This window comes from Hemibagrus wyckioides, linkage group LG15 (assembly GCF_019097595.1).
Source record: "Hemibagrus wyckioides isolate EC202008001 linkage group LG15, SWU_Hwy_1.0, whole genome shotgun sequence".
Taxonomy (NCBI): domain Eukaryota; kingdom Metazoa; phylum Chordata; class Actinopteri; order Siluriformes; family Bagridae; genus Hemibagrus; species Hemibagrus wyckioides.
In genome coordinates, this window is record NC_080724.1 from 143,465 (window position 1) to 215,553 (window position 72,089).

General features: G+C 38.9%; 1 protein-coding gene across 2 annotated transcripts; it reads right to left on the reverse strand.

Moving 5' to 3' along the window:
* Positions 1-21,370: 21,370 nt before the first annotated feature.
* On the reverse strand, positions 21,371-51,416 carry LOC131365795 (alpha-2-macroglobulin-like). Of its 2 annotated transcripts, none has more exons than XM_058409658.1 (35): positions 51,093-51,416; positions 42,705-42,885; positions 42,210-42,366; positions 42,047-42,099; positions 41,826-41,876; positions 41,510-41,675; positions 41,333-41,417; positions 41,100-41,223; positions 40,885-41,005; positions 38,662-38,771; positions 38,378-38,545; positions 38,046-38,279; positions 37,713-37,925; positions 37,410-37,559; positions 34,793-34,882; positions 34,486-34,575; positions 34,125-34,221; positions 33,228-33,351; positions 30,421-30,646; positions 30,211-30,337; positions 29,994-30,115; positions 29,856-29,907; positions 29,654-29,737; positions 27,207-27,383; positions 27,024-27,099; positions 26,707-26,863; positions 26,551-26,625; positions 24,845-25,007; positions 24,114-24,322; positions 23,807-24,022; positions 22,657-22,778; positions 22,287-22,368; positions 22,127-22,195; positions 21,928-22,033; positions 21,371-21,853 (listed from the first exon to the last, which is right to left on the reverse strand). In XM_058409658.1, exons 1-35 carry the CDS (start codon positions 51,185-51,187, stop codon positions 21,744-21,746), a joined length of 4,482 nt encoding a protein of 1,493 aa, XP_058265641.1. In that variant the 5' UTR covers positions 51,188-51,416; the 3' UTR covers positions 21,371-21,743. The 2 variants fall into 2 exon arrangements, with proteins under 2 accessions (XP_058265641.1, XP_058265642.1); XM_058409659.1 differs by having other exon boundaries at positions 21,372-21,853; positions 41,826-41,846.
* Between the last annotated feature and the right edge of the window lie 20,673 nt (positions 51,417-72,089).

A 72,089-nucleotide genomic window follows, 5' to 3' on the forward strand; every position in this document is an offset into this window, starting at 1 on the left:
CTCCACTCTCCCTCTCCCGAGTTTTGAGCACATTTCCGGCCGACCGGATATATAAGCAGAGCGCTCATTGTGCTATTCACGAAGTATTGTTCCTAGCCGACATACCAAGCCTGAGCCTCGTGCATACATTTTGCCTCTCTTGTTTTGCCTTTTTTGCCTAGCATGTATTGGACTAGTTTGCTGATTACTTGTTTTCCGTTTTTTGACTTTCGCCTGTTTTTTGACTCTGCCTTTTGCCTGCTGTTTCTAAATAAATCTGCTCATGGAGTCTACTACTTCGGTCTCGAATGTTACCTCATCCCACAGGGACTCAAGGACGGGACCAGTGTGGAATAAAAATTCTGTTCTACTCACTAACACTACTTCGCTACAAGATCTGACTCCAGTTCCACACTGACCCGACAGCTCAGTCTGAGTGAGACTCTAACTAAATAAGACAGACAAATCATGCAAACTAGATGAATGCAGATATGAGATTTTATTTGCAATCAGTGCTGATACAAGAATTGAGATGCTCACGCATGAACGTCCCAACAACCTCTACCTTGGCATCACCTAACACCATCTTTCTATTCATTTTCCTTATCTTTTCCAAAAGTAACACGTCACCAGCTTTCTGCTCAGAAAGTCCCACCTATTTTATTTTTTGGAGCATTAGGTTCTTTTTTGACACCATTATATTTGAATTTATAACTTTTCTAATACCATTATTAAACTTTCAAGAATCATTATATTAAAAATGTGGGCGTTTTCTTCAGCTCCACTTTCTCAGGTGACTCATTCAACCACAGTGGACAGCATGGGTAAGTTCTCAGTTCCACAGGGGCCTACCCTCATCTTTGTTCTTTATTATTGCGTTTTACATTTCACAGCTTTTTCATCTATCTTTCTTTTCTGCATATTTGATCTAGACATTTCACCTGGTACTGCCATTGCTGTTCAACATGCTCTGCGTTTGCTCTATGATGAGGTCATTGCCTCTCAAGGTACCAGCAGGGTGAAGATTGGTCATGATGACCTGAAGTACAGCTCTAATATTGTTGGTCCAAATTTGGCAAGCCTGCTACCGCTGAGAAAGCCTGCCAGACTGACAGCACCGATACAGCTGCTCATTCTCTAAAGCCCTTGCAGACTACATGCAGGGCCAGCGACCAAGCCACATGTCACGTTAAACCCTATATTGTTCTTAAAAACGATCTAATGAATAAACTTTACCTGAAGCCTCAATCATGCTGTCCCCTGGTTATTTTATACAACATCAAACAAGAATTCCATACATACACACTTCAAACTATAAAATTATTTCCCATACCAGTCACTAATCAATGTGTAGAATTTGTTATGGGAAGTCATTCATGATTGTCTGTAGAACAAGTTGGTGTAATTGAAAATGGATACAATTTGACTAACAACAATAACCCCACTGCCACTCCATAATGTAGAAGAAGCTGTTTCCTGGCTGTAACCACACCACAGAAGGGTGTTGGACTGATGCAGCGGCCTAGCAATAGGTGCAGTAGGTGACCAGAGGAGAAGGCCGCTTAGTCAATGACGGGTAAGATCTCACATGGTGGGACAACCAAGGGCAGACACGCTCGTTCTGCTGGTCATGACTTAAAAATGGAAAATGACATGTGAAGCCACTTCCCTTTCTATGTGTAGGTGAATGGCCAGTGGAGCAGGGGTTGGGGTAAGTGTCAAAATTGTGAGCAGTATGAGCCTTCACGAGATGGCTCAAGATTAAACCCAGCATTCGGATTACAGATATTGGTTCCAAAATTGAATTATTGTTCATGATACATTTATTCATATAGTTACCCACGTTTCCTACATATAGCTTGCTCATAAGTAATCTAGCCAAGGGGGTCACAGTCCAGTGACTTCTGTGCCAGTCCCAAGCCTGGGTAAATAGAGAGGGTTGCGTCAGGAAGGGCATCCGGTGTAAAACATTGCCAAATTTAATCATGCGAATCGTCAGTACTCTGAATTTCATACCAGTTCAGTCGAGGCCCGGGTTAACAACAACCGCCATCGGCGCCGTTGACCTACAGGAAATTGGGCTACTGTTGGGTGAAGAAATAGAGGAGGGAGAACAGTGCGTAGACAGAGAGAGAAGAGGAAAGGTAAGAGTGTAGGACTGAAAATAGGAACTCTGAATGTTGGTACTATGACAGGGAAAGGTAGAGAGCTGGCTGATATGATGGAGAGAAGGAAGGTGGATATACTGTGTGTACAGGAGACCAGGGGGAAGGGGAGCAAGGCTCGTAGTATAGGAGCAGGATTCAAGCTGTTTTATTATGGTGTGGATAGTAAGAGAAATGGGGTAGGTGTGGTCCTGAAGGAGGAGTTTGTGAGGAATGTTCTGGAGGTGATGAGAGTGTCAGACAGGGTGATGAGTCTGAAGTTAGAGGTTGAAGGGGTGATGTTGAATGTTGTTAGTGGTTATGCCCCACAGGTAGGTTGTGAGTTAGAGGAGAAAGAGAGATTCTGGAGTGAATTAGATGAAGTGATAGAGAGTATTCCCACGGGGGAGAGAGTGGTGATAGGAGCAGATTTTAATGGACATGTTGGTGAGGGGAACACAGGTGATGAGGAGGTGATGGGCAAGTTTGGAGTTAAGAAAGGAACCTTGAAGGACAGATGGTAGTGGACTTTGCTAGGAGGATGGACATGGCTGAGGTTAACACTTATTTTCAGAAGAGGGAGGAGCATAGAGTGACTTACAAGAGTGGAGGTAGGAGCACACAGGTAGACTACATCCTATGTAGAAGAGGCAATCTGAAAGAGATTAGTGACTGTAGTGGTAGTGGGAGAGAGTGTAGCCAGACAGAATAGGATGGTGGTGTGTAGGATGACTTTCATGGTCTGTAAGAAGAAGAGGTCAAAGATAGAGATGGAGAAGAAAACCTAGTGGTGGAAGCTGAAAAAGGAGGAATACTGTGAGGAATTTAGACAGAAGTTGAGGCAGGCTCTGGGTGGTCAGGTAGTGCTGCCAGATGACTGGGAAACTATAGCAGATGTGATCAGGAAGACAGGAAGAAAGGTGCTGGGTGTGTCATCTGGAAGGAGGAAAGAAGATAAGGAGACTTGGTGGTGGAATGAGGAAGTTCAGGATAGTATTCAGAGGAAGAGGTTAGCCAAGAAGAAGTGGGACATGGACAGGACTGAAGAGAATAGACAGGAATACAAGGAGTTACAGCACAGAGTGAAGAGGGAGGTGTCTAAGGCAGGAGTCAGACAGGAGTCTCCTTGGACAATGAAGTTTGCAGATGACATTGTGCTCTGTAGTGAGAGCAGGGAGCAGGTGGAGGAAAACCTGGAGAGATGAAGGCTTGCACTGGAGAGAAGAGGAATGAAAGTCAGTCATAGTAAGACTGAGTACATGTGTGAATGAAAAGGAAGGAAGTGGAAGTGGAGTTCTGTGTGATAGAAAAATATCAGCGAAAATCAAGGGGAAGGTGATACAAGACAGTGGTGAGACCAGCCATGCTGTATGGTCTAGCAGGGTCACTGAGGAAGAGACAGGAGTCAGAGCTGGAGGTAGCAGAGCTGAAGATGTTGAGGTTCTCTTTGGGAGTGACACGGTTGGACAGGATTAGGAATGAATACATCAGGGGCACAGCTCATGCTGGATATTTGGTGGACAAAGTTAGGGAGGCCAGATTAAGATGGTTTGGACATGTCCAGAGGAGGGAGAATGAGTATATTGGTAGGAGAATGTTGGACATGGAGCTGCCAGGCAGAAGGCAAAGCACATCAAGAGATGACTGGACATCAACACAGCTGAGTGCAGGTTAAAGCTAGGACACGCAAAAACAAAAGGATGTATAAAGTAACTATAAATTTAGTCTAATTAACAGAAGCACGAGTGGCTCTGAAAAAAACTTTTCCATGTCTTATCCTAAGCTTGGAAAACCCCAGTGATAGGGATCAGAAACGCCCATTTTTTATATGAGGTTGACATCAAAGTTTGATTATAATGCTTGTAACTGATAAACTGTTTTTGTCACATTTATCACAAATATATGTTATATTTGTATTTCGCCCAAATACATTATATCATAATCACTGACTACAAGAACACATTGTCTCCATCATTAGCATGGAGAGCATGCACGGTGCACAGGCTGAGCTCAGAACAAACTTTTATACATCTAAAAACAACAACATATTCACCCTTTAAAGGATAACATTTGCATTCCTCAAAACTTCAGTGCATTAAGAATGCATTCTTATTACATTTACATGCATTTTATAGCTGATGAAGGGAGATGTGAATAGTTAATAAAACACAGAACACGGAGCTGCTTCTTCACCATCAGAGTCTCTGTATTTTCTGAGCAGCATGACCCCTCCCCAAACAGGTGAACACTTCCCAAGGAAAAACAATCAATGTATAATTAAGGCTGAGCAGGGAATATTTATTGTCATAGATAAGACACTATAGAGTGCTTTCAAAAACTACATTCTCCTGTTTTAAATTCAGTGTTAATTTAATACAATTTATTTACTATTTTTCTTACTTTTTCACACGTATTTATTAATTTTTGTAACCACCACATTATCTTGAAGGGTCTGAATGTCATTGTTTTAAAATAAATAAATAAATAAATACTAGAAAAGTGATGCATTGTAATCAATATTCACACACTTGCTGTAAATCTACACTGTTTTTTGCAGTCAGTGTCTATAGATGTGTGCTCTATAATGATTACCATGAGATTTGACATCGGATCTTCGCGAAGTCAGAGACAACAATATTTATTTTAATGCCTTCAATTTTTAGTTAATGAATAAAAGTTGTATTTGACTTTAAGGGTGTACATAAAGGAAACCCCCCTATCAGTTAAACCTTAAATCATCCTATAATCATCCTGTTTTATGTCTTTTACTCTACAGTATAAAATTAACAGGCCATCGCCTGCAGTGACCACTTAGATTTATTTAGTAATGAAATTCTTAATTAAACTTAATTCATCAACATGTTGATCTGTTTTTTTACTCTGGTCAACAGACTTCTTGGTCATGGACATAATTCTCGTGTTCCTGAGGCAGGTGGGGTGGACTTAGCACTTGGCCTCACCTACTTTGGGCCCCCAGAACCTCAATGGTCTCCTGAAAATGCAAATTATATTTTAATTGATGTAAATTTAATTAATATAAAATAATGTTTGCTAAAAATTGAAAACTCCAAAATGTTTCATTTTACTGTTATTTCAAGTGTCAGTGCAAGCCACCTTGCAGCAGCATCTCCCAGCCAGCGACTCTGATAACAACAGTCCTCATTTCTTATGTGAAAAAGAAGTTGCTGACCAAATACAAGCTTCCTCTGCTTTGACAACAAAGACATAGACAAATAAAATAAAGGAACTGTGTTTTCAGCATTAAGAGAGGCCGCCACAAACATCAGTCATGCTGCCATCCTATTCAACACCATTGTCATTTTATTTCAGCCGTTATAAAGAAACCCAAAATTATACCTTTAAAGAGATCCGAGCAACGCATCAACACCCAGAGCACCAGTCCTAAGGAATACACATCTGCCTGCAGCAAACAGTGTCCTGTCCACTGCTTAGATCAGCATAGACTCTGGTGCCATGTAGTGCAGAATGCCCATCTGAATTGTAGTCTTGTAAGAGTCAAGAAGAAGCAGTTTTACACAAGAACTCCATCAACCTTAGTCTGTCGTTGATACAATTCCATACAATCTCTTCTCTAAATGAATTCTCATTTCCTAATCATATAGTATATGGTTGCATGGCAAATTTTGCTTAATATGCTCAAATCTCTAGCGGTTTAAGAATAATTACTGCAACACATTGTTGTGAATTTACTATAGCAGACCAGGGGACTCGGAAATAGTGTTCAGCAGGAATGTTTTATTGTAGATCCAAACACAATGCGGTGGTACTGTAGTCACCAAGTCCAGTGAAAAGAAGCTTGTGTTACAGTTTTAAATGCCTTGAGTGGGCAGGCCTTGAAGGTATGACAATACAAAAGCCTTGAGGTGATACTCTTAAAGAAAACACTGAAATCCTCTGAGTCGACCACCAACTGTGAGCTGGTTCAAAGTTCCTGATAACCATTTGCTTTGATCCCCATTTGTTGGTGAAAGCTGGAATATGTAAATAATTATTCAAAGAGAAATGGGTGTTACAATAGATTCTAGAGTGATCTCAAAATATGTTTTCCTACAACATGTTGCATAAGCTCAGAATATACTGTATGGCTGCGTAATGTTGTAATATATGACAGGAATGGACCTTTTCACTGCCACGTTGGCCTTTCCAAAAGCTTTGTAGGACTGTAGAACATCCAAAGTCACACAGTGCACAAGAGCCGCCAGCTCTCACCAGAACATTATTGCTGCTGAAATAACCATGAGCTACCACTGGCTTATAGACTCCTAAAAGACAATGCAAAGAACATTGCTTACAAACCATGTGTTTGGGATACAAAGAGTGTTAACTACAGTCAGAATTATTGGCACACTTCAATAGCATAGAAATATGCAAGTCAAGTCGGCAGTTCTAAAATTGTACACGAATTTGAGAGGAAAAAGAATCCACCACAAACTGCATTCTTTAAGGGCTGCACAGTTTAGTCGATTCATGGTGTAGTTCAAACTATTAGAGGCCACTGTTACGATACTACAAGCTGTTTGAAAGAATTGCTCAGAAAGAAGGGCTAGCAGAAAGCTAACTACAAAACTGGAATATCACCACAATCAGTATGTTTGCCTAAAAAGGTGACAACATACTAAGTGTATCTCGTACTGAAAAAAGTTCTTTGGTAACTTCCAGGTAGTGCTGAATGTGATGACACCTAATTAAATTGCAGTTACACTGGATGCATTAATACAGACATTGTCATTTGTATCCTAGAGTCTAGACAACACAATATGAGGGAATATAAGGTTAGTTTTAAATTGTCTATCACTGACTAAGATGGATTTGGACATAATGAAACAATAAGAACATTAATGAACATCATTCCGTTACAGAAGTGCTTTTTCCAAAACCCACTCTTCTCCAGTGAAACCCTTCCATCCAATGTTCCATCTAATGTTCCTAGTGCACCTCATTTAAAATCCCCTCACTTTGTTAAAAAGAATGGCTCTCATAGTCTAAACCTGCATGTAGAGCAGTTTGTTTGCCACAATCCAAATTGGGGAAACATAAAGAGATTTCAGTAATATGTTTCAGTAAACAGATTAAATAATGGACAGCAATTCTAGGGTGTTTCATTTCAGATGCAGAATACAAGGCAGTGGTAATGTATGGTTTGGGCTCCTAAACATCCTAAACATCTTCTATTTTGCAACAATGAATAATGCTATTGTTCTACATGATTTTGAGTTATTATTGAGTTATCTAAAGGTAGAGCCTAGCCCCACCTGCACATTTATCTCAGCCAGACCTGCTTATAGTCTCTTAAAATGTTTTGGACACAGATTACTGGGGATTACTGAAGAAGGACAACCAAAGACCCTTTCAAAATGTAGTGATGCCTAATACAACTTAAACTTAATACAGAAGAGACTGTGACTGTGTGGGAGGGCAAGTAAGATTTAGGAAGAGTAAGCAAGCTTAAAAGGTGAGACTTGAGACTAGATTTAAAGATAGAGAGTCAAGGTTACGGATGTCTGGAGGTAAAGAGTTCCAGAGCCGGGGAGCAGAGAAACAGAAAGCCCTCTGCCCCATGAGACGAGCAGAAGGCACAGAAAGATGAAGAGAAGAGGCAGATCTAAGAGAACGAGAGGGAACATGAATATGGAGAAGATCAGACAAGTAAGAAGGGGCAAGATTGTCAATAGCTTTTTAAAAGTGAGAAGAAGAATCTTAAAGTCAATGCGAAGCTTGACCAGAAGCCAGTGAAGCTGCTGCAAAACCGGAGTGATGTGGTGAAATGAAGGAGTTTTAGTGATGATATGAGCTGCAGAGTTTTGAACCAGTTGAAGTTTAAAAAGAGATTTGTGAGAGAGACCAAAAAGAAGGGAGTTACAATAATCGATATGGGAGGTAACAGGACTGTGAACAAGAATAGCAGTAGCATTCTGTTTGAGGGAAGGACAAAGACGGTTGATATTACGTAGATGGAAATACGCAGACCAGGTAATGTTATTAATATGTGATTGAAATGACTGTACTATCCAGGAGGACACCCAAACTCTTAACCTGAGTAGAAGGGGAAACAACAGAATTGTCAACTGACAGGGAAAAGCTATTTATTTTAGATAAAGTTGATTTAGTACTGATTAAAAGAAATTCAGTTTTCTTTAATTTGAGGAAATTGGAAGAGAACCAGGATTTGAGTTCATTAAAGCAGTCAAGAAGAGAGGAAGGAGGGAGGGTAGCATTAGGTTTGCTGGAGTAATAGAGTTGGGTGTCATCCACATAACAGTGATATTGCCAAGAGGAAGAAGGTAGATGATAAAAAGAAGAGGTCCAAGGACAGAACCTTGCGGGACTCCAGTGTTAACAGGGGAAGATTTAGAACTAAAAGAGTGTAATTTGTTGAACTTAGTGCGCCCTGATAGGTATGATTTAAACCAGTCCAGAGGGGTGTTAGTAATGCCAATTGAGATAAGTTGATTAAGAAGGATGATATGAGAAATGGTATCAAAGGCCGCACTTAGATCGAGAAGGATAAGAATAGACTGAACCAGATTCAGCTGCCATGAGAAGGTCATTAGTAATTTTTAAAAGGGCAGTTTCTGTACTATGAAAAGGGGGAAAACCAGATTGGAAATGTACATACAAGTTATTACAAGTTAAATGAGAATGAAGTTGAGAAGCAACTATGTTTTGAAGGATTTTTGAAAGAAAATGTAAGTTGGAGATAGGGCAGAGATTATTAAAATGACTAGGATCGGCACCAGATTTTTTCAGAATTGGAGTAATAGCAGCAGCTTTAAGTGGGATAGGAACAATTCCAGTAGTAAGAGAAGAGCAAATGATAGCAGAAATAAAAGGAATCAGAGAGAGAATACAGGCCTTGACCAGAACAGTGGGAAGAGGATCCAGCGAACAAGTAGAAGACTTAGACTTATGTATAAGATCTGAAATATCTGAAGTGGTGGGAAACTGGAAAGTGGAGAAAGGATAAGGAATAGGGTAAGATTCAGAAGAAGTAGTAAGGGAGGATGGTGAGCCTAAGTGTAGGTAAATTTTATATATTTTATCATTGAAAAATGACATCAGAGTGTTGCAAAAGGCAGATGAATATAAATGAGAAGGTAAAGAAAATTGGGGACTAAAAATTTTATTGAAAAGTGAAATACTTAGTTTTGCCTTCATTGGAACATATCAAACCAGAATAATACCTGGATTAAGTATTAACAATACAGTTCTTATAGTGCAGAGTATGACTTGGACAGTAAGGACAGTTTTCCTATAAAGCTGTTAAAGCTGATGACCTTTGGCTTTCATTAGCCAGTGCTCAGAAGTAAACCAAGGTGCAGAGTGAGAAAAGGTGACTGTCCTTGTTTTCAGAGGAGCAAGAGAGTTAAGAATACTATTAAGACCATCATTATAATGAAGAACCAGATCATCAGGGTTGGATAAATTGTTAATGTTCATAAGACTATCAATACCACAGGAAAGAGCATCAGAATTGATGCCCTTAATATTGCGAAATGAGATGACATAAGGTCGCTTGATTACAGAAAGAGAGAGTTGAACATTGAATGAAAGAAGTAAGTGATCAGTTATAGAGAGATCATCAGCAGTACAAACTGAAGGAGTAAGGCCAGAACAACAAATTAAGTCCAAAATGTGTCCCTTTGAATGAGTAGGAAAGTCAATATTCTGCCAGAGAACAAAACTCTCTAGACAGGCAACAAAGTCTCTAGTAAGAGGGTGGTTAATATTGTCACACACACAGTTGATTCAAAAGAGTCAAATGCAGGAGCGGACACTGGCAAGACTTTCCACTTCTCACGAATAATCGCGAGACCACCTCCCTGGCCAGAGCACAAGGTTGACAGATATAAACAAACCCAGGAGGGGTTGACTCACTGAGGGTGGAAAAGTCATTGGGTTGTTTCTGTCAAACAGAGAGTCAATAGTCAAACTTTTGGTTGGTGAGGAGAACCTGGATAAGATGATCCTTGCTCATAAGAGAGTGGATATTTAGTAGAGCGAAGTTAATGGTGGTGTTATCACATTTGGCATTAGCATTAGCCGACCTACCTGGTCTAGCTAACACACAGTGATCAACACTCCGGCCAGTGTAGCTCGAAGGACGTAGAGAAGAAGTCCAGATGGACTTTATTCCTGTAGTGTTTTCGAAGTGGAAACTCTGACGTGACTCTCGATGGATGTATCTACGACGAGGCAGGCGAGCAATATCCGGGTAAAGATGCAGCGCCGGCGAAGGCTCCGACAGGTGAAGGTGAAGCCGGAGAAGCTCAGCAGCCGAGTACTGGAGCAATCCTGTCACAGGTTTGGAGACCAGTTCTCTGTTGTGTGTGTGTGTGTGTGTGTCAAATTCAGTTCAGTTCTCTGTTGTGTGTGTGTGTGTGTGTGCGTGTGTCCAGCTCAGCTCAGTTCTCTGTTGAGATAGCTGATTGCCTGAGGGAAGAAGTTCGATTTGGTTCAACAGTTTGGTTGTGCGGGTCCGAATGCTTCGGTACCTCTTTCCGGATGGCAGAAGGATGAAGAGTGTGTTTGAGGGGTGTGTGGGGTCATCCACAATGCTGTTTCCTATACGGATGCAGCGTGTGGAGTAAATGTCCATAATAGAGGGAAGAGAGACTTCAATTATCTTCTCAGCTGTCCTCACTATCCGCTGCAGGGTCTTGTGATCCGAGACGGTACAATTCCCAAACCAGGCAGTGATGCAGCTGCTCAGGATGCTCTCAATGGTCTGTCTGTAGAAGGTGGTCAGGATGGGAGGTGGAAGATAAGCCTTCCTCAGCCTTTGCAGAAAGTAGAGACGCTACTGGGCTTTCTTGGTGATGGAACTGGTGTTGAGTGACCAGGTGAGGTCCTCCACCAGGTAAACACCAAGGAATCTGGTGCTCTTGACGATCTCCACAATGGACCCATCAATATTCTATGGAGAATGGTCACTCTGTGTTCTCCTGAAGGCAACAACCATCTCTCTCGCTTTCTCTACGTTCAGAGACAGGTTGTTGGCTTTACACCAGGTTAACCGCTGCATCTCCTCTCTGTACGCTGACTCATCGTTCTTGCTGATGAGACCCACCATGATCGTGTCATAGGCGAACTTGATGATGTGGTTGAAGCTGTGCATTGCTGCAGTCGTGAATCAGCAGAGTGAACAGCAGTGGACTGAGCACACAGCCCTGAGGAGCTCCAGTGTTAACAAATATAAAATATTACCAAATATAGCAGAATATAACAATATAACAAAATATAGCAAAAAGAATACTAAAATACCCAAATTAGGGTACAAAAATATAACAAAAAATATATCAAATAACAAAATATAAAATATAACAAAAAATATATCAAATAACAAAATATAACATATTACAAAAATAGCAGAATATAACAATATAAGAAAATATAGCAGAAAAATACTAAATAAATGTTTAAGGTTACAGACCTATTCGATGTGCAAAAACTGTTATGTGCAAAAACTGTGTGTTTATGAGTCCTGTGCAAATCTCAGTTTATTGAGAGTTCTGTATAAACCAGAGTGTAGTGAGAGTTCTGTATAAACCAGAGTGTAGTGAGAGTTCTGTATAAACCGGAGTGTAGTGAGAGTTCTGTATAAACCGGAGTGTAGTGAGAGTTCTGTATAAACCGGAATGTAGTGAGAGTTCTGTATAAACCAGAGTGTAGTGAGAGTTCCGTATAAACCGGAGTGTAGTGAGAGTTCCGTATAAACCGGAGTGTAGTGAGAGTTCTGTATAAACCGGAGTGTAGTGAGAGTTCTGTATAAACCGGAGTGTAGTGAGAGTTCTGTATAAACCGGAATGTAGTGAGAGTTCTGTATAAACCAGAGTGTAGTGAGAGTTCCGTATAAACCGGAGTGTAGTGAGAGTTCCGTATAAACCGGAGTGTATTGTGTGTAGTGTATGTTTTATTGTACAGTTCAGTACAGAGAGAAGAGTAGTGTCAGCACTGACTCCTCCCACCCCGTGTGGAATTAAAGATTTGCATGGCATGGGGGAGGAACGGCCTCCTCAGTCTGTCAGTGGAGCAGGGCAGTGACACCAACCTGTCACTGAAGCTGCTTCTCTGTCTGGAGATGATATGTCAACCCAAACAGCAAAATAAGAATAATCACTTTAAAGGAAAAGCCTCATCTGTGTTTATTTGCAACTAAGGGAACATCAATCCTGGTGATCACATACAACTCTGGTGATTCTGAGTGGCCTTGGAGAAGAAAGGTATTAAAGATGACTCTTCACTGTTACTAAGCCCATGCTTTAACATGCAGATATCACATATAAATCATTACATTCTACTTTCCTCTATTTATACTCCCAAGGTTTTATGTTGTTATGACACATTTTTACAGACTGCAGCTGAAAGACAACTGTCACCAAAAGAAATGAGTGCTACTACATCAAGTGAGGTAAGGAGGGTGAAGGTCAATCAAACTTTATAATCTGGTCTACTGAAACCAAGCTATGTTTCAATACAGATACAGTAATACATGCCTGCCACTTTATTTGTCACATATACATTACTGCATTACCCCCTCCCTGAACCGCCAGGGGTGGTGGAGGGGTTTGAGTACCCAAATGAGCCTAGGAGCCATGTTGTCCGTAACCAAGTGCTCCTGGTAGGGTATCCCAGGGCAAACGGGTCCTAGGTGATGGGTCAGACTAAGAGCGGTTCACATTCCCCTCATGAGAAACAAAAAAACAAGGACCATTACATCACCCGGATTGGCATTACCGGGGCCCATCCTGGAGCCAGGCCTGGGGCACGCAGGCGAGTGCCTGGTGGCCGAGTCTTTGCCTATGGGACTCGGCCGGACACAGCTTGAAAGAGCGACGTAGGCCCGCCTTCCCATAAGCCCACCACCTGCAGGAAGGAGCATAAGGCACTGGTGCTATGTGATATGGGTACCAGTCATGGGTGGGGGCCTCGACGACCCAAACCCTGGTTAAAGAATCTGGCTCTTGGGACATAGAATGCTCTCAGGGAAAGAGCCTGAGCTGGTGGGGGAGGCTGAGCGGTGCCGGCTAGAGATAGTCGGGCTCACCTCCACGCACAACCTGGGCTCTGGAACCCAACTCCTTGAGAGAGGTTGGACCCTCTACTACTCTGGAGTGCCTCATGGTGAGAAGCGGTGGGCTGGGGTGGGCTGGGGTGGTCTTGCTTATAGCCCCCCAGTTCAGCCGCCATGTGCTGTAGTTTTCCCCGGTAAACGAGAGGGTGGTTTCCCTCCACCTTTGGGTTGGGGATAGGTGTCTCACTGTTGTTTCAGCTTATGGGCCGAACAGCAATGTGGAGTACCCGACCTTCTTGGAGACCATACGAGGGGTGTTGGAAGGTGCCCTGACTGGGGACTCCATAGTCGTACTGGGGGATTCAACGCCCATGTGGGCAATGACAGTATTACCTGGAAGGGCTTGATTGGGAGGAATGCCCCCCCTGATCTGAACTCAAATGGTGTTCTGTTATTGGACTTCTGTGCTAGCCACGGTTTGTCCATAATGAACACCATGTTCAAGCATAAGGGTGCCCATCAGTACATGTGGTACCAAGACACCCTAGGCCGGAGGTGGTCGTGTCATCTGACCTTCGGCCATATGTCTTGGACACTCGGGTGAAGAGAGAGGCTGAGCTGTCAACTGATCACCATCTGGTGGTGAGTTGGATCTGCTTGAGGAGGAACCCTAACCCTAACCCAAACATATTGTGGGGGTTTGTTGGGAACGTCTGGCTGAACCCTCTGTTAGGGAGGTCTTCAACTCCCACCTCTGGAAGAGTTTCGACAAGATTCCGGGGGAGGTTGGGGACATTGAGTCTGAGTGGTCCATGTTCTTATCCTCCATTGTTGACACAGCTATCCGGGGCTGTGGCCGTAAGATCTCTGGTGCCTGTCGTGGTGGCAATCCCCGAACCCAGTGGTGCACACTGAAAGTAAGGGATGCAGTTAAGCTGAAAAAGGAGTTCTATCAAGTCTGGTTGGCTCGTGGGACCCCTGAGGCAGCTGATGAGTACTGGCAAGCCAAGTGAGCTGCAGCCCAGGTGGTTGTGGAAGCAAACACTTGCGTCTGGGAGGAGTTTGGTGAGGCCATAGAGAAGAACTATCGGTCGGCCTCGGGGAAATTCTGGCAGACCGTCCGGCACCTCAGAAGGGGTAAGCAGCTCTCTGCCAACACTGTTTATGGTGCGGATGAAAAGTTGCTGACCTTGACTGGGGATATCGTCGGACGGTGGAATGAATACTTCAAGGATCTCCTCAGTCCCACTGAGGGAGGCTGAGGCTGAGGACGCAGAGGTAGATTCATCAATTGGGTGAGCGTGGTTGTGGTCCCTCTTTTTAAAAAGGGGGATCAGAGGGTGTGTTCCAACTATAGGGGGATCACACTCCTCAGCCTTCCAGGGAAAGAGTCTGACCTTTAGTTGAACCTTGGATTCAGGAGGAACAATGCGGTTTTCGTCCTAGTCATGGAACACTGGACCATCTCTATACCCTCCACAGGGTGCTTGAGGGTTCAAGGGAGTTTACCCAACCAGTCCACATGTGTTTTTTTGACTTGGAGAAGGTATTCGACCATGTCCCTTGTGGCATTCTGTGGGAGGTGCTCTGTGAGTATGGGGTCCGTGGCCCTCTGTTAAGGGCTGTTCGGTCTCTGTATGACCGGAGCAGGAGCTTGGTTCGTATTGCCGGCTGTAAGTCAGACCTGTTCCCAGTGCATGTTAGACTGTCCTTTGTCACCGGTTTTGTTCATTATTTTTATGGACAGAATTTCTAGGCACAGCCAGGGAATGGAGGGAGTCTGGTTTGGGGACCACAGGATTTCATCTCTGCTTTTTGCAGATGATGATGTCCTGTTGGCTCCTTCAAGCCAGGACTTACAGCATGCACTGGGGCAGTTTGCAGCTGAGTGCGAAACGGTTGGGAAGAGGATCAACACCTCCAAATCCGTGGCCATGGTTCTCAACCGGAAAAAAGTGGTTTGTCCCCTCCAGGTTGGAGGGGTGTTCCTCCCACAAATGGAGGAGTTTAAGTATCTTGGGGTTTTGTTTACAAGGCTACGGATAAGTGGGAGACGCTGATGATGATGACATTACTGCACAGTGAAATTCTTTCTTCGCATATCCCATCCTTGGAGGGTTGGGGACAGAGTGCAGGGTCAGCCATAATACAGCACCCCTGGAGCAGGGTGGGTTGGGAGCCTTGCTCAAGGGCCCAATGGTGGCAGCTTGGCAGTGCTGGGGCTTGAACCCTGATCTTCTGTCCATCGACCCAGAGCCACTTGAGCTATCACTGCTGTTAGGGTTAGAGTTAGGAACAGGTCAGGCAGTATGATACAACTAATAAATACTTGCTGATTTTGTGTATTCATTTTAAACAATTTACAGGTAAGAAAATATAATTAACTCATTTATACCATAAGCAGATAATTTGGTTATATCTAATAAAATCTTTTGTCATTTCTGCTTAGAATGTAGCCTGGACCATCAATGAGGTTGCCACAGCACAGATAACTGTAACAGACAAGTCTGAGGTTCTAACAGAAGAGACAGAAAAGGTCATTTAGAAAAATCATCTTCTAATTACATTTACATCTCTGGCATTTGGCAGATGCTCTTATCCAGAGCGACATACAAAAGTGCTTTAAGTCTCTATCTCATTTCTCTAAACATTAACACAGGTTCAATAGGTTACAGACTTAGGATACCATTAGCCTAAAACTGGATGTTTTTTTTTTTCCAAAACATATAACAATACATGGGACAAACAAAACATGGAAAGATAAGAGCTAGTTTAAGCGCTTCAGGAAAAGGTAGGTCTTAAGACATCATTTGAAGATAGTCAGAGACTCTGCTATACGGACATCTAGGGGAAGTCCACCACCTCGGTGCCAGAACAGAAAAGAGTCTAGATGAATACCTACCTTTTGCCCTGAGAGATGGTGGGACAAGTCAGGCAGTGCTAGTGGATCGGAGGGAGTGAGGTGCAGTGCGAGGAGTAATAAGATCTTTGAGGTAAGATGGTGCTGGTCCATTCTTGGCTTTGTAGGCAAGCATCAGTGCTTTGAATCTGATGCGTGCAGCTACCAGAAGCCAGTGGAGGGAACGCAGCAGTGGGGTGGTGTGGGACTTAGGCAGGTTGAAAACAAGCCGTGCAGCTGCATTTTGGATCATTTGCAGTAGACGAATTGCATTCAGAGGAAGACCTGCCAGTAAAGATTTGCAGTAGTCCAATCTCGAAATAACCAGAGTCTGAACAAGCACCTGAGTAGCCTGTGTGGATAGGAATGGTCAAATCCTTCTAATGTTGTACAGAAGAAACCAACATGAGCATGTCACATTAGCAACATGGAAGGAAAAGGACAGTTGATTGTCCATGGTTACCCCAAGGTTGCGAGCAGTGGCTGAAGGGGAGATCATTGAGTTGTTCAGAGATAATGCAAGATCCTGGGCTGGAGCTGAATCACCTGGTATGACCAGCAGTTCAGTTTTGCTGGGATTAAGTTTCAGCTGATGAGTGGTCATCCAAGATGAAATGTCTGCCAGACACACTGGGATCCGGGCAGAAGCTGTGGTATCTGAGGGAGGGAAGGAGAAGATAAGTTGGGTATCATCAGCATAGCAGTGGTATGAAAAGGCATGTGAGGATATAACTTTGCCAAGATTGTGGGTGTAGAGGGAGAAAAGGAGAGGACCAAGTACAGAGCCTTGTGGGACACCAGTAGAGAGTCTGCGTGGGGCAGATGTCAATCCCTTTCATGTTACCTGATATGAGCGACCATCCAGATAGGAAGCAAACCATTGCCATGCTGTTCCACAAATTCCAAGACTCCTGAGGGTGGACAAGAAAGTCTTGTGGTTAACTGTGTCAAATGTCAAGTTAATTATGCCCAAAATGTTGCAGCCAGTTTGTCATTGTTTCAGTCAGTCACTCATCACAAGACAGAGTCTGTTTTGAGTCACTGGGAATGAGAGACAGTAACTGTGACTGTGTCTGCCTGTGATCTGCTCCTGGCACTGAAAACATTTCTTGACCTCAGAAATACAAGTGCATGTAGTTTTAGATGCTAGCTTACTGATATAGTTAGTCTGTGTACATGATGCTGTATATGACTTTTTTGTGTGAGACCTGTTTGAGAACACTGTGTGTAATGAGGACTTTCAGGGACTATACTATATGGGGCCTCTACCAAAGGAATGTTATTGTGTGTCAGAGTAATGTCATATACATGCTTTATGAGGACTGTAGTGCTTTATATGTAATTTGTGTTTATCAGCTTGTGCAGGACACAGACATGGTTTAGTAGCACAGTGGATGTTAAGGGGACCTTGAAGAAATGTGTTGGTTAAGCACCATCAGCAGCTGTGTGTCTGACAGAAAGGTGGTCTCGAGGTACTTCAGTGAAGCTAATATAAACATGACATACCATATTATGTACATTTATCTTAAATTTGCATTTAACAGATGTAGCTGAGTCTTTTGCTCAGTGCAGTGTGTTTGCACACTCATCCCTCAGTGGTAAGCAGGGGAGTCATAACTGGAGGAAATGGTGACTGAGTCCATAGGGCCCTGGCTTATGGGAGGTCCTGGGCACCATGCCTTCACAGATCCTTAGATACTGTAGATCCTTAGATATTAATATTATTATTATTGCTTTATTGTTGTGAAATTGAGTGTTTACCGTGTCTGCGCCTGCACACAATATTCTGATCTTATTTTAACAAGCACACCCACACGTCTCTGTTGACACCTCCCCATAGGAATGGTGTGCATGCAAATTTGGATGATTTCACTGGTTGTTTAGGAATGATGCCAAATGCTAATGGCTGTGACTGAAGGAGTGCCGGAGCCTGGACTTGACGGAGAGGAGCGATTTTTCAAATTGAGACCCATGCGACATGCACAGTGTCCAAACACAGGAAAAGAGAGGGAGGAGAGAAAAAGAAAACACACAGGTTTATTTCCAGAAATAGGAGGTAAGAACATGGCGATGTGGTGTTGTGTGTAACATCACGATTGCTAGTGCATGTGGTAGTCTGCATTTGTCTATATAATGCTGATAGGAGAAACAATATGTTCCTGCTGATTAACATTCTTATCCCATTCTAAACTTGAAATAACATGTAAAATGTGTGAACCTGAGGCAATTTTTAAGTGACAAAAAATAATATGAAAATAATGTATGCATAGACAGATATATTAATATGAGGAAACATATGTGGGTAATTCCAGAATTATGGGTACATTTCAAGTAGAGAATAAAAAAAAAACCAAATAATAGGAATATATATATATATATATTTTTTTTTTTATTACTTCATAGAAAACACTTTAACATTTTCTATATTTGCTAATCTTAAACTTGTAAGATTTGTAATATTTATTCTGGAAATCAATGTACTAACAGAAAAATCTGTTAACTCTGTAATAGACAAATTGGGTTAAATATATACTCTATACAGTAACCAATGTAACACAATTTAAAACCCTGTCTAAGAGAACTTCTGTTTTTTCATCAATTAATTCAACTTTAAGTCTAATAAGATACAGACTTTTTGTTTTGGAGTAAAAAAAATCAACACATTTAACTGAGACATTGCCAAGATTGTGTGTATTCTCTCATAGCTTCATGAATGAAATTCTGTAATATTTCATGTAGTAAGAGTTCTAGTTAGGCTTATCAGCTTCTGATTTCTCCCAACTTTGTGCATTTGCATGTCTCATTAACCTCAATGATGGTCCCAGGATAAATTTCATCATCATATTTGATGACACACCACTGTCCAATGATATCTTTGCTTTCCCAGTTGATTTCATCTGCTTTCTGTATTTGTTGATCTTCAGTGGTGTCAGAAAGGCTTGGCTGAACATCACATTAAGTGGTGGCATAAAGGATGGGCTGAACATCAAATTCAAACCTTTGTGTGTTGTGACATGTACACTCAGGAATCTGCTTAGTAGAGCAGAGACAGCTGACATCTCTGTAGATGATCTTTCCTGGTCTGAGAGTGATCATCTGATGGAGGTTCATTGTCGAAGGAACCACTGGGAGTCGTTTTGGCATCTTCTGTACAGCTTTGCCCACAGCTTCCTCATCAATGTAGAACAGCTATATAGAGATCTGGGCATTCAGTCGACAATCATACAATTGCTTGGCTATAAATACACTGACCAGTCTCTCTGCTGTTCTTTTTAAAACTCCACCAATTCCACCTGGAGCACCTTTTCATGGCTTGCTTCAAAGAACATCCATGTGCCTTTCTTGAAGCCTTTCTTGAACAGTTTTGTGCTAAACATGTAGAAGTTGCCCTTCTGATGGTACTGGGTGTTGTTTAAGGGAAAACCCGGACACCAGCGTAGCAGCTATGTAACTGAACTTTATTGGTAACTCCCCCCCTTCACCTAGGGGCGTGGCTCCTCAGTAGCAATCACGCCAATCAGATATCACAACACTGGGTGCACGGCCCATCATTAAAAAAATGAACTAAACTTACTGATGGATGGTGGGTTTGTCTGCTGAACAAATCTCACTGTCTCAGCATGATACTCAGAGTTGAGCTGATAGACATTGCTTCTGCACATTCTCCATACATACATTCTTTGCCTTCAGGATCACGTCATATTGAGTTTGCAATGATTTCCAGTTGTTCCAAGAATTTGGAGTGTATCAAGCTTCTGCACAAGGAAGGATACTTTCATGGACTTTACAGTGACAGGTTTCTCTGTCAGATATGGATGTGTAGACAAGCCTGAAAGGACACATGTAACAGAATAGTGCATGTCATAACTGACTTGATGGATTCTCAAGAAGGAATTTGCAATGAAGATTTTTTTGTTATCATTTAGAAACCTTTTCTGCATTTTTGCTTTTCTTTGTTGTTTCATCTTCTTCTTTTTTCCTGTAGTCAGGCTGCTGTCATCGTCTCTCAAAAAGAATTCCTGTACCTTCTTTTGGAGCTTGAGTTCCTGATCACCGTCTGATTTGATCACCATTTGGTGGTGAGAGCTGGGATACTGTGTATTATGTGTATTATTATTATTATTATTATTATTTAATGAGAAATGTATGTTACAGTAGATTCTAGAGTGACCTCAAAATATGTTTTCCTACACCGGTCTGCAGCTATGCGGCCCCATACACAACAAACTGTGATGCACTGTGTATTCTGACACCTTTCTATCAGAACCAGCATTAACTTCTTCAGCAATTTGAGCAGCAGTAGCTTGTCTGTTAGATCGGATCACACGGCCAGTCTTTTTTTTTTTCTACTATATCTGCATTTACTAACCAGCTGTTCTATAACTTTGTGCTATTATTTAATTCTTGTTTAATTCTGTTTTACTCTTCTTTACTTTTCTCTGATGGCAGGACAGTCGAAGAAACATTGAATATTGAAGAAACTTGATATTGATTCTTCAGAGACATAATGTTCTGTAAAGATAACCAAGGTAACACCCAGACCTACTTTTATGAGTAATTAATGAAGAAATCTATCATTCCAGTTTTTACCTCCCTGGCCAGAGTGAGTATGTGTACATGTTCTCTCTCATGTACATAATGGTTTCTGGGCCCTCTGGTTTCCTCACACATTCCTCTAGGTGTGTGTGTGTGTGTGTGTGTGTGTGAGAAAATAAATCAATGAATGCAGTCATCTAATCAGGCAATCATGTGGCAGCAGCACAATGCAAAATAACAAAACAAGTTATGCTCAAGAGAATGTTGAGGTGTTCCTAATATAGCGGAGGATAAGTGTGTAGAAGAACTGTGTGCCGGTGTGACATTTCCAGAAACTTGTTGCAGTTCCCATATTTGACCACTGTATACAATAAGATCTTCATGTTGCCAGGTTGTACAGTTGCACATTTTAAATGGTGGCCAAATCAATGAAATATCTGTCAAAGGGTCACTCAAATGGGCTAATTAATATTCTTAACTGGATTTAAAGTGTATGAAGACTGATGTGCTGTATATGAAGGCTTACTAGACAAACTACACAGTCCTCATCCACACATTTCCATTTAATACTGCCTATGATGTTAAATCTAATCTGAAATAGTTTTATATTAGAGGGGTAAAACTGTAATATGTTTAGCTAAACGTCTCTCTGTTTTCATCTGCTAAGTAGCGATATCAGAGACATTATCTTGCCTTGTCATGACTGGAGAAGTTTTGTTTTTTTTTACAAGTGAAAAAAGTCCATTTTCACTCTCAGATAATGGCTAAAGCATTTTATATTTAATAAAAAAAATCTTTATTTTTAATCTACCAAGAAGCACAAAAAAAACATACAAAGAACACAATAATTCTTGTACATTATGTGAAATTTTACTCTAAATAAGACTCAGAATTCCGATTCAGATCTGAGTTATTATATTAAATATTCTTGAGGTGCCAGTCATTAGGCAAAACACTGATGTTCATGATTCACGAATTCAGTGAAGGCCTTAGATTTACTGGAACCAGTCTCATAAAAACTATAGCAGTACTAAAGTCTTCAAACCCAGCACATATTAAAGAATGTTACAGTTATACCTGTGCCTTAACACTGTACACTTTTTCAACACAAAGTTAACATAAAATATATACAATTTTTTAACAATATAACATTTTAATTACAAAAAAATAAAAATAATAAAAAAAAACTATATACAGCTGGGTTTTTAAATTTGAAACCCTTGGAACACAAGGCAGAGGTGTACTCCGTCTCAGCCTGGACACCTGAGTGAAATATGTTCAAAATCAATAAATGAAAGCAGTAACTGCTTAAATAACACAATCCTAGAAAATCTTACTTGTTTGGTAGTAGTCATAAACTTTCATCACAGCTGGCTTCAAATTCTTGACAGGAAGCACCTGCTTAATATGTAGCTTATAGTTGATAGGAATATTCTTACGGAGCTGTTGGAGATTCAGTCATATAGTAAACACACTCCATCATATCTGTTTGTGTGTAGTGTATGGTGTTAACGAAAGGGATTAATAAACTCTCACCTCTTTGATATACATGATAATATGGTCATCTTTCGAATCTACTCGGTCCACCAAAATGGCTTTATTCAGCTAAAAAAAAAGTAAAAATCATTCCACCATTGCTTTAACACTCCAATAACCAGACATATTACAGACTTTTATCAACAGTATTACTCCTTACTTCACCAGGATCTGCTGTGAACCCTGATAAGAGTTTTATGTCCACTATGATCATGTTAGTGCTGGTAAGTGTCCCAGAATATCTGAAATAAAAACATACTCAAAAATGTCAGGAGTATTTACAGCATTGATGACACCAAATTAAGTATAAATTCTATCGTCACTGCAGATTAAAGTGTCGTACGAGGATATTGAGCCATTAATCATTCTATTTAATGAATTTAACCCAAATACTGTCTACTATGTAGGTTTGAGACAATTCATCACATATAAGGAGTTATCAGCAATTTAATCTCTTCTAATCCTCCTGAGTAATTTGTTCACCATTTTTTTAATTGGTTGTCAAGGATTCATCATATATTTATTCTTACGTGATGGTGAACTTGAGGAAGAGAGCTTCTCCAAAGGATTTTTTGCAGTTTCCCTCAGATGTAGTCATGATGCTCAGTGTACTGATTTCAGAAGGTGTTGGAACATTGTAGAAAAGTGCTGCCTGCAGGTGGGGATCAAAAAAGTCAAACTATGAAGCAGTCAACTGCAGTCTAGAGGGGAGTATAAGTATACCTTAGATATACGCTATTCTGAAACTAAAGTTATCTTTTTTGGGATGCTATTTGAAGCCAGTATCAAGGACATACATATATAGGGTGAATTAAGGCATAATTGTAATTTGGGACAGCATAGATCAGGTTAAGTTAAAATGTAAAAAAGCATGTTTTTATGCTTCTCATAACTCTTTATATTATGTTATATGAATTAAGTGATGTTATTTCTATTAGACATTGTATTGTGAATTTTACTGATCAGAAAATAAATTTTACTAAGTTTAACATCTCATCTGTATGAAATTGTGTGGATCTCAGAGCATCATACACAAAAAAATACAAAATAACAGATTACCAATATTTTCTATTGGTAGTTTTTTCATTGGAAAAATAATGATTTTATTATTTATTATTTATTTATATTTATATTTTATATTTATATTTATTTATTTATTTATTTATTTATTTATTTATTATTATTTTATTAATATAAGGATTGCACCTTATATTAAAACAAACATGCAGTGATTAACATGATAATTACAACTAAGACAATTTGTGCAGTAATATATTGGTAATAGTTATACTAGACTCTGATTAAACTTGCAATCAGTGTTTGCAATCTTTTTTCTTTTAATTTATGTTTAATTTGCATTTGGACAGCAACAAAAAAAAGCAATTTAGTTGGCATTTTATGTTCATGATTTTTTTGAGGGTGCTTAAAGTTTATAGACCGCTCCTTTAACCTGCTTGTGTTTTAAGGCAGCCGATTAGATATAGCATCTGAAAATCCCCATCTCGGATGCTTCTTACTCCAGAAAAATCTTGTAACCTCTTTCCTCTACCAGAGGAATGAGCTACATGCAGATTGTTTGGATAATCTTGGTGGGGATCCTAGAAAATCTATTTGAGCATGTGCTTAGACTTTGAAAATAGCCCAAGATAGCCCAAGACAGGATAAGTTAGATGCACTGACCTGCACTGAGACACAGATGGAGCCCTTCACATCAATGCTGTATTTGCCAGGAACATCCTGCAATGATCTTTCTTGGTACAGTAACTTGTTGTTCTGGTTCACATCAAAGTTGTGATTGTCTCCATCTGCTGACTTTACAGTTACTGTGCTAGAGCCTTCTGAGCTAAACACTTTAGTGGAATACAGAGCCAGAGCATGGAGAGCCACCACTGTGTCCTGATTGGAAAAAAAACATTGATTTATCATAATAATGGCTAAATGCAAAAGAGGCTAAAGGAAGGGCTGCAGATTAATTGAGTGGATGAACCTGGGTGGATGAAAAGCCTCCATAGGGATTTTGCTGCTTCACCAGCCACTTGACTATCCTATTAGCGTAGCCCAAATCAGCAGCAGTGAGTTGATCTGAAGTGAGAATGGCTAGCAGCACATAGGAGCTGATTTCCACTGACAAGGAGCCATCATTGTCATCACTGTCAGAGTCATCTAATGCTGATTGAGACCAGTGGAGATGACCATCTAAAACAGGTTTGTTTAGATTAGTGACAATGCCAAATTACACTTTACTGCCCTAGATTGTTCACAGTTTGCAAAAAAAACCCAACATATTTTAAATGAGTGACTTAAAACCTGATTAATCAGAGATTACACTCCTTGCACTTAATATTATCGAAACTATCTTCAAAGTCATATCATGTGGTATAATGAATGTAAGATGGTTTATTTAGCATTTTGTTTCCTAATGTACATGTAAGTTTTCCACATTTTTTCAGTAATGTTTCAGTTGAACCTCTGGATGTTATAACCATAACAGCACCAGATGATTATTTCCTTTGTCCAAAACAGCATATTAGTATACTGTATTATATCAATATGCCAATATTGTTATTTAAGCATCCTAGTCAGTTATAGAATGCAGTTTTGGAAAGTGTCCAGAGTTCTCAATAAATGTGTGATACTTGCCTCTCCAAATAATATAAATGATAAATGTTATATTTGCAACTAACAAAAATGATAAATATTAACTGATTAACTCAGTACCTTCTTGAATGGAGACATTATCCAGCTCTTTTAGTAGCCGCTCTCGATTTTCTTTGTCTACAGCCAAACTGAAAGTATAGGCCAACAGCGCAGTGGTGTAGGTGTTCTTCAGGTTAGAAATAGAAGATTTTAGGCACAACAGCCCTTTATTCACAACAGGATCCTGCAATGAAAACACACATCTAGTACACATTGTATATATATATATATATATATATATATATATATATATATATATACACTACTCACAAAAAAGTTAAGGATATTTGGCTTATGGAAAATGTAAAAAGTTCACACTACAGTGATATTATATCATGAAAGTAGGGCATTTAAGTAGAAGCTGCAATGGTGATTTCCTCATCTCAAACAATTTAGTGAAACAAAATCCAACAACAGTGGTGGTATACCACAACAAAAAATCTCAATGTCTCAATAATCTGTCATGTGCCCTTGACCATCAATTACAGCTTGACCACGACGTCTCATGCTGTTCACGAGTCGACTTATTGTCTGCTGAGGCATGGCATTCCACTCTTCTTGAAGGGCGGCCCTCAGGTCATTGAGGTTCTGGGGTGCAGGGTTACGAGCCTCTACACGGCGACTCGGCTGATCCCAGAGGTTTTCTATGGGATTCGGGTCAGGAGAAAGTGCAGGTCACTCCATTTGAGGTACCCCAGCCTCCAGCAGCCGTTCCCTAATGATGCGACCTCGATGAGCTGGAGCATTGTCGTCCATGAAGATGAAATTAGGCCTGTGTTGTTCATGCAGGGGCACAATGACTGGATTAATGATGTTATTCAGGTAGTATTGGCTTGTCACTGTACCATTCACAAGATGTAGGTCAGTTCTGTATTGAGTGGACACACCTGCCCAGACTGTAACACCACCACAACAGTGGCTGATGCATAGCGCTCTCCTTGACGTCTCCAACATCGTTGGGTCCATCATTTCTGCTCAACGTGAATCAACTTTCATCAGAGAACAGCACTGAGGCCCACCGGTCCCTCGTCCAGCGTAAATGCTCCCTGGCCCGACGCCTGTGCCTGGGGGTGTGGTCAGGTACCCTTGCAGGTCGTCTAGCACACAGGCCATGCTGATGTAAACGTTTCAAATGATCTGACATGACACTTCATCATCCGGTTCCGCAGGGCACTGTTCACAATGAAGCGGTCATCAACGTGGGATGTGGCCAAAGGATGTCCACTTCTATGTCTTTCTGTGACTCTTCCAGTCTCTCTGTATCTCTGTCCCAACCTGCTGATGACACTCTGTGACACTCTAAGCTCAGTGGCCACTTCCCTCTGAGAACATCCTGTTTGAAGCCTCACAATGGTGAGGTTCTGTTGATCAGTTGTTAGGTGTGGTCTTGGTCTCATGATGTCAAAATGTGAACAGCATGATGAAGAGGACTGTTTAAATATCAATTCTAATGGAACCAGAAAATTTATTGGTGGATTCATGGATCAAACACCAGTTGTGAATTTTGCCGTTAAGCACCTTGTTAGAGAACAGCAAGTTCTGCAGAAAGTACTGAAACACTGAACAGTTGGACATGTGCATTCAGAAGTGTAGAGAAGATCAAATTAAGTTCACCTGGAAAGGTTATAGTGCATTTTAGGTGCATCCTGAAATTTCACCTGAAAGCCCAATATCCTTAACTTTTTGTGAGTAGTGTAAATTTGCTTTGTCATGTCTCAAGCTCTTACCTGCACTGCAATGCCCAATTCAAGGAATGATGCAGTGATATAAGCAGTAATGGTCACTTCATCTTTCACACCACCCTGTAATATATGAAATAGAAATTCAGTCAGTTTATTCAGAAATGTGTTCCGCAGTATGGACACCCCAAATACAAGACATACCTTCATTCTGTTATTGAACAGATTTCCCTGTTGTATAAAACAGCCGTCTGATCTCTGCATACCTAGGAGCCATTGCTTTATACTTTTAATGTTTTCTGGATCAATAAAGATGTAATGTTGTGCTTTGCCAAAAGTCCTTAAGACAAACGCAGTTAACCTGGTGGTGGAGATTTATTTTTATATACAAAAACATTTTGTACATTCCAGAATGATATTAAAAAGATAATAAGAGTATTTATGAAGAAATTTTAGTGTTGATAATCACTTGTCATTAACACTACCTGTTGTCCACAGTGTCTGTGGACAATTTTTCTTACCATGTGTTCTCCTCTCCCCTGCCAAATGTGCTATATCCACCACTGGAATGCTTATAGTTCAGTTGCCTCTGGTATCCTGTGTAAAGACAAATAACTGATTCTGATTTCCTGAGGACAAATATATATTCAGAATGGCTAGTATTGACCTGTAAAAATTATAAAGAGAAATATAATCTCACTGACCGCTCTTTAGAAAACGAGTAGCCTCCTCACGGATATCTGAGTTGAGCTGCTCAGTGTTCTCTAGGTATTGAAGAATGTAGATATTGGGGGCAAGGATAGCGATGTTTTGTTCTCCACAGCCATATGGCATCTTTAGCAGTCCATCCAGATTTTTTAATGCACGGCCAAGTATTTCTCCTACAAATGAACACAAAAGTACACATATAAACATATAGTTTATGAACAACGTAAGGTGCACAACCATACCCTGAAACTACACAGAACTAATTCTGATTCATATCAAACAGCAGGTTAACAGAGTGCTGACTAGGAAAGTCCCGGAAAGTTACCTTGCATTTTTAGCTTTGATTTTCATTGTAGTTAATTTCATACAATTACACAGTTATGTGTTGTGATATTTTATATGATTATACATTTCATGAGTATCTGCATAGTCAACACAAAGTAAATCAACTCAAGTGTATGTAATTCTGCTGAATCCTAGGGACGTAGGGCACGAGAAGGGGACACAGTGGACAAGGTGCCAACACATTGCAACGCAAGGTACAATCACAGACAGTTTAGAGATGACAGCCAGACTACAACGCATGTCTTTGGACTGGGGAAAGAAACCATAGTACCTGGAGGAAACATCTGAAGCACGGGAGCACATGCAATCTCTATGCACACAGCGTGGAGGCAGGAACCAAACTCCTAACCCTGGAGGTGTAAGGCAACTACTAAGTCACCATGCCAAGCCATGCTAATCGATTACTTTCTAGGCTGAGTAGCCACATGTAATAGCATCCACAGACACAGGGCCAGAGGGAGCTCCTTGAGCAGAGTTTGGTTTGTTTGTTTCAGCTTGTTTTTTCTGAATGTCATGGGTGATGGTGCACAATGTTGTCTTAGAACCTTAGAAATCTCTGTTGGAGCCCGCTTAAAGGGCCACGAGGTAGAGGTAAGAAAGGTGCTATAATCTCTGAGTGCATGCTCTACTGTTCTTTTCCCAAAGTCAGATGGGAGATTACATGTTTGTTATATAACCAACAACTGACTGCAATCTCTTTGTTCAACCCTATACTTCATGTAGATGAGATACCCTGGACTTGACTAAATGACAAAATTCTTCAGGTACAAGGTTTCCCCATTTGTGGTCCAAGCAGTGGCGGGCCATGCGTTTCACACCTAGGCCTTCACTGGTGTCCTTCCTGAATTAATCCACCTCTATAGCATCATTATGACGCCACGGCAATAGATAGTAATCAACTGTTAAATAGCAAAGTAAAAAGAAATTAGTCTACAGTACTTCACACCTCATAAGGAATAGTCCATTTTATTACAGTTACTTTTCTCAAAAAAGACATTCTTGATGCCGTATGCAGCAAACTGCAAGTGCGCTGTGTCACAGGCTCTTATAGCGAACATGAATAACATTACATTACATATAGCAAAAAAACACATTAACATAATTCAGTCTCACAAGTTTCCTTTCACTGCAGCAAAAAAAAAACACAGTCCACCCCGGGGATCTGGAATGAAGGCAAACTGAAAACCCAGAAAAAAAAGAAAACCCAAAAGCAGAAATGGTTCTTGAAAAATCTTACCAACTATTTTGAAGAATCACAAGGATTTTCTTGAAAATGCCTTGAAAATGCATTTGTAAGGATGTCTGCGACCAAATCAATTTCTTCTCCTCTGTCAGCCATTGTGAGTTAAAATATATATTTTATTTAGTTTGTGCGGTTCACTGCCTCTGACTACTCCAATTATCCAATCAAAGGACGGGAAATTGCTGACGTAACCGTACGCCTGCTAGATGGCCCCAGTGACGCCAACTCCAAATCTGATTGGTTAATGGAACAGATTCATTGCCACTTATTTTAAGCTCCAGGCACCTGCACTATTTATTCTGAAGGCATTAAGGCCGGGCAACACATGATATCATCCACTAGCTGAAATATGATTGGATAAATACTCTTATCATAAATATACACTACTGGAAGCAGAGCAACCGAGAGAAAAGCTATGAAATGTAGAGAATAGACTATTGGGAATAATTTAATACACATTCATGGAAAAATATATTAAATATATTAAAATGCAAGTCAGTGATTCAGATCACTGCTGTTTAGGCCAGCAGAGAAGGACTTACTGGCCCTGACAGTCCACCACTGGGTCCAAGGAACACCTGCACATCTGGAAGATATCTGCATATGTTGTAATCGGAGACTAAAAGCAATCATTTGGACACTCGGAGGAGCAGGCTTGATATTAAGCCAGAGATTGCTGTCTTGCCCAAGTACAAGTCAACTACCTTGGCTCTAGCATTGGACTAAGTGAATGTGAAAAGTTGACAGCATTGCAACATGTTCCCAGTGCAAACCAAAAAAAAAGAAAATCAGATGAGTACCTTTCTTCTTTTTTTTACCATTTTGTTGAAAACACCCTAATGTGTTTTGTCTTACCAAGAACTGAAACAGAAGCTCGCACTGATCCCTCTATTACATCCTCAGGAAGAATCAGCTCCAGCTCTTCCGAAACACTTGTGCCTAAAAGTAAAATAAAAGGCATTTCCATCTTTATCAAGTAGTAGAAAATAACATTAACAAACGTGTTTGTGTAAAACAATTAGATATGAATCAACTGCAAAATATTTGCAAGTCTAACCATCGGGACAAAAAAACCAGCTCAGGCTCTTCATCTTTTCAGTTCCTTCAGCCTACACGGGAAATAGCTTTATTAGATCATAGCATAATAAGGAAGAGTTTTAGAATTTAAGGTTACACTTATTTTGGAGATACTGACCTGTACAATGAGGCTTCGTGTAACAGTGTCAATACGACCTCTCTCTGGAACACTCACAATCTCATTATCACACACACTCTGGGATTGTTCTGCCTCTGCACTCACGGTCACATTCAAGACTCCTGTAGCATAATAACTCATCAGTTCTCCACAATGAAATATAATAAACATATGAGACTCAATATGTGTCTCCAGCTAAAGTGGTTTGAAGTCTCACCAAGCACAGAGGGAATCAGAGTCCATTTGAAGGTCTTTCTTCCATTTGCACACAGGCAGGATGAATACTTGCCCTCAGAAGATGGTTCCAGAGTGTAATCTGAGGAGGGGGCTGGAGTCACTTTAACCTGTCAGTGAGGCACAGCTGATTCATTTACTGTGCATCTCAAATGTCACAATATTTGTGAAAATGATCTTGGTCTTGCAGTACCATAATGCATTTGGAAAGATAATTGAAGACAGTGGCCTTCAGCTCAAAAACCTCTCCCCGGATAATGGAGTAGGGCAACGAGAGCTCCAGGAAGAAGGGCTGAAACACAGTGAGCTGAACAGGAGGAGCTAGACCCAGACCCCTAGAGGATACACAGAAAGCCTCTGTCTCCCAAGTGGTGATGGTGTCAGGAACAGTGACAGGAAGCTGTACTGATCCAGAGTCCCTTGAGTTGGAAAACAAAACAATATAAACTCATAAAGCCACAAAGATTGTGTAGAAACATGCCAATTAAAACAGTTACATTTATTAATACTATTCTACTGTAGGATCCCCAATACATTAAACTGCAAGCAATTTACAGAGGTGTGACATAATACCATTATATGAATCTGTTTAGTGTTCAAGATTCAAAGAACTTTATTAATCCCAGGGGGAAATTCCAAGCTAAATTCCATGTTACAGTTGCTCTAATGAAAATAAAAATATAAGAGAAAAAGAAAGAAATATAAAATATGAAAATAAAATATAAGAGAAAAAGAAAGAAATATATATCATTTTTGTAATTCCATTTACACTGCAAGTGGGCATTGTCGATACTGAAACGTTTTTTTCGTTGGCTCTTTTTCCTTTGGTAATTAGAACACAATATACTTCTCTTTTCCAACCATGTCTGAGGCTCACAAAACGTCTTGTATAACCTCTAAAGTGTCATAATTGTTCTCACCTCTTTTGTATTTATTCTTAATTCGTCTGTGTATTTAAACCCTTGTGTTTCAATGTTCCAGTACAAAGTTTTATCATTTAATATCCGTTTCTAAACCCTGTTTCTTGTGCAGTTCTTTTATATGTTTTGACTTCTTGGTTTTCACCCATGAGTTTGAATATGCATTATCCAAGTTTATCTTTTTTCCCACCTTTTTCGGACTCCGACCATAATTATTTGATGTGAAATAATGTTAATCTAATGCACTTGCATCCTGCCTTTGCTCTTCTTATGCTCATGTTGCAACAGTGAAAAGGGCTGTCACCGCCTATTAGCAGATTTACTTCAGATGTTGGTTTTGTTACATTCCAGAAATATTAGAATCAGTTATGAAGCTGGGAGGCGGTGCTGCTGTGTGTAAAATTGGGATCCGTCTCATTATGATGTCTGTCTGATATTTTTTTAAATAAAGATAGAGAATCATCATTTAAAGATGATGTCAATCATATGCTGCCCTGTGTACAGTGCGCAGTCGAAGTGAATGATATGGAATCTATAAATCTATAAATATTATTATATTGTTTATAAAGTATTTAAAATATATTTTATGTGGTTGTAGAAGCAGTGGGAATTTTGTTGAAAATTGGCAAACCCTCCCCAAGAGCTTCTGCATGCTGTTCATGAAACTAAAACCTCACACACACACACACACACACACACTATGTTGCCAAAAGTATTCGCTCACCTGCCTTGACTCGCATATGAACTTAAGTGACATCCCATTCCTAATCCATAGGGTTCAATATGACGTCGGTCCACCCTTTGCAGCTATAACAGCTTCAACTCTTCTGGGAAGGCTGTCCACAAGGTTTAGGAGTGTGTTTATGGGAATTTTTGACCATTCTTCCAGAAGTGCATTTGTGAGGTCACACACTGATGTTGGACGAGAAGGCCTGGCTCTCAGTCTCCGCTCTAATTCATCCCAAAGGTGTTCTATGGGGTTGAGGTCAGGACTCTGTGCAGGCCAGTCAAGTTCATCCACACCAGACTCTGTCATCCATGTCTTTATGGACCTTGCTTTGGTCACTGGTACACAGTCATGTTGGAAGAGGAAGGGGCCAGCTCCAAACTGTTCCCACAAAGTTGGGAGCATGGAATTGTCCAAAATGTCTTGGTATGCTGAAGCATTCAGAGTTCCTTTCACTGGAACTAAGGGGCCAAGCCCAGCTCCTGAAAAACAACCCCACACCATAATCCCCCCTCCACCAAACTTTACACTTGGCACAATGCAGTCAGACAAGTACCGTTCTCCTGGCAACCGCCAAACCCAGACTCGTCCATCAGATTGCCAGATGGAGAAGCGCGATTCGTCACTCCAGAGAACGCGTCTCCACTGCTCTAGAGTCCAGTGGCGGCGTGCTTTACACCACTGCATCCGACGCTTTGCATTGCACTTGGTGATGTATGGCTTGGATGCAGCTGCTCGGCCATGGAAACCCATTCCATGAAGCTCTCTGCGCACTGTTCTTCAGCTAATCTGAAGGCCACATGAAGTTTGGAGGTCTGTAGCGATTGACTCTGCAGAAAGTTGGCGACCTCTTCGCACTATGCGCCTCAGCATCCGCTGACCCCGCTCCGTCAGTTTACGTGGCCTACCACTTCGTGGCTGAGTTGCTGTCGTTCCCAAACACTTCCACGTTCTTATAATACAGCTGACAGTTGACTGTGGAATATTTAGGAGTGAGGAAATTTCACGACTGGATTTGTTGCACAGGTGGCATCCTATCACAGTTCCACGCTGGAATTCACTGAGCTCCTGAGAGCGACCCATTCTTTCACAAATGTTTGTAAAAACAGTCTGCATGCCTAGGTGCTTGATTTTATACACCTGTGGCCATGGAAGTGATTGGAACACCTGATTCTGATTATTTGGATGGGTGAGCGAATACTTTTGGCAATATAGTGTATATATACATGTCTGGCATTTTCAGAAGAGCTTTCAGGTTGAGCAAAAATAAATACTCCATCTACATTCATATTCATCTACAGCCTATAAATAAACATAAATAAACAAAATCATACAACAAGCTGATATACTAACCCCACTTCAGACAGCTGCCAAATCCAAGTTTCTGGGAAGAATCTGCGAACTGTCTCACTCGGTTCATAATCTACTGATTCTTCTTCAAATATTGAACCAACATCAGACTCCATCATTTCCATGTCTTTGAAAGTGATTAAAAGTAATTAGTACACTTAAAAGATTAGTTTTTAAAACCTATTTTAAATGTTAGAAGATATTGAGGACTGTGTAGTACAGTGAACCCCGCAAAGTCACGGTTCAGCATTCGTGGCAACCCCCGCAACTTCACAGAAACAGCTGATTGGCTGCTGCCCTGTGACGTATCTCTGGGGTTCGCTGAGTGTTGTTTGCTACAAATTCTGTACTAATACTAGGAGTTACAGCACGAAGAGTCATTTTTAGACACCACATGCAAAAAAAATAATTCAGCATTCATACGGTTCAAGATGCAATTTAAACGGCCTTTGCTTTAAATCTATCTCTTTTTCAACTACGAATAATTGCACGTGTATGTTATAACAAGCAATATATTAACCACATATATACCAAACGAGAGCAGAGTATACTCACTTCCATGCAGAGTATACTTCCTTCCAGCTGTAAATCCTCTGTTTTACTGAGTACCTGAGTTTACTGTATTTTTATTAAATTAAATTACATTATTACTGTATTTGCCCTACTTATACCAAAGAAAACAACAAATATACAACTTTAAAAATAGGCTTTTTTTCCCAAATTTCCGTTTTTTTACAATTCGCGGGTGCTCTAGGAACACAACCCCCGCAAATTTCGGGGGACTACTGTACACTGGTATCAGTGATATGCATTTAGCTGTAATATATTATTATATACTGTATATAAAATTTTTTGAATGAATGTAATTGATGTATAAGATGGAAAAAGGTCAGGATGTACCATAATATTCGTAACTACTCAGATAATTCACACTTTGGTGTCTTGAACAGTGAGTTTTTCTCCCAGCCAAATTTGTTATCATCTTCATCCCCACTCCCTGTTGGGTTACAAAGTCATAATTAGTGCAGTAAATTTTTAAAAAATGGCATAGAAAATAGTTACTATGTAAATAAATGTAAATAATATGCAAGTAAAATTGTCAGACTGTCAGACTCCAATTTGTATGTCTAATATAACTAATTTCAAACAACTTTGTTGTCAATTCAATTAAACAAAGGTATTTGTTGTGTACTGTAATAACATTTTTACACACATATTTACGCAGTCAGTTATTACATTTGACCACCAATCTGGCTTTTACCTTTATTGTACTGTAAACACAGTTATCCTCTGCATCCTGTGGAGGCCTATCATCAATCCAATAATCCATATCCACTTCATAATGTGATCTCTATGGGAGATATAGTTTAACATTACATTATTATAAGTATATCATATACTACTAGTACTTACTTAGTGACCTTTTTGTGTACATTAAATTAACAGAAGAGATTAAAAAACTGCTTTAACTTTATATACAATGAATAGTGATTGTACACATTAATATTGTTCCTATTGAAATCCTACCAAGGTATTTTTAATGTATTGTAAGCATGGCCAATACGTACATCATATACATCATCTTCAGATATAAGATGCCAGTCTTCAACCACAAAGGGATAATCTGACATAGATGTCACTGGCAACAATTTAAACATCTATGAAAGACATATTTCACTGATTATTAGATATCATATACAATATGTCTCAAAACACAAACACAAAACACTTTGCAATCTTAAAAAAAGCCAAAAAATGTTTTCTGCAAGGAATAGCAAACTCCATTATATATATATATATATATATATATATATATATATATATATATATATATATATATATATATGAATGAATATATGTGTGAATATATATATTTTTTATTTGCCCCACATTCCTTATTTACTAGTAATGTGCTTGATTGTGAGGCAGCATAGAGTTAACACATCTGAGCTGAACATAGCACCTTGTTCATTAGTTGGCATTTGGGTTTGGGTTGCTCTCTGTGAGTTCTGCATGCTTTTAGGTTTTACATGCTACCTCTGGGTTCTCTGGTTTCTCCCACCTTAAAAATATGCCATTCCTTAATGTGAATGATATTGCAAATGTGTATATAGTGTCCTGTGGTAGACTGTTATCCTATCCAAGATGTACACTGCTCAATAAAATTAGATAAAATTTAGACTTAAATCACACATTGGATCTTGATGAATAAAATATTCAAGTTGAAAATCTTTACTTATATTATACATTGTGTAATTTCTTGAGAAGAACACGATAATGGTCAGTGGACACCAAAATCACCAACCTATTCAGGGTTGGATTTAAAATTACACTGAAAATCAAAGTAAAAAATTCCAATTACAGACTGATCCAACTTGCATGAATTTCATCACGACAAATCATAATGTGTATGGCCTTCATGTGGCTGTATGCATTCCCGACAATGTGTGGGCATCCTCCTGTTGAGAGGGTGGATGGTGCCTGTATCCAGGCAACATTCAGCTCCTAGACAGTCTGTGGTGCTACTTGCTGGCCTCAGATACTCTGATACATAACGTCCCCTAGGTTCTCAATTAGATTCAGGTCTGGGGGACATGAGGGCCAATTGATTGCATCAATGCTTTCGTCATCCAGAAACTGCCTACACATTGTCATGCACCTGGAGGAACCCAGGGCCCACTGCACCAGCATAAAGTCTGACAAGGTGCCTAACAGCAGTAAGCATACCAATGCCTAGCACATGGATTTCTATGTGACCGTCCAAGGATATCACAAGACCATCACCAACTCACTGCCAAACTGGTTATGCTGGATGATGTTGCAGGCACCAAAACATTCCCCATGGAATGTTCTCCAGACTCATTCACATCTGTCCACATAGAAGAACCGACAATCCTTCTGTACAGACGCAATTCAATAATCAGATCAGCTCTTTGTCTATAATGGGGATATATGCCAAGTGCCCACATGTCTAATCAAAGACCTATGTCTAAGTAAAGACACTTGGTGGTGGAAGTCATCATCTCAGCTAATCGGCAGGCTGGGTGTTAGGACCCTGTGATAACTTGTCATTCCATAAGGAAAATCTCATCATCATAGGCAGTACTTAGAGGTACACTGCTTCAGGAGATTTGTGCTGCTCCTACCTGTGCAAAACATTTCTAAGATCTAGAAGATCTATTCATCACCCACCCAGTCCTCACATTTCTGGGGACTTGTCTTGGTTCAGCAACACTTCCAGCCTGATCACCAGCTCTTCTTCTTCATGAGATTACTAAGGAATAACTTTCTTTCTTCAGTTATCTTAGAGAACTTCTACCACTGTTCAGTTGATGTTGAGAGCATCCTAACCAGCTGTATCTCAGTCTGGGAATTGCTCTTTTATGGAAGGGAAAGCACTACAGAGGGTGGTAAAAACCATCCAGCGCATTATTGGGACCCCACTTCCTGCCACTGAGGATGTTCAGAGGAAGCGGTGTCTGGGTAAAGGATCATCAAGGACACCTCTCATCCAGCCCATAAACTGTTTACCTTCAGGTTCAGGTGCCTGTAGTCCAAGACCAGCAGGCTAAAGAAAATACTTTTTTTTTGTCTGTATATCTGCACATATGTTTATATTTCACCACTGCTTTGCACTCTGGTTAGATGCTAAGTGCATTTCATTGCCTTGTACCCACGTGCAATGACAAATCTAATCTAATCTAACCTAATCTGATCTAATCTAATCTATAGATTATACATGTGTTAAAACACTACCCCTAGCCATGAAGAGGGGATAATTCAAATGTCGGCTCTGTATGTAACTGTGTGTCTGTGAACAGACAACAACATCCAGGGTTTCCTGTCACTCCTATGTGAACCCAATGCGAAGGGAACTGCACTGATGATGTCATACATTCACAACTCTCACAGTCAGAACATGTGAATCGCCACACAAACAGTAACCTGAGTCACCTGCTTTGTATCTTAACAGATACTTCTGAAAATTTCACAGTACAAAATGTGAATAATTTTAGGATATAAATACAGATTTTAGCATGATGGATTTAGGATTATACAGGGATAAAAGCTAGAATGAAATTAATTCACTTGGTACTTTGTTTTAGCAGTAATAGAGTGTGCTAGAATTTAAAACAGGCTCAAAAACAAAGCAATGTTAGTGCAGAAGATTAAGTAAATCTTAACCTTATTTGTGTTTAGACGGTTCTCAGAATCCAAGATGAACACACTCTGATCCACAGCACTGAGGCCACACAATGAACCAGGATGAGCTGAGAGCTCAAGAGTGTTCTTCTCTCCAGGAACTGCCTCGGAGGGAGAGAACTGTACCGAAACCTGGAGTCCATTCCATAACAAAATGTTTAAGTATATTTATCGTCATCATCTCAGACAGAAATCAGATCAGAACTCTAAATAATCCATTACAGTAAATGACTGTAACCAGAAAATAATACATATGAAAAATAAGATCAAATCTGAATGTAGTACCTGATTTTTAAAACATTTTTCCACATCAAAATTCTTCCTTGCAACAACAAGATTTTCACTGGGCAGGGCAGAATATGCCAGAACCTGCACTACAGGAGCCAGCTCAGCAACAACTGACAATTTGAATGAGATTTTCCCGCTTTTCAATTCTGTAGAGTCTTTCACTTCAACTTTCTCAAAACCATGATGAACTATGGCTCCTTTAGATAAGACCTGGACCAGAAAGCCAAAATACATGTTCATCACTGTCAGGTACATTTTATTTTCAGGTGTTGGAATTGAAGGTAATACAGGTGGTGTGAATTTCCATACAATCTTACTGAGTGTACTTACAGTGTATATAAGATCAATGCTGTAACTTCCAGTAGTTTCCCCAATGATATAGTAGTTAATGGTTACGGGAATTTCACCACCACATTTAAATGGTTCCTCTGAGCTCTCTATTGACAGTTTACTGAACACTGGACTGTGGGGTGTAGTAGGTTGGAGCAGCTGTATACGCGTGTAAGCAGTTGAAAAGAATGGTGTTTTGTATTGGTGGAATCTTTCCTCTGGATAGACACTTGCCTAGATAACAGGAAAAGTAGTTACTAGATAAAATTAGTTATAAAAATCATTTGAAATGAATTCAAGTCTTTGTGAGTGCTTAGGTCATCGTCTCATACCCTCAGTGTTATCTCTGTTTTAGGATGTTCAGGTGAAGGGACTGAAAAGTCTGCCAAGCCATTACTATCTGTAGTAAGAGTGAGTAGCGTTTCAGACCACCGTTCACCTTCTGAAAGATACACCTTCTTGTTGGGAATTGGTGTTCCACTGAAGGTAGTAACTTTAATCTGTTAATCAGAGGAAGAAGCTTTGCTGTCAAAACTTGAAAAATCTGACAATTGTCAAAAGCATTGCCAAAAAGAAATGTAAGTGGAGGAATAGAAGTTTGAAAGCTAGATCTTACTTTTCCTTCTATAGCTCTCTCCCATTCAAACGTTTTTGGCAAATCCACAAGTTCCACTTTACCAATTTCATATGTGAGTGATATGATTACAGATTTTACCATGGACAATTCTAAACAAAAAGACCAACATAAAATACATATGTTACTAATATTGATTAATATAGTTAAATATAAATCAAATACATTTTACATCTATTTCAGCATAACTTGAAGTTTACATTAGAAATCAGATTGTGTTTTTCTAGTGCTTTGTCTCCCTTAGGCCAGGTTCACACTGCACGATTTTCACAGTCATCGAATCACTGTTGCTTTCACACTGCACCGCTATCTGTGTTAGCATTCAGTCTCTGTGTTCACACTGCACCGCTATCTGTGTTAGCATTCAGTCTCTGTGTTCACACTGCACCGCTATCTGTGTTAGCATTCAGTCTCTGTGTTCACACTGTACCACTATCTGTGTTAGCATTCAGTCTCTGTGTTCACACTGCACCGCTATCTGTGTTAGCATTCAGTCTCTGTGTTCACACTGCACCGCTATCTGTGTTAGCATTCAGTCTCTGTGTTCACACTGTACCACTATCTGTGTTAGCATTCAGTCTCTGTGTTCACACTGCACCGCTATCTGTGTTAGCATTCAGTCTCTGTGTTCACACTGCACCGCTATCTGTGTTAGCATTCAGTCTCTGTGTTCACACTGCACCACTATCTGTGTTAGCATTCAGTCTCTGTGTTCACACTGCACCGCTATCTGTGTTAGCATTCAGTCTCTGTGTTCACACTGCACCACTATCTGTGTTAGCATTCAGTCTCTGTGTTCACACTGCACCACTATCTGTGTTAGGATTCAGTCTCTGTGTTCACACTGCACCGCTATCTGTGTTAGCATTCAGTCTGTGTGTTCACACTGCACCACTATCTGTGTTAGCATTCAGTCTCTGTGTTCACACTGCACCGCTATCTGTGTTAGCATTCAGTCTCTGTGTTCACACTGCACCGCTATCTGTGTTAGCATTCAGTCTCTGTGTTCACACTGCACCACTATCTGTGTTAGCATTCAGTCTCTGTGTTCACACTGCACCGCTATCTGTGTTAGCATTCAGTCTCTGTGTTCACACTGCACCACTATCTGTGTTAGCATTCAGTCTCTGTGTTCACACTGTACCACTATCTGTGTTAGCATTCAGTCTCTGTGTTCACACTGCACCACTATCTGTGTTAGCATTCAGTCTCTGTGTTCACACTGTACCACTATCTGTGTTAGCATTCAGTCTCTGTGTTCACACTGCACCACTATCTGTGTTAGCATTCAGTCTCTGTGTTCACACTGTACCACTATCTGTGTTAGCATTCAGTCTCTGTGTTCACACTGCACCGCTATCTGTGTTAGCATTCAGTCTGTGTGTTCACACTGCACCACTATCTGTGTTAGCATTCAGTCTCTGTGTTCACACTGCACCACTATCTGTGTTAGCATTCAGTCTCTGTGTTCACACTGTACCACTATCTGTGTTAGCATTCAGACTCTGTGTTCACACTGCACCGCTATCTGTGTTAGCATTCAGTCTCTGCACCACTATCACTATGGATCGGTGACAGGAGCTTTCACACTGCATGACTTCACAATGGTTAGAATCACCGACTCTGTCTGGTCCGCAAACTGTGTTTCCGAACGTACGCCAGAAGTGATAAGGAAATAACGCAAGATCACACGTGAGATCAGAGTTCTTGCATGAGACTGGAAATGTTACCCCGCAAAAAAAGTTTGTGAGCCAAATGGTCAGTGGACAATGGTCAAGTTTCTGCTTTATTTCTGTTTGATGTAATTGTAAAGCTTATTTATTCTGATACAACTATATTTAAGACATTTTTGTCTGATAAAAACCTATAAACTCTGTTAAACTATTATATTGTGCTCTAACTGAAGCCATGCTTGCTGATATCAGGTTCTAAAACTCCTCCCTGAACTGTCCGCTGCCCTGTGTCTTGCTCTCTATTTGGCTGCAGGTCATCACCAAGGTATTTTTCAGTCAGAACTCCTTTCACACTGCACAACTGAGTTGTGGACAACTGAGGTCCAGATATTTAGCATACCAAATATTTCACAGGTGTCTGTGACTCATCGTGACTCGGTCAGACCGAGTTTTTGGTCCACTTTGCCTTGACTTTGCAAAAGTAGTCGGTGGCTGAAAAGTCGTACATTGTGAACTCGGCATTAGCTCTCACCTGTTCCTTCCTCTGTCAGTGTAACAGTAGCATTAAGACGGTCCTCAAAATCTTTGTTAAATTCAGAATTCATGAAAGGTGAGACATTCAGTATATGTAAGGCACAACCAGTCTGACCCATCTATTAGAAAAACACAAAAAAAGATATAAGGTGAGAACAATATCAGTATGGAGATAAAAACATTAGACTCTTTAATATATTGTTACTTACGCACCTCCATTTTTTCAACCAGACATGGTGAAATCCTTGGAGCGTTCTGATGGTGAATATAATTCTGCCAAAATTCACGACACACTTGCACCAGTGCTGCACCAGGTACGGGCTGTCCATAAGTGTACCTTAAAAATGCACAAGCATTGACCTTTGTTTCAGACAGTGAGTTTTCAGACAATACAGGTATATGCTGAATTCCTATTTTTGTTGTTTTCTTTTGAAGCTGTCACATACGTTCCACAAATCTCCAGTTTCAGCTCCTCCTCACCAACACTGTGTTGTTCTGGCGCTTTTACTGTAATCTCAAACTTGGGTAAAACTAAAAGTCAAATGTCAATATTATGTTTTTAGAACTTATTGTGTACTGTATATTATGTAGTCATTACAGGTAAATTAATAAAAAAATCTTACCATACTTTTGCACCATAAAATAGTGTGTGAATAATCCAGTTCCAACATCAGCAATGATCTGATATTGTCCCTGTGGAGCCTCAACATTTAGTTCATGAGAAAGCTGCAGCATCAGACCTGCTGAGGTCACATTCGTCCACTGACCAATCCTGTTATGATTATTATCCTGATTGGTTCATTAAAATATATTTAAAAAAATAAAATAAAAAAAAACAATATTAACTAATTATTAAAATGAACAACAGTATCACAAACTAAATAATAAAAACAAACAAACAAAAAAAACAATAAATTAGGTATAGTTTCATTTTCTTACCTCAAGTCTTACTGTGCTGTACTGTAAAGGGGAGTATAACAGGGCATAAATCTAATTAAGATATTTTTTGTTTTATTACTACAATATAAAGATATTACACAAAGAAGGGTGTAATAATAATCTGTGCAGTTACATGTAAGCAGTTAAAACTTACTTTTCTGAACTCATTTATTGCACTAAAAATCGATAAGCAAATATTTGAATTAAAAAGTGTCTTTTACCTTTTGTTCAAGGGGAATAAAATTGGAATCCATGGTGACAATCCTGAAATTTACTGTGAAAAAAAGAAAATACAGAAATGTTGCACAGAAATCTGTTTTAAGCTGCATCTACAATTCTCTAACAGCCTTGGAACTGGTGAGGTATATTGCAGGAATTAATCACCTGTTTGGCCTGGATTGTAGATGGGTTTATCAGTCTGAATAAATATTAATGGGTTGTAGAATTTAAACATCACTTTTGCTTTCTCTGTTATCTTAAAGCTTTCACCTTTGACCTCTACTTTGATCTCCTGTACTGATTCTCCCTCAACATGTGGAGCCTGTGAAGATGTCATGGAGATTGAACCACATCAATCACAATACTATAACATAAAAAAATAAAATAAAAGTGTGGGGAAATAAGTATTCAGACACCTCTGCTTTTGTTATTTAACATAATTTCAGTACAAATATCCTTATTAAGTTTTTCAACATACTGTATAGATTTTTATGTAAATGAACTCATACTTGTTTCTTCACATTTATAAGTATGAAGTCAAAAGACATTTATCTGTGGAAACTTAATGTGGAAATACAATATTCACTGGAAATAGATTAAAATAACAAAAACAAAAATTTCCAAAACTTATTTCCCCTCACTTTATATGGGATTACTAACCTTAAACTGGGTGCAGTGGTGACTCTCCTTTACCACTGTCTCCTGTAAAATACTTTTCTTCTGGTCCTTGTGAATCAGAGAAATGTCCATTTGCAGAGTCTCATTAGGCTTCATAAGATCAACACACAGCTTAGCCTCAGAGCCAGACTCTATGACTGCAGGGAATGTCACTATGAAATATCTAAAAAGAAAAAAATATATCTATTTTGTGATTATTCTTTACTGCTATATGTGAATAGCAATTAAGAGATACACAATGATAAAGTAAAGAAGGGTTATGTAAGATAAACTATTGTAGGTAGGTGACAGCAATATATTAAATTTACTTAATTAACTTAAGTAGTACTGCAAAACTATATGCAGGATGCCCTGCTACACTGGAAGACACATAAGAATGATGATCTCCTCATCATGGCACCTGTTAGTGGGTGGGATATATTAGGCAGCAAGTGAACATTTTCTCCTCAAAGCTAGACCACTGGATCAGAGCATCTCCAAAACTGCAGCTCTTGTGGGCTGTTCCCGGTCTGCAGTGGTCAGTATCTATCAAAAGTGGTCCAAGGAAGGAACAGTGGTGAACCGCGGACAGGGTCATGGCCAGTCAAGGCTCACTGATGCACGTGGGGAGCGAAGGCTGGCCCATGTGGTCTGATCCAACAGACGAGCTACTGTTGCTCAAATTGCTGAAGAAGTTAATGCTGGTTCTGATAGAAAGGGGTCAGAATACACAGTGCATCACAGTGTGTTGCATATGGGGCTACATAGCTGCAGACCGGTCAGGGTGCCCATGCTGACCCCTGTACACCACCAAAAGCACCAACAATGGGCACATGCGCATCAGAACTGGACCACGGAGCAATGGAAGACGGTGGCCTGGTCTGATGAATCATGTTTTCTTTTACATCACGTGGATGGCCGGGGGCGTGTGTGTCTCTTACCTGGGGAACACATGGCACCAGGATGCATTATGGGAAGAAGGCGAGCCGGCGGAGGCAGTGTCCTGCTTTGGTCATGTTCTGCTGGGAAACCTTGGGTCCTGCATCCATGTGGATGTTACTGTGACACGTACCACCTACCTAAGCATTGTTACAGACCATCTACACCCTTTCATGGAAACGGTATTCCCTGATGGCTGTGGCCTCTTTCAGCAGGATAATGCACCATGCCACAAAGCAGAAATGGTTCAGGAATGGTTTGATGACCACAACAACCAGTTTGAGGTGTTGACCTGGCCTCCAAATTCCCCAGATCTCAATCCAATCCAGCTTCTGTGTGATGTGCTGGACAAACAAGTCAGACCCATGTCTTGCAGGACTTAAAGGATCTGATGCTAACATCTTGGTGCCAGATCCCACAGCACACCTTCAGGGATCTAGTGGAGACAGTGCCTCAATGGGTCAGGGCTGTTTTGGCAGAAAAAGGGGGAAAACACAATATTGTAATTAGAGCTGCGCGATTAATTGTTATTATCGATTAATTAAGATTTATAGTTTATGTCGACGTTGAAAAACGAAAATGGATTTTACGATTTCACTTTGGTTTGGCTGAGCGAGCTTCCGTAGTTCTGCGATGCAAAGAGCTTGCTTCCAAGAGAGGCGCGGTTTCATCAGTCGGATTGAAGAAAGCGCTGAAAGACAGGGAGGAGCCAAAGTCTGCCGCCGTTTTATATGAAATTTTCAAAGGGACTGAGGCGTTCACGAATTTGTGTAGAGCTTATGTAGAATCGCAGAATTTTTAGGGGGGTTGAGTAGAAATGTTAAAAATGGCCTAGCGACAAAAATGACGGCAGACTTCGGCTCCTCCCTGTCTTTCAGCGTGTTCTTCAATCCGACTGAAGAAACCGCGGCATTGCAGAGAGGATCAGAGTGTGTGTGTGTGTGTGTGTGTGATCAGGAAGACTCGTATTTGGCTTGTTCAGTACTCAAATGTTATACACATCTGTGCAATACAGTTTACCATCCTACCCTGTTATTTTAATTTATTTTTATATATATATATATATATATGTTTTACTATTATACCCTGAGCCCCCATTCAATGAAAATCCTAGACTCGCCCCTGATTGTGCCCGTATACACAGATGTAAAATGCTGTCTGTCACCTGTTTGATTTTATTTAGCGTGTTAGTGTATTTAGCGTGTTAGTGTATTTAGCGTGTTAGTGTATTTAGCGTGTTAGTTGCATGTTGAACTGATTTACAAAATTGTTTTTCTTCAGGGATTTTTTTTCCAGGTGACAATTATTTATTTTATAAAGTGATGTAAGTTAAGTCTGCAGTTTGCACTTTACAAATCCCTCATATTTTGTTATAATACATTATTTTGCTAGAATAATTAGAACTTATAAAGACTGGTGCAAGTTTGCACTTTATTAATCCCAAAAAAAAGTTTTTTATGTTGTTGTATTAATTATTGATTTTCTAAAATAACAAAAACAACTTGTTAGCGAAAGTAAGTTTGTAGTTCATATGTGTGGTTATATTGTTTTTGCTCAAATTAAAAAAAAATCTATCATATAGTCTCTAGTGGTTTTTTTTTTTTTTAAAGAAAAATAATCGTTTTAAAATCGAAAATCATTTTTTCAATCGTTTTGTTTTAAAAAATCGGAGATTCAGTTTATAGGACATATCGCTCAGCTCTAATTGTAATATTGTAACATGATGTTATGGCTGATCGGTGTACGTCTAGTATGGGATGCTCAACAAGCGCGTATGGGAGTTATGATCAGGTGTCCACATTGATCCATTGATCTAAAATGGTGCTATTTGTTTCTTTTAGCCGAATTTCAAGGTGCATGGTCACCAAAGACATTGGTGTCCATGTATACGACCGCCACATGACAGAAATGATGCAATTACTAACCTGTATGATTAAGTACTAGAAAAACGTTGCGGACTTGGCTTGCTGCGAAGACCAGGCCTTCAGTCCTCTGCGTCACCTGATGCTGGTGGCCGGGAGAGAGGACATCGCAAGCGGTACTCAAGGAAGCGGAAGCGCGGAAAACGGGCGGGTGTCCGTGCTAGCCTAAAAACAAACCCTAGCTGGCCGGCTCTCCCATCCATTATTCTATCCAACATCTGCTCACTGGACAATACACTGGACTACATATGACTCCAGCGAACCACACAGCATGAGTACAGAGACTGCTGCAATTTTGTTTTTACGGAGACGTGGTTCAGCGACAGAGTTCCTGGACGCCGCCATTCAGCTAGCCGGGCTAACCGCGTTTCGTGTCGACAGAAGTGTAGCTCTGTGCGATAAGACTTGTGGTGGCGGTGTGTGTGTTTACATCAACACGGAATGGTGTAAGGACTCTGTACTCTGTACCGGAGCATTCGGACTCTCACAACCAGACTGTGTAACAGTTTCTTTCCTCAAGCCATCAGGCTCCTCAACACCCAGGACTGAACTGTACAAAACTCTCTCTCTCTCTCTCTCTCTCACACACACACACACACTCACCTGTGTGAACAGACTCATAATATAATGTTCACTACTTATTGCACTACCTCAACCGTCGTTATAATGTTTCATCTTTTGCTAGGTTTATCTCTATTTGCACTACCTCAACTGCTGCTATTGCATTTTTGCACAAATACATATTGTCAGTCTGCTATATATATATATAAAGTTGTGCTCATAAGTTTACATACCCTAGCAGAATTTATGATTTCTTGGCCATTTTTCAGAGAATATGAATGATAACACAAAAACTTTTCTTTCACTCATGGTTAGTGGTTGGCTGAAGCCATTTATTATCAGTCAACTGTGTTTACTCTTTTTAAATCATAATGACAACAGAAACTACCCAAATGACCCTGATCAAAAGTTTACATACCCTGGTGATTTTGGCCTGATAACATGCACACAAACTGACACAAATGGGTTTGAATGGCTATTAAAGGTAACCATCCTCACCTGTGATCTGTTTGCTTGTAATTAGTGTGTGTGTATAAAAGGTCAATGAGTTTCTGGACTCCTGACAGACCCTTGCATCTTTTCCAGTGCTGCACTGATGTTTCTGGATTCTGAGTCATGGGGAAAGGAAAAGAATTGTCAAAGGATCTGCGGGAAAAGGTAGTTGAACTGTATAAAACAGGAAAGGGATATAAAAAGATATCCAAGGAATTGAGAATGCCAATCAGCAGTGTTCAAACTCTAATAAAGAAGTGGAAAATGAGGGGTTCTGTTGAAACCAAACCACGGTCAGGTAGACCAACTAAAATTTCAGCCACAACTGCCAGGAAAATTGTTCGTGTTGCAAAGAAAAACCCACAAATAACTTCAGGTGAAATACAGGACTCTCTGAAACCATGTGGTGTGGCTGTTTCAAGATGCACAATTAGGAGGCACTTGAAGAAAGATGGGCTGCATGGTCGAGTTGCCAGAAGAAAGCCATTACTACGCAAATGATCCCACTAACCCAAGTATCCCACTTACAATACACCAAACAGCACAGAGGCAAGCCTCACACCTTCTGGCACAAAGTCATTTGGAGTGATGAGACCAAAATTGAACTTTTTGGCCACAGCCATAAACGCTACATTTGGAGAAGAGTCAACAAGGCCTATGATGGAGGTACACCATTCCTACTGTGAAACACGGAGGTGGATCGCTGATGTTTTGGGGATTTGTGAGCTACAAAGGCACAGGAAATTTGGTCAAAATTGATGGCAAGATGAATGCAGTATGTTATCAAAAAATACTGGAGGAAAATTTGCACTCATCAGCCCAGAAGCTGAGCATGGGACGTACTTGGACATTCCAACATGACAATGATCCAAAACACAAGGCCAAGTCGACCTGTCATTGGCTACAGCAGAATAAAGTGAAGGTTCTGGAGTGGCCATTTCAGTCTCCTGACCTCAATATCACTCTGGGGAGATGTCAAACGTGCAGTTCATGCAAGACTTTACAAGCCCAAGAATTTACAGGAACTGGAGGCTTTTTGCCAAGAAGATTGAGCAGCTTTACCATCTGAGAAGATAAAGAGCCTCATCCACAACTACCACAAAAGACTTCAAGCTGTCATTGATGTAAAGGGGGCAATACACGGTATTAAGAACTGGGGTATGTAAACTTTTGATCAGGGTCATTTGAATAGTTTCTGTTGTCATTATGATTTAAAAAGAGTAAACACAGTTGACTGATAATAAATGGCTTCAGCCAAACACTAACCATGAGTGAAAGGAAGGTTTTTGTGTTATCATTCATATTCTCTGAAAAATGGCCAAGAAATCATAAATTCTGCTAGGGTATGTAAACTTATGAGCACAACTGTGTGTATATATATATATATATATATATATATATATATATATACACACCCTGACAAAAGTCTTGTCGCCTTTCCAAATTGTAGGAACAACAAATAATAACTTGACTTCTAGTTGATCATTTGGAATCAGAAGTGGCTTATATGAAAGGCAAAGGCCTCTAGATTATGCTTATTCTACCAAAAATAAAATCTTATCACGCCGTGATTTTTAATTATTTAATTAGGACAGAAAGGTCAGACTTTACTTAGACAAAAGTCGTCACTTAACAGAAATAATGTACAGTACAGAACATAAAGTCATGGTGCAGTGGAAAAAGAATTAATATTGTGTATGACTCCCATGAGCTTGGAGGACTGCATCCAAACGTCTCGGCAATGACTCAAATAACTTATTAATAAAGTCATCTGGAATGGCAAAGAAAGCATTCTTGCAGGACTCCCAGAGTTCATCAAGATTCTTTGGTTTCATCTTCAATGCCTCCTCCTTCATCTTACTCCAGACATGCTCAATAATGTTCATGTCTGGTGACTGGGCTGGCCAATCATGGAGCACCTTGACCTTCTTTGCTTTCAGGAACTTTGAGGCTGAAGTATGAGAAGGAGCGCCATCCTGCTGAAGAATTTGCTTTTGTTTGGAATGTTGTTTGGAATGTAATGGGCAGCAAGAATGTCTTGATACCTCAGGCTGTTGATGTTGCCATCCACTCTGCAGACCTCTCGCACGCCCCCATACTGAATGTAACCCCAAACCATGATTTTTCCTCCACCGAACTTGACTGTTTTCTGTGTGAATCTTGGGTCCATGTGGGTTCCAATAGGTCTTCTGCAGTATTTGCGACGATTAGGATGCAGTTCAATAGATGATTCATCGGAAAAATCAACCTTCTGCCACTTTTCCACAGTCCATCCTTCCTGCAAGCTGTGGGCTTTGGCAAATGCAACACGATTTTTTAGTTGTCTTCTGTTTAATGCTGGTTTCTGAGCACTAATTCGGCCATTGAGACCACTGCGTGAGAGAATTCGACAAACTGTTCTTGTAGATACAGGGGTTTCTGGTGACCAGTTGTTATGTAGCTCTGCTGCAGTTGAAAAAGGGCTGGCCCTGGACTGTCGAACCAACAAACGGTCCTCTCGAACAGTTGTCTTACGGGGTCTGCCTGACCTGGGCCTGTCATGAACTTCACCAGTTTCTTCAAATCTTTTTCTTATCCTCTCCACTTGACGTTTAGATACATTAAAGATGTCTGCCACCTCAGCAGGAGACTTGGTCTTCAGGCTCTTGATGATCAGCACTTTGGTCTGTGGTTGAACCTTTGGCATGCTGTCAGGTCAGGATGCATTTCAAATGAAGGTTGGGTGTGCTGGGGTTCTTCTTCTACACACCTGGGAATGTGTTAATTACAGTATTTGTCACAGGTGACGCTCTAATCTGTGACTGGCTGAATCCTTTAAAGATGTGACAAGACTTTTGTCTAAGTAAAGTCTGACCTTTCTGTCCTAATTAAATAATTAAAAATCACGGCATGATAAGATTTTATTTTGGTAAAATAAGCATAATCTAGAGGCCTTTGCCTTTCATATAAGCCACTTCTGATTCCAAATGATCAACTAGAAGTCAAGTTATTATTCGTTGTTCCTACAACTTGGAAAGGCGACAAGACTTTTGTCAGGGTGTGTATATATATGTATATATTCAACGCAGTCTCATGCCATTACGTGCAATAGTCATGTAATTTAATCTATTGATTCGTGCACACTGACACGAATTGCCCATTTTTTTCGTGCCAGACATTTAAATAGACATACAGTAAAATGACTGTAAGGAAACAGTCTTGTGTTGTTTTTTTTGTTCTTCCTGTTTCCTGTCTTGTCTTTGCTCTGTTTGCACCTAGTTGCACACTTTGCACTTTATGTGGCTTGGACAAACTCCTGTCCTAGCTCTGTGTTTGAAATTATATGTTGTATGTTTCTGTAGCACCAGGTCCTGGAGAAACGTTGTTTCATTTCACTATGTACTGCGTCAGATACACTACCAGTCAAAAGTTTGGACACACCTTCTAATCCCATGGTCTTTCCTGATGTTTATTTCTTTCTTCATTGTAAAACAATGCTGAAGGCGGCCGAAATCCACAATAATGTCCTTTGAACAGTTGATATTGAGATATGTCTGCTACTGACGCTCTGTAAAGCCTTCATAACGCCTCTCATCTGAGGTGCTGTTAATTGGTGATTTCTGAGGCTGGTCACTCTAAATGAACTTCTCCTCTGCAGTAGAGGTCAGTTTTGGTCTTGCTTTACTGGGATGGTCTTCATGTGAGACAGTTTCATCATGGGGCTTGATGGGTTTTGCAAATGCACTTGACAATACTGTTCTTGCAAGAACTATTCCAGAACACCTGACCTTCATGTCTTAAAATAACAACTGACTGGTTTCTGTTGTCATTACATATGGATTACTGAAGTCCATGTGTGTTATTTCATAGTTTTGAAATCTCCAGGATTGTTCTAGAATGTAGAAAATAAATCCCTAAACAAAAAACTTTGAATTAAAAGGTGTGTCCACTTTTGACTGGTATATGTGGTTGAAATGACAATAAAGCTTCTTGACTCGGCATAATGTACATAGTTTAATTAGCAGAATTGAGGCTTTAAGTTATTAGGAATTTTCAAGTTATATAAAAAGAACTGAAGGACAATTTCAACATTTAATTTCTCTCACACACACACACACACACACACACACGGGTAGGGGATGGCCATTCTGGAGATTTATTGGAGCATTTCCAATACAAAATGTGTTGAAATGTGTGCATATGAAACCGTTTTCTGACTCAACATCCGTTGGGTCGACCTGTCAATTTATTCTCATTAAATGAAAACAAGAAAAACAATCGTTTCGCACTTATGATTCCAAAACAGGGCGAGGAAGGGTGGCACTAACTGGAAGCATACTGACCACACAGTTAAAGGCGAAACACACAGAAACACAAACATCAGGTAACACACAACTAATATTTTGTGTAATTCTGCATTGTAAACCTGCGTGCAATAAATATACATTTATAACTGCTGCACAAATGTTACAGAATAATTTCCTTTATGATTACTTACGGTCCTGTGATTTGTCCATAAACATAAAGAAACAGGAAGCAGGCTAGAAGCCATATCCTTATTTGGACTTTGTTGACCACCATTATGAAGTCCATTATCAATGCCAAGCCCTGAAGTTTAATTCCTATGCGATAAGATAATTATAAAAAATATTCAAGCGCGAATATCTACAGCTGTACACAAAAGTCTGTCATCATGCATTCCTGGAGATATGAAAAACGCTAAATTGTGTTTGTTTTAATAAGAACTTAAAAATCAACAAAACGATAAAGATGTACGCATGCGAGTTGAATACTCAGGACACGGCCTCCCTAACACGCTAAGGAAACGTCACTGCGCTCTATGGAAGGCCATACAGCTCAAAAACATGCCGGGGGCGTGGCAAGATGGCACGGGTAGTTTTGAGAAGCTGAGGATAAAAGTGTGTTCCGTCACCTCATTTATATACACTACTCACAAAAAGTTAAGGGTGAAATTTATGGAAAATGTAAAAAGTTCACACTACAGTGATATTATATCATGAAAGTAGGGCATTTAAGTAGAAGCTGCAATGGTGATTTCCTCATCTCAAACAATTTAGTGAAACAAAAGCCAACAACAGTGGTGGGTATACCACAACAAAAAATCTCAATGTCTCAATAATCTGTCATGTGCCCTTGACCATCAATTACAGCTTGACCACGACGTCTCATGCTGTTCACGAGTCGACTTATTGTCTGCTGAGGCATGGCATTCCACTCTTCTTGAAGGGCGGCCCTCAGGTCATTGAGGTTCTGGGGTGCAGGGTTACGAGCCTCTACACGGCGACTCGGCTGATCCCAGAGGTTTTCTATGGGATTCGGGTCAGGAGAAAGTGCAGGTCACTCCATTTGAGGTACCCCAGCCTCCAGCAGCCGTTCCCTAATGATGCGACCTCGATGAGCTGGAGCATTGTCGTCCATGAAGATGAAATTAGGCCTGTGTTGTTCATGCAGGGGCACAATGACTGGATTAATGATGTTATTCAGGTAGTATTGGCTTGTCACTGTACCATTCACAAGATGTAGGTCAGTTCTGTATTGAGTGGACACACCTGCCCAGACTGTAACACCACCACAACAGTGGCTGATGCATAGCGCTCTCCTTGTCATTTCTGCTCAACGTGAATCGACTTTCATCAGAGAACAGCACTGAGGCCCACCGGTCCCTCGTCCAGTGTAAATGCTCCCTGGCCTGGTGGTGTGGTCAGGTACCCTTGCAGGTCGTCTAGCACGCAGACCACGCTGGTGTAAACGGTTTCGAAATGGTCTGACGTGACACTTGGGTTCCTCTCACCTCCCTTAAATGTGCCTGGAGTTGAGTGGCATTCATCATCCGGTTCCGCAGGGCACTGTTCACAATGAAGCGGTCATCAACATGGGATGTGGCCAAAGGACGTCCACTTCTATGGCTTTCTGTGACTCTTCCAGTCTCTCTGTATCTCTGTCCCAACCTGCTGATGACACTCTGTGACACTCTAAGCTCAGTGGCCACTTCCCTCTGAGAACATCCTGTTTGAAGCCTCACAATGGTGAGGTTCTGTTGATCAGTTGTTAGGTGTGGTCTTGGTCTCATGATGTCAAAATGTGAACAGCATGATGAAGAGGACTGTTTAAATACCAATTCTAATGGAACCAGAAAATTTATTGGTGGATTCATGGATCAAACACCAGTTGTGAATTTTGCCGTTAAGCACCTTGTTAGAGAACAGCAAGTTCTGCAGAAAGTACTGAAACACTGAACAGTTGGACATGTGCATTCAGAAGTGTAGAGAAGGTCAAATTAAGTTCCCCTGGAAAGGTTATAGTGCATTTTAGGTGCATCCTGAAATTTCACCTGAAAGCCCAATATCCTTAACTTTTTGTGAGTAGTGTATATGTGTGTGTGTGTGTGTGTAAATATACACTACCAGTGAAAAGTTTGGACACACCTTCTAATCCCATGGTCTTTCCTGATGTTTATTTCTTTCTACATTGTAAAACAATGCTGAAGGCGGCCGAAATCCACAATAATGTCCTTTGAACAGTTGATATTGAGATATGTCTGCTACTGACGCTCTGTAAAGCCTTCATAATGCCTCTAATCTGAGGTGCTGTTAATTGGTGATTTCTGAGGCTGGTGACTCTAAATGAACTTCTCCTCTGCAGTAGAGGTCAGTTTTGGTCTTGCTTTACTGGGATGGTCTTCGTGTGAGACAGTTTCATCATGGGGCTTGATGGGTTTTGCAAATGCACTTGACAATACTGTTCTTGCAAGAACTATTCCAGAACACCTGACCTTCGTGTCTTAAAATAACAACTGACTGGTTTTTGTTGTCATTACATATGGATTACTGAAGTCCATGTGTGTTATTTCATAGTTTTGAAATCTCCAGGATTGTTCTAGAATGTAGAAAATAAATCCCTAAACAAAAAACTTTGAATTAAAAGGTGTGTCCACTTTTGACTGGTAGTGTGTATATATATATATATATATATATATATATATATATATATATATATATATATAAAATATTTTTTGTTTGTTGGTTTGTTTAATAAGATGAACATTTGGACGTTTAAATGTAAGTTCTCATTATTTGTCTGATATATAACCTGGACAGTTTCCATAAATTATTGTTACATTTTGCAACTTAAAGAGTGAGACTGCATCAAATGGTGGGAAAACGGAAAGAGAGGGAGAATAAGGTCAAGATGATAAAGACAATGAAGTGTATATTTGTGGCACTGATGTTCTATCAATGCACTCATAGTAAAAAGGCGCTATTCTTCACCGGATTTCAAGAGAGCTGTCTCTCTGAAACTTGAAATTTAAGAAAACATTGTACGATGCATAAATAAATGGAGTCAACGGATTAGAGGAGCTCTTAATGGCAAATAGGGTAAGAAACAAGAAAGAAAGGAGGCCTGTGATTAGGCAACTTTCCAGTGTGTGTGTGTGTGTGTGTGTGTGTGTGATTTTTTTTAATGATTGCCTTCATTTATAGTAAATTTATTGCATGCTGTAACAGTTGACATTAACAGTAACATTTTCAATATTTTATCTTAGCAACAATGATACATCATCACCTGGTAATTGGCTATTTACAGTCCTGCATTACTTACAGTTTGATTTTAAGTTTGACCCCCCCCCAAATAATTAATTTTTTTTTTTTTAACACCAGCTGCTATTGGTAGATACAATACACCAGCTTGGAAGAAAACAGGAAGGAATCACCACAAGAGGGAGAACCTTCATCTTCCAGTTCCTGTCAGATCCTTATGAGATATGCTTTGGAAAGCGTTGACATCCAGCCCTTACTTGAAGTGAAAGGAACTGCGGTTTGGAGAAGACAAAGCTATACATAAAAACTGTGGCCAAAAGTGGAGACTGCTCGGCGTAAAGTAAGACTTACTTTGTCGGCATACAAGCCTTTGTAGATGGAAAGGAAATATCTCCTTAAAGACTAAATATAATTATATGTCAATATATTTTGTTCAAGAACTTTATCTGGACATGATTTTAGTGTTCCATATATGATTACAAGTGCAGTCAGTTTCATCTTTAAATGTCAGGGGAATCCATGATTTGTTGAAAAGGAAAGCTTTTTTTATTTGTTTGTTTTGTTTCGTTTTGCAGGGAATTTAAATGTGACTTTTATTACATTCAAGAAACACTTGCATCTTTGTCAGATTATCATTTTTGGAAAAGTCAGTGGGGGATGATTTATGGATGTCATTTATACATTTAAAGGGAAAATAATTAAAATACATGATTCAAGTCGATGGCTGATATTGGTAATAGAAAAAATGTTAATAGAAAAAGTTTCATTTTAGGGAATATCTATGCAAATAAATTTACCCACACAAAATAAAACTTTCTTTTTGAATTTTGAAAGCCAAAGTCAATTTCATCTGGAAGAAGGTTCCACATTATTTTAAAAAGATAGTTTTGGGCAATCCAGTTGAAGATGGTGGTCTTAATGTTCTTGACTTTAATAGTGCTAATTGTGTATTAACACAATTAGCAGTGGATAACTACCTGAAATCTAAAGGCAAAATTTGAAATATCATCCCTGAGTTAATTTTTGGAAACGTTAGGGGGTTTAGAATTTAGGTTCTTTTATTATGGATGGTCATTTTTAAACATAACTTTTCTCCACATAACTCAGTGATCCGGAACAACAAATATATTACATTTAAAAATAAGTTCTCATTTTAAAGAAACTGCTACAATAATGGTATAATCTTGGTGAGACAGTTATTCAAGAATAATAGACAGCTCTTTAATTAGCGCAAATTCCTTAATTATCATAAGATCCTTGGAAGAGTTTGCAGTAGTATTTGATGCCATTCCTAGTGGCCTTATTCAACTTTTTTCTGGTAATATATCTTCTGAGTTTATTCCTTTATATAATAATCAGTGAAGTATTAATAGAATGAAAATAATAGACAATAAATGTAATAATGTTTATATTTAAAATTAATTAAATTTATTAATTAAATATTTGTTGTATAAAAATAAAAGGTTGAAGCAAAATTTGTTGATTTATTTAATAATTATGTATGGGAAAATACCATATACACAAACAAAATTAGACTAAATATAAATCCGACATTATACTATTAAAATTGAACTTAGGCTTTACATTGAGGTCCTAAAAGATATAAAACACCAAAAAGAATGTATAGAATCTTCCTTTAATGCTATAGTGAAAGTAATTGATAATAGTTGAATATACTGTGATCCTCTACATATATATGCTATGTTATTGTTCCTATTATACAAAAAAATAACAATAAAATAATAACAGCCACCTGTTCCCCATCATCACCATAAATACCCTGCCTCTTCAGGGGATGTGTGGCTCCTGGAATTAGTTGTTGATGAGTCCTATGTTTGTAGACTTGGCTGTCTGGTATCTGGCCCTGTCTGTTTTGTTTATTGAGTTTTGCCATGTCTAGATGTGGGCTGTCTACTGATTGCCTGACCCTGTCTATATACTTTAAGGTTGTTCTCCTATTTGATTTCTCTTTCAAGTAAATTCTGCTCTTGCATCCAAATAAATAAAATAAAAAATTCAAAAATACACTATTTTAACATGTGAAAAACATGTGTTGAGTTTCTGTTAATGAGTTAATGTTTGATCTCTGACATTAATTTCACATACTTTTGAGCCATTTGGCCTTTTCTCCAGTTTCAACAGGTGAGTGTCATAAGTTCCCACTGGCCGCTGAGCACAAGGGTTAAACCATTTCTATAAACACAGGGGATGCCTCCCACTCATGGATTAGGCCACCACATTTAACATGCAAAGAATCCTCTGATTTCTTTGTTCTTGTCTTTTTTTGTGCAGACTTATTAAACCAAATAAATTGCCACTTTTTACTCCACGACTAATACACTAATAAACTGGAAATTGTGGAAATGCTGATGTTTTCCTCACTTTTCTAGGCTAGCACTTCTGAAGGATAGAATTTATTGTTAAAATTAAATTAAATTATATTTTAAAAAGTAAAATCACAATCAGGGAAGATCAATGGTGTGGACATTTGAAATGATTTTTTTGTGCTAATAACTTTTTATTGAATATTCAATTCTAAACACAAATAAATACAATGCTTCAGGAGTTTGGGGGTAACAAAAAAAAGGGAGAGGGGGACAAAACAAATGATAAGCAAATCACAGGAAAAATACATGAACAAACAAACAAACAAAAAAGGGGGGATCATACACAGTTAGTGATTACACACATGGCTTCAATTGACATAAAACTAATCACTTTGTAAATTCTTTAACAAAATCTATAGCAGCAGTCCAAGCATTAATTGTTCGAGGTGTAGGTTTATGAAATCAGGCTGTGGCACGTTCCAAGATTAAAATATCTAAAAAATAGGAATGTCAGACAGACGGCAAGTGGGTATTTGCTTTAAACCAACTTTTCAAGATAGTCTTTTTGGTGGCTGTCATAAAATTCTCTTTTGCTGTAAACTAAGAGTGATATTAGAATCATCTACAAACAAAAGTAATCCTGGGCATAAAGGAATATCCACCTTAAAAAGTATGGAAAGAAAATTTACCACATGGTGCCAAAAACTCAGGAATGTTAGGCATTCCCAAAACATATGTATGTAATCCCCAATAGAGCTTGTATTGCAGTTTTATCATTGGACAGTTTCAGCAAATAAGCTCTGCATGGTGTTATATAGACTCTGTGAATAAACTTAAAGTGTATCAACTGATGAGCCAGACTTTTAGATGAAGTAGATATATTATTCCCAGGGCATAATTTCCACTGGGGACAGGGGGACATGTCCCCCCCACTTTTCAAAATCCTGTTTTTGCCCCCCCCCACTTTTTACATTTGTTTATAATTTTTAACCCCGCACCATCATCACCATGGAGGACCCGGACCGAGCAGGACACACAGAGTGCACACTCGCTAAAAATATTTGACTGAAAGGTGTAACAAACAGGTGTAACGAACAGGTATAATGAACAGGTGTAATGAACATGTATAATGAATAGGTGTAACGAACAGGTATAATGAACAGGTGTAATGAACATGTGTAATGAACAGGTGTAATGAACAGGTATAATGAACAGGTGTAATGAACAGGTGTAATGAACAGGTATAATCAACAGGTATAATGAACAGGTGTAATGAACAGGTGTAATGAACATGTATAATGAACAGGTGTAATGAACAGGTATAATGAACAGGTGTAATGAACAGGTGTAATGAACAGGTGTAATGAACAGGTATAATGAACAGGTATAATGAACAGGTGTAATGAACAGGTGTAATGAACAGGTATAATGAACAGGTGTAATGAACAGGTGTAATGAACAGGTGTAATGAACAGGTAAAATGAACAGGTATAATGAACAGGTATAATGAACAGGTGTAATGAACAGGTGTAATGAACAGGTGTAATGAACAGGTATAATGAACAGGTGTAATGAACAGGTGTAATGAACAGGTAAAATGAACAGGTATAATGAACAGGTATAATGAACAGGTATAATGAACAGGTGTAATGAACAGGTATAATGAACAGGTGTAATGAACAGGTGTAATGAACAGGTGTAATGAACAGGTATAATGAACAGGTATAATGAACAGGTGTAATGAACAGGTATAATGAACAGGTGTAATGAACAGGTATAATGAACAGGTATAATGAACAGGTGTAATGAACAGGTATAATGAACAGGTGTAATGAACAGGTGTAATGAACAGGTATAATGAACAGGTATAATGAACAGGTGTAATGAACAGGTGTAATGAACAGGTGTAATGAACAGGTGTAATGAACAGGTGTAATGAACAGGTATAATGAACAGGTATAATCAACAGGTATAATGAACAGGTGTAATGAACAGGTGTAATGAACATGTATAATGAACAGGTGTAATGAACAGGTGTAATGAACAGGTGTAATGAACAGGTATAATGAACAGGTGTAATGAACAGGTGTAATGAACAGGTATAATGAACAGGTGTAATGAACTGGTGTAATGAACAGGTATAATGAACAGGTATAATGAACAGGTATAATGAACAGGTGTAATGAACAGGTATAATGAACAGGTGTAATGAACAGGTATAATGAACAGGTGTAATGAACAGGTATAATGAACAGGTGTAATGAACAGGTGTAATGAACAGGTGTAATGAACAGGTAAAATGAACAGGTATAATCAACAGGTATAATGAACAGGTGTAATGAACAGGTGTAATGAACATGTATAATGAACAGGTGTAATGAACAGGTGTAATGAACAGGTGTAATGAACAGGTGTAATGAACAGGTATAATGAACAGGTATAATGAACAGGTGTAATGAACAGGTGTAATGAACAGGTGTAATGAACAGGTAAAATGAACAGGTATAATGAACAGGTATAATGAACAGGTGTAATGAACAGGTGTAATGAACAGGTGTAATGAACAGGTATAATGGACAGGTGTAATGAACAGGTGTAATGAACAGGTAAAATGAACAGGTATAATGAACAGGTATAATGAACAGGTATAATGAACAGGTGTAATGAACAGGTATAATGAACAGGTGTAATGAACAGGTGTAATGAACAGGTGTAATGAACAGGTATAATGAACAGGTGTAATGAACTGGTGTAATGAACAGGTATAATGAACAGGTATAATGAACAGGTATAATGAACAGGTGTAATGAACAGGTATAATGAACAGGTGTAATGAACAGGTGTAATGAACAGGTGTAATGAACAGGTATAATGAACAGGTGTAATGAACAGGTGTAATGAACAGGTAAAATGAACAGGTATAATCAACAGGTATAATGAACAGGTGTAATGAACAGGTGTAATGAACATGTATAATGAACAGGTGTAATGAACAGGTATAATGAACAGGTGTAATGAACAGGTATAATGAACAGGTGTAATGAACAGGTGTAATGAACAGGTAAAATGAACAGGTATAATGAACAGGTATAATGAACAGGTGTAATGAACAGGTATAATGAACAGGTGTAATGAACAGGTGTAATGAACAGGTATAATGAACAGGTGTAATGAACAGGTATAATGAACAGGTGTAATGAACAGGTATAATGAACAGGTGTAATGAACAGGTGTAATGAACAGGTATAATGAACAGGTGTAATGAACAGGTGTAATGAACAGGTATAATGAACAGGTATAATGAACAGGTGTAATGAACAGGTATAATGAACAGGTATAATGAACAGGTATAATGAACAGGTGTAATGAACAGGTATAATGAACAGGTGTAATGAACAGGTGTAATGAACAGGTGTAATGAACAGGTATAATGAACAGGTGTAATGAACAGGTGTAATGAACAGGTGTAATGAACAGGTAAAATGAACAGGTATAATGAACAGGTGTAATGAACAGGTGTAATGAACAGGTGTAATGAACAGGTAAAATGAACAGGTATAATCAACAGGTATAATGAACAGGTGTAATGAACAGGTGTAATGAACATGTATAATGAACAGGTGTAATGAACAGGTATAATGAACAGGTGTAATGAACAGGTGTAATGAACAGGTGTAATGAACAGGTATAATGAACAGGTGTAATGAACAGGTGTAATGAACAGGTATAATGAACAGGTATAATGAACAGGTATAATGAACAGGTGTAATGAACAGGTGTAATGAACAGGTATAATGAACAGGTGTAATGAACTGGTGTAATGAACAGGTATAATGAACAGGTATAATGAACAGGTATAATGAACAGGTGTAATGAACAGGTATAATGAACAGGTGTAATGAACAGGTATAATGAACAGGTGTAATGAACAGGTATAATGAACAGGTGTAATGAACAGGTGTAATGAACAGGTATAATGAACAGGTGTAATGAACAGGTGTAATGAACAGGTATAATGAACAGGTGTAATGAACAGGTATAATGAACAGGTGTAATGAACAGGTGTAATGAACAGGTATAATGAACAGGTGTAATGAACAGGTGTAATGAACAGGTATAATGAACAGGTATAATGAACAGGTATAATGAACAGGTGTAATGAACAGGTATAATGAACAGGTATAATGAACAGGTATAATGAACAGGTGTAATGAACAGGTATAATGAACAGGTGTAATGAACAGGTGTAATGAACAGGTATAATGAACAGGTATAATGAACAGGTGTAATGAACAGGTATAATGAACAGGTGTAATGAACAGGTGTAATGAACAGGTATAATGAACAGGTATAATGAACAGGTGTAATGAACAGGTGTAATGAACAGGTGTAATGAACAGGTAAAATGAACAGGTATAATCAACAGGTATAATGAACAGGTGTAATGAACAGGTGTAATGAACATGTATAATGAACAGGTGTAATGAACAGGTATAATGAACAGGTGTAATGAACAGGTGTAATGAACAGGTGTAATGAACAGGTATAATGAACAGGTGTAATGAACAGGTGTAATGAACAGGTATAATGAACAGGTATAATGAACAGGTATAATGAAGAGGTGTAATGAACAGGTGTAATGAACAGGTATAATGAACAGGTGTAATGAACTGGTGTAATGAACAGGTATAATGAACAGGTATAATGAACAGGTATAATGAACAGGTGTAATGAACAGGTATAATGAACAGGTGTAATGAACAGGTATAATGAACAGGTGTAATGAACAGGTATAATGAACAGGTGTAATGAACAGGTGTAATGAACAGGTGTAATGAACAGGTAAAATGAACAGGTATGATCAACAGGTATAATGAACAGGTGTAATGAACAGGTGTAATGAACATGTATAATGAACAGGTGTAATGAACAGGTGTAATGAACAGGTGTAATGAACAGGTGTAATGAACAGGTATAATGAACAGGTGTAATGAACAGGTATAATGAACAGGTGTAATGAACAGGTGTAATGAACAGGTGTAATGAACAGGTGTAATGAACAGGTGTAATGAACAGGTGTAATGAACAGGTGTAATGAACAGGTATGGCGGTTGTGGGACAGTCAGTGTTGAAACTCCAGATGCAGTAACAGATGACTTTAATGTCCTCATGGATGAACAGAAAGAAAGGAGATGTGAGTTGGTTGATTCAGTAAATTAGCTCAGGTCAGGATTATTATACTTTCATGAAGATTCTGTGTAGCATGAAAACGAGTTGACTTTAAACCGCGTGTTTTCTCTCAGCTCTGTGTGACCAGCAGACTCTGGATGTTAGTTTAATGTTAGACTCAATATGATCATAACTCAGTGGTTTTCATATCAGAGGACAGATGAGGTGGACAGTTAGGACAAAAACTTTTTTGCAAAAATAGTGCTGTAACACACATAGTTCATAAAAGCTTTCTGCTTTTTCTATTCTAAACTGCTGTGGTTTGGTGGATGTGTTGACTTTATAAAATTATTCTCTTGGCGATCGGCCCCTAATAAACAATAAAGAAAGTAAGACATCTTTTTTATATACACAGTTTAATAGCCTACTGTTCTTTTGACAGAATTTATCGTTATAATCAACTTCGTTATTTCCTGTATTTTGTATAACCATAGTCTCTAAATGTATGTAAATGCAGGAAATGGGATTCACATCAAAAACATTTACCTCCATTTTGTGTTCCCCCCACTTCTCAAACCAAAGTTACACCCATGATTATTCCAAATAATCTCCCAATCAAACTCGGCACCGAGAACACTAAACTCTCTGGACCAGAATAAAAGAGAATATATGACAGGATCTTTATGAGTAATGAACAAATTATACAGATAAGAGACCAAATAGCCTGAGCTGATGGAGATTTCTGTAGATGTTCAAGCAGGGGATGGTTTTCTAATTGAGCTTCCCAGTGAACACCATATGCTCTAAGTGCAGAGCCTAAGATATAAGAAATAGGAATTTCCAGGAAGTGAAAATAAATGACAAAGATCCTGAAAAGAAACTAATCCTTCGAAATTAAAAATGTCATTCAGAATGCGGACATTTTTAGCTGACCAAGAAGAGGAAACAAACGCCTTAGAGCCTGTCAAGAGGTAATTATTGTGCCATATGGGAGAGGATCTATGAAATAAACCAAGCAGTTTACACGAGTGTTTCCAGACTTCAAGAGAGCAAGTTATGATGGATCCAAAACGAAGCACTGAGCTTCTGTGTGTGATGCCAGCAAATGGTAGGTCTTGTAGTCTATAGGGATGAACCAATTCTTGTTCTGTAGACCGCTAGGATGTTTTAGAAGAAGATTCAAACCACATCTTCAAAGGTCTTAATTGGAAAGACCAAAAGTACAACTTAAAAATTAGGAATGGCTAGACCACCAGAAAGTTTTGGAAACTGTAGTTTTGACAGGCGAATTTTGGGTCTATTTCCATGCCATATGAAGTTTGAGCATAACTTATCAATATCTTTAAAAAACTGTGGTGAAGGAAATAACAGTATAGCAGAGAGCAAAAAATTAACTCGGGGAAGAATATTATCAATATCGATATCCTACTACAGAGAGAGATCTGTAAGGAAGACCACCTCTCCAAGTCCTTCTTCATTTTTTTTGTAACATAAGTTATGCTTACAGATTTGACTAAGAGAAGAGTAGATATTCACACCCAAATAAGTGAAGTTACAGGACTGAATCTGAATTGGTAAAGAGACATGAAGATTAGATATAGTAAAGAGGCATTAAGATGGATTTATGCCAGTTTAGTTTATACCCTGAAAAAGAACCAAATGTCTCAAATAGAGCTAAGGCTTCAGGGAGTGAATTCTTGCCATTTGAAAGGAAAAGGATGATATCAGCATAAAGTGAGATGTGGTGTGTGGAATTCCTAATATGTATTGGAGAAATGAGGGAGCTCTGTCTGACTGCTAAAGGCTAAGGGCTCCAGCGATAAAGCAAATAAAATTGGCGAAAGGGGGCAACCTGTTCTGGTGGCCCTCTGGAGAGCAAACTGTGGAGAAACTATATGACCAGTAGAGACGCATGCCGTGGGGGAATTGAATTTTTTTTTTATCAAATCCTGAGGAAACCACACCTAGCTAGCAAACTTTTACCCCGTGTGTGTTTAGAATTTACATAAATAAGATACCTTCTCTGATTTCCATCCTTGACACATTACACTATAAATATAAACAAAAGTGAACCCATCTGTCATGGGTGTAGTCTTCAAAGGCACACATTTATCTTAGCTGTATGTTTCCTATTGTACACACAGAAAAATCAAGGTACAGGACTGTACCTAGAAGAGTACAAATGCTTTGTCGCTCCACCTGTACCCTAGCAGGGTACACCAATGTACCTCTGAACACTGCTACATTTTCGTACCTTCTTGTTTGTACCTCTGAAAGAACATTTATGCACCCCTAGTGATAGAAATTGCACCTTTCTGGTTATTTTAAAAATTGTATGTTCTGGTTAATTTATAAATCCTGATATTTTTCCATAGCATTTCACTGATTTCACTGCTGAACTGATCTGTAAAAAGCATAATAAAAAGTGCACTTGCATAGTGCTATTTAATTCCTTTAGAAGCATTAGTTTTTGTTAGCATTTTATTAACCAGTTTTAAATATAAACCACAGAGGCAGTGCATGTTTCACAATTTAATCATAAACATGAAATTCTGAGTATAAAATGACAGAGCATTCTCAATTCTCAAAACTCATATACTGGATATTCTGCACCCAACATTAGCGAAATTCAATTAACATGTAGAATGTTTCAATTCTCTCTGATTATTGCATCCCCAAAAACAGTAATTTGTCAGTTTACAATGCAAAATGCAAAGGCAGTGGTTAACAAGAACAAGTACCACTTCTAGGAGTATAAAATACAGAACATTAGCAACTCATTTTAACTCATATACTGGATATTCTTTATAAAATCAAATTTCAAATATAATTCATATATACATGTATAAAATCAAAATTGCACTTTGGGCAATGGTACATTTGAGGCACGAGGATCTAATACAAAAGATTAATCATCTGGAGTAAAGTTACTGGCAGCAGCTTGTCTCCCTCTTTCAGAATGTCAACAATGCGCCTCTGAAGGAAGTCAATGTGTTTTTGTGGTGGATATGCAATGTTGAAAGCAAATACATTGTTACATACTTCTGTTAAGAAGGCTTCATCAAGGCTGGTGCACTGGCACACTTCTATACCATCTACTTTCACCACATTGATCCCTCTTCCAATGATTGTCATTTTACAGTCATCATCCAGCAGTTGTATGGTTGGAAAGGGTGTAGCAGGGTCCCGCTACATAAAAGAAAACAAATAAATACATTTCAAATAAAAGCTATATATATATATATATATATTCGATTTCAAGTAAGGGATAATCCATAGCTAGCTGTTCATTAAACAAGTTGAATACACGACATGGAGGCAAAGAACCACCCGACGCGCAGCACATTTAAATCGTTTAATGCTAGCCGTGGATCATCCCGCTTATGCCATGGTCATATGTTTATAATGTTTGCACTGCAAGCAACATTAACAAAGATGAATAAATACTGTAATGTATTGTTTATTGTAACATTTACCAATGTAACCTTATTGTAAAGTGTTACCATTTTTTAGAAATTTTTTATTTATTTTCAGTGACAGCAATTGATGTCATCAATTTCCCAATTTCCACAATTATAACATTATTTCCCTGTAAAATTCAGGTTTTCTTTCCACTATACTTACTCCAGCAGGTGTTCTTAAGTATGGATATTTTTGAGTACATCCTCCACAGACATTCCTTCCATGATCTCTTGATGTCTCCAGGTGAATGTTTGTGCCATGTGGTCTTTAACAGTCGAGATATCTGAAAGTTTCTTCCAATACTTTGTAGCACGTTTACATGGGCCTCAATAGACGTTGGATCCTCCCCAACACAAGTTTCCTTCATCAGAACAGAAACAGATAATGCTTATACTGTGAAAGATAATGACAGAGACAGATATGAGAAACGTCTACTCATTCATTTAACAAAAAAATGGAAAATAAACAAATAAATAAATAAATGAACTGCATAAACAATAAACTAATGTTCAGTTAGTGAAAAAAGATTTAAAATGTCTGTAATATCTGACTTACATTGTCCTGCACTAAGTGAAAGTGTAAAAGTGATTAACAGGGCAAAAATAAATTATGCATATAGCAATGGGCTTACATATGCTATACTAGCTGGCTTTCAACACAAACTTGCTGGTGCACTGGTGACTCTGGTCTGCTTTGCATGGCCAAACTTCTCTTTCAGCTTTCTGACTTCACTGTCGCTGACAAGTGAGGCACGTTCTGCTTTAGGGACATGTTCCAGGTGTGCTAGGAAAAAACACACATTTGATTATTTGGCATTTTCTAAACAATCAATAGCTCTAGCTACATTAATTGCACAAGATATTGTTACTTAATCTTTACGATTAAAAACAGTGCAACTTGCATAGTCATTTCCTTCCTTATCTCTCAGGAAAGGGTATTTCACAATCAGTGCCTTGGCAACTTGAATATACACTGCAGTAGTTGGATAACTAGGACAAAGGCAGAAACAAAGTCTAAATCAATCTCTTGGTCTTATACAATGGTCTTATCTTGTATATTGTGAATTAATAGTAGTGCAGTTATAGTAGCAGAGATGGTAATAATTGTTATACTTACAGGGTGTTTTCTGCCATTGTTTCATACAACATTCTGAATACACTAACACGCTTACACAATGACAAATGATACTCAAACAAAATCTTAATTAGATACAAATATATTACATTCAATATCATCAATCCTGACCCATCGAAGCATGGACTCCACTAGATCCCTGAAGGTGTGCTGTGGGATCTGGCACCAAGACATTAGCAGCAGATCCTTTAAGTCCTGTAAGTTGCGAGGTGGGGCCTCCATGGATCGGACTTGTTTGTCCAGAACATCCCACAGATGCTGGACTGGATTGAGATCTGGGGACACCAAACCATTCCTGAACCATTTCTGCTTTGTGGTATCACAATTTGGCCCTTCGTCAAACTCGCTCAAATTCTTACACTTGCCCATTTTTTCTGCTTCTAACATCAACTTTGAGAACATGATGACTTGCTGTCTAATATATCCCACTCACTAACAGGTGCCATGATGAGGAGATCATTATTATTCATATATACTGTACATATGGAAGTAGAAGTGTGATCAAAACCAAAGAGGAAGCCAGGAAGCTCTTTGAAAAAAAGAATTATATTCCTATCTGATTGGTGAGCACACAGGGATTGGTAAAACACCTACTGCCATCTGTGCCAGATTTCACTGCTATGGGATGTCAGTTGACATTGAAAATTTGTTATATGTTAATTTATGTAATTACAGTATGTGTGTTTTATGTATTATTTTCTATAATATTTCTATACCTATTTCTGCTAGGTAATGGAATGTAATCTATGTCAAAAAAGTAGGAAAGCCTTTGACTGCAGCCTTTGACAGACAGCTTTCAATACATTCTCACAGCTTCAGACTACTTCTCAAAAAGGTTGAGGAATTTCCTTTAAAAACACTAATAATAATAATAATAAATAAACAGCCTTTATTTGTCACATATACATCAAAGCTCAGTGAAAAAAACCTACACAGCTGCAGCCACCAAATTATTACATTTTTCTTCTTTAATATGGATACCATAAATTATATATTACCATAAATTATATTGGTATTGTATTTATATCCTCTAGCTGATCCTCTACTTATTTCCTCTAGCTGTCCTGTACACTTGCTATGATGACTGATTGCAAGGGCTTAGGTTTGCATATGGATGGTAGGGTCACGTCCTTACTAATATTTTGGGAGGACAGAATTGTCCTTTCTAATAATTCAGCAAACTCAATCACATTATTTATCAGAATCATCGGAGTCTCTCTTCCCTTCATTACAGACTTACTCCACACGCTGCATCTGCAAAGCCAACAGCGTTGTGAATGACCCCACACACCCCTCACACACACTGTTCACCCTCCTGCCATCCAGAAAGAGGTACTGAAGCATTCGGACCTGCACAACCAGACTGTGTAACAGTTTCTTCCCTCAGACAATCAGGTATCTCAACAGAGAACTGAGCTGAGCTGGACACGGACACACACACACATACACACACACACACACACATACACACACACACGCACAAAAACTGAGAACTGAACTGTGCTGGACACAGACAAACACACAACTGAGAACTGCTCTCAACAGAGAACTATACTGCACACACACACACACACACAAAATTGTCCTCTTTACATACATATATCACTTTACATTACACTTTACACTTTATATTGATCCTGTTTACATGTTAACTTTAATATCTGCTCTCACTGTCTACACTGTTCTTTTACACAGAGTCGGTCTACATGTTGTTTATCTGCACTGTCCTGTCTCATCATCCTGTACACTTCTGCTGTATGTCTAGTTTTTACTAAAGACTGCACCTTAAGTATAGTTTAGTTTTATCTCTATGTTTTATCTCTATGTTTGTCTGCGTCTCTGTACTTTGTCTGTGTTCTGTGTAGCACCTCTGGTCCAGGAGGAACACTGTTTCATTTCACTGTGTACTGCATCTGATATATATGGCTGAAGTGACAATAAAGCTTCTTTGACTTTGAATTTGACTTTAACTATCATGTCATATACTTCTGATGTGGGGGTGGGTGGCGAGGGGTTGTGGGGGTGGTTGTTGTCTCTTCCAACCTAAAGACCAAACCCATGGCCTTGACTATTTGGCACGTTCATTTAGCACAGTTCATTTTATCTTGGTTCCTTGGCCCTGTCTGGTTGATTAATTTTAAAAATGATTGACAACACATTAACTTTGACTTTCTTTTTTCAGAAATGAAGGTCTGGGCTGCCAATATCAGTGGTCATGTAGAAGCAGTTGTTGGGTTCTATAAGCTCTATGACTCTTCTTTTCACTCACAACAATGGACTGAGTGTTTTTCTGATGAAGTAAGATTCAAACTGTGAAAAATGATTTATTCTTATGCTATGGGTGGCCTTTCTCTCTGATCAGACAGAATTTATTTCAAAAAAACAAAAACAAAAACAAAGTTTATTTTTATTTATGTATGTTTTTCTTAACATAGGTCATTGTTGCATACTTTCACCTGGTCATTGAAAAACAACAGGCTTGTTAGGAGTATCTTCTTATTTAGGAACACTAGTTTCTTTTATAAACTTCCAAATGTTTTATTTGTTTCAGAACTCTGTACACCAGCTTTGTGCAGTTGTTGCATCTTTGTTGTTTGCTGGACAATTCAGATGTTTTACTTATTATTTGTTTGAAACCATCACAAACTTGTTATGAAACACTTTTCACAGATGAAGTTCCCCATTGATGACATTTGGCTGTGAATATTGGAGAAAACTGGAATCTTGTGGTGTGTGTATAATTTTCAAAGTACATTACAAGTCAAATTATATTATGACTTTTTTTTCTTCTTTAGTGATCTTGGCCTATTGTTCAAACATTATTGTTCATTATTTTGAAGTTATTTGCAGTTATTTGGAAGTTGTTGGGTTTATATATATATATATATATATATATATATATATATATATATATATATATATATATATATATATATATATATATATATATATATATATTACTGTGGGACTACATTTCTTCCTAATCTACAGACATCCTTATATGCTTTAGGTCAATAATTTATAGGTTTATTTCTTTCTTTTTCTTAAGAGGTATTTCAGAGATTGAAAGTGTCTATACCAAGCAGCTTCCTGTACTTGTAAGTGGTGATCTAAAAATATTACGTACTTATTTATTACTCTGTTTATGACTTTACATTCTAGATTATCAACATGCCTGAAAAAACACTCTGACTCTATAACTGATCTTCTGATCGACCCAATGGGAAATGAAGGTTCTTATGGACGTACAATTCTGCGTAACTGGAGATAACATTTCTAGAAATGTTTCATCTTTGTTTAAAACATTTTTTGATGCTACTCGATTCTGAATAGTACAAATGTCTTGACCACATCTAGGATTTGTTTACAACTGAGAAGGTGTTGAGCAAACAGCCCAGTGCCAATTACAGACACTGAGACACAACCCGCAGATGGATTCCAGCAGTTGTGGAGTTTTGCTATTGAATGTATGGGTTCAAATATTTGAGAATGTTATAATGAATTGGATTAATATTGTCTGCCCATTAATGTTTCAGTTTGCTGAACAAACCTGATGACAAGAAGGATCAGCAACGTTCGGACTCGGTCTGAAGCAGTCAGCTCATAACACATGAAAATAACATACACACATCTTAGATGTCGAGGTGCATGCTGTTGTAATTCTGTAATAGCACTGTAATGTAGGTCATGTAGAAGACCTCTGAAGATGCTGTGTGCACTCTGAAAAAAAAGTATTTAAAGACATATGTATATCCAAAGACACAAAGGGGATAGCTGAGAAAATCGAGTAGAAAAGAACCTGAAAGCTGCAGAAAGTAATGCAAGAATGATTTAATGTCATTTCAGAACACACCTGAGATGGTATTGTTCATGGTGTGTATGTTGACCAAATACATTGTGATATGATAACAGTTTTGTTTGTAGGTAATGCCGAGGACTACTGTGTGGTTTACAGCATGCTGGAAAACGATCCTAACAAAAGCATGATTGAAATGTTTTACAAAAAATACAACAATAGTTTTTAAATGTTTTTTTTGTGGTTTAAATGAAACGTTTATCTAAATTGTAAAGCTTAAATTAATTCTACTTTTATATAGAATATTTAATATGATATATAAAAGTTTAGAACATGTTTTTTTTCATTCTACATTGTTTTAGATCTACTAATAATATATTTATCATTTTTATGTTCAGCTACAGCGTGAGAGCTGCAGTAGACAGGGACATTTTGAATGATGCAACTTCAAAAAAAAAACAACCTAAATGTGTTTATGTGCGAAAAATGTGAAGGGAACAAATAAATGCTTTCAAATTGATCGTTCAAATTGATTAGAATCTGCAGCACTATGTGGTCTTATTTAGTCCATATTTCTATTAATAATAACTATTGTTTTGCATGTATTATCTGCCTGTGTTTATGTAACATTTATGGAGGGAGTCTCCAGTGTTAGCGCTTAAGAGCAGTTTACTCTTCTGTGTGGTTTCTCAGTAACAGTGTTTTTTCTTATACTGACATTAAGAGAGAAAACAGATGAGCCGGTGAGGGAACGAATATTTATAGCTGCTATAACGTGTTTCATGGATGTTGCTATAATGTAATCACAGTGTGGATGAGGAACATCAGCTGGGAGTTTTTTTTTAACGGCTCATCAGAAACATAAAATATCAAGATATTCTTATAAATAAAGTTTTAAAGATTTCTAAAGATTTATGAATATGGGTTTCAGAGAATGTGTTACTCTGAAATCTATACACCATTCAACTACACTGCAAAAATGTTCAAGTAAAAATATCTTGAATCTAGCCAAATTGATCTATTTCTCATGATAAGATTAAAATAAACTAAATCTAAGCTTAGTTATTAGATCTATTCTTAAGACATATGAGAAATATTAAGTTTTGTATTTTCTTGACCTATTAGCAGATTATTTTGCTAATATTAAACATCAATTACTAGAAAGACGTAAAATAGGAGGTGGCTAGTGGCAGCTGGATTGCGACCGGAGCACGGATGGTAAGAAGTGGCATAGATAGGAAATGAAGTGATCCGGAAATGGAGGAAGATACGGTGGGTGTGGATAATGGAGGCAAGGAATGAATGGAAAGTTGTAGAAGCTCAGAAAAGAAAAAAAGCACAGGCCATAGTAATGAGAGTAATATGTACAGCTAAGAGAATGTATTGGAGAGAGTTTTGTTAAAAATATTGGTGAAGACATTGAAGTTAATGAGTTATGGAGTATGATAAGAATAATGGGTAGAAAACAAAGAAATAATATTATTAATGTCTTAGTTTGGAATGACAGATTTGTAACATCTGACAGCAAAAAAGCAGAGCTGCTAGCAGAAACATTTGCTTAAGTACACAGTAATGAAACTGGACGAAAACTCTCAAATATTGGAGGAAAGAGAACTATCTGGATGCAGAGTTACTTTTTTTTTCAAGATCAACATTTTTATTCAAATTTAGTTTCACATCAAGGACATATAATTCACAGTTTAATAAAACTATGTACAAAAAGATGCCATAAACCATCTACTTGTACTAAAGGAGGGGATGAAAAGAAAAAGGAGAGAAATAAATCAAATAAGCATAGTAAACATGTCAACTTTTTAGTCTATCTAGCATCATCATTGAAATATTTCTCCAACTCCAAATAGTTTGGTCCTTTGTGCCGTTGAGCCTGGCAGTGGTACTTTCCAGCAAAGCAATGTCTCTAAACTATGATAGCCAAGTGAATGATGTGGGAGTGGATGGTTCTATCTATAACTTCAGAATAGTCTTTTTAGCAGCAGTTCTTGCAGCTGACAAGGTCCTTTTTTGATGAACTTTCAGCTGGAGAATGG

Excerpts from the sequence above, each read along its gene's own strand:
- LOC131365795 (XM_058409658.1), bottom strand. The coding sequence starts at position 51,187 with ATGGACTTCATAATGGTGGTCAACAAAGTCCAAATAAGGATATGGCTT. Across the intron at positions 30,647-33,227 it reads TGGCAGCTGTCTGAAGTGGG|GGACTCTGGATCAGTACAGC; the intron begins GTTAGTATATCA and ends TTCCAACTCAAG. Across the intron at positions 22,369-22,656 it reads TTCCTCAAGTTCACCATCAC|ATATTCTGGGACACTTACCA; the intron begins GTAAGAATAAAT and ends TTTTTATTTCAG.